The sequence below is a fragment of the Aptenodytes patagonicus genome, chromosome 1 (genome assembly GCF_965638725.1).
Source record: "Aptenodytes patagonicus chromosome 1, bAptPat1.pri.cur, whole genome shotgun sequence".
Classification (NCBI taxonomy): domain Eukaryota; kingdom Metazoa; phylum Chordata; class Aves; order Sphenisciformes; family Spheniscidae; genus Aptenodytes; species Aptenodytes patagonicus.
The window spans coordinates 199,626,970-199,699,058 of record NC_134949.1 but is presented as its reverse complement, the minus strand read 5'-3'; the positions used below and the strand labels follow the sequence as shown (position 1 = coordinate 199,699,058).

The window sequence follows — 72,089 nt, the reverse complement described above, 5'->3', positions numbered from 1 at the left end:
ACGGTGAAATCATTCTTCATGATTTCTTCATTTACTCTTAACAATCTTATGAAGGATATTCTTCTGGAATGCAATTCCTCTCAGAAACATGCACAGTGTAAGTCTTCTATAAGTTCTATCTTTCATAAGGTGGTTTGGTTTTTATTTTAAAAATTTTACTTCTATAAGGCTACTAGAAACTCTTTTCTGGCAAAATTTAAGTTGAACATTTCTTAGCCTGCCTTTATTATGTATAACTTTAAATTCCAGACTCCCTCTGATTTCCCACTGGTACGTTGTCCCCAGAGCAATGCAAGTCTTCCAGTAGAAAACAAAAAAATCCACAGCTTAACCCAAGTACAGCTTGCAATCAGGTTTTGCTTTACACAGCAAATATCGTGTTTCATTGCATTTTTCTGTCCTTGATATATTCCAGCGTATTTATTTGCCTTTAACTGTAACCACACATTATACTGATGTTTCATATAATTTTTTACAAAAAATAGATATCAGCAAACACACCATTAAATCCCCAGGGCTGCTGCTTTTTTTCTGCAATGGTTTTTCACTTTTTAGAATCAACTTCTCCAACACCCTTTAAAAATGTTCCATAGTATTTCATTACCCTACTTTTTCTTAAGTCCTACACAGTTACTAGGTCACTGCTTTCTGTTGCTGTTGTTGTTTTTACTAGGCACTGTTTCAGATGCACTCATCTTTCTTCTCCAGGAGGCCTATGAAGTTGATCTTTCTGAATCTAAAACCAACTGTATGCAGAGATGGACCCTTTCTATATGCCCTCGTACAAGTAATAACTTTAAACCTTTAAATGTCCAGGTACTGCATCAACAGACCAGGCTGCTGGCAGAAGGGAACTGTCATTCTATATCATGTTCAACACAAGTTGAATTTTGGATCAGGGCTCTGTTTATCTCCCATTCTGCTGTAGTGTTGCTGCAGTTAAGCAATGGCAGTGCAGTCTGTTTTCTTGTTTGTGACACCTAATTATCTAATTTTATTATTTATTAAATATTAAGTATATTCATAGACCAGATTACCCTGCGAATTGTGACATACATCTAAAGAAGTGCAATGTATTTCCTTTTATTTTCTGGAAATCATCAAATCTTCCATAGATTTGTAAAACCAATAACCTTCTGGGGTGTTGTGAGGTGACCTGACATCTCCTAGATATGGATAACATAGTGAAAGAAGCAAGATGACAAAATGTTGGCAGGGAAACTGAGGATGCTTGCCACTGGCATCTCTGCCTTACAAGTGCTGAACATCATCAGTTGTAATGCTGAGGAAAATTACCTACACTGAGTACAGCAACTACTTTTGGGGGCATGGGACAGGGAGGAAAGACAACATACCTCTCTGCTTTAATGTATGTGGAAGAGGTGCTGCTTAGCTTCTTGGCAATCTAAGCATGTCTGTTGCAGTGGAGCCAGGTAGGCTGCTGAAGAATGGGAAAGCAGCAAGGGCACATTCCTACCATCGAATTCAACACCAGCAAAAGGGAAATCCCCGTGGCTGGGTATGAGAAAGCCACATGGGAGTAATGAAATTATCATGATATCTGAGTTTTGTATGTGAAAGAAACTGGTTTTCATGTACTTAATTTTTAAAGTTCGTTATGTGTGTAACTTTTACATATGCATATTCTACTACTAGCTTGGGATTTATGCAGCGGATTCCCAGACCCTTTTCAGTTCATAAATTAACACACTGGACTGAGTCCAAGCAAGGGCTTTTTCTGAGTTCAAGCCCAGTGCCTTACAGAGCACTCGTTAGCTTTCTGGCAGGCATACGTCTGGCCTTGCGCTACAGTGCTTCCAGGGGTCACCGCTGCAGGGCAGATCATACAAATACACAAACCCATGCTTACTTTTCTAAACAGAGGTCTTAAGCACCAGGGTACAGATTATTCTGTGTAATGACTCATGATTCACCCCACCACCACCCCCCCCCCCGCCTTTTAAAACTTAATATTTTGCAGCAAAGTCTTGAGGAGCCGCTGTGCTAGATGATGAGTTTGAGGAGGAGCAAGGCTGTGTAGGTAAGCACCGCATTCAGCTGGGAAGGGAAGATCTTCTAGAATCACTCCTGTATTTTGTCCAAGCTTTGCTGAATATGTATGAAATATGTATAAAATGGTCTTGCTAGCAAGAACCCGTGTACAGGACTCCCCTCTCCCAGTGGGGCGTTCCTCCCATTGACTAACCCAGAGTATTTTCTCTTGCTTGCTCTCTTTCTAGTACTCTGTGTGCTTTACTCTGCGGTGGTAAAGCTTCAAAAGGAGAGGTGCTGCGTACTTCACTCTAGCATAGCAGTTCTCATAGTAGATAGATACTGATATAAAGCTCTTCAGACTGAGGCAAAATCCAGGTCTTTTCTTTCCTTGATGAGGGCAGGTTGTTAGGTAAGAGGCAACTGACACTGTCATGGACTTCCTTGCCTCCTTCTACAGTTTTTAAAAGAAAAAATGTCACTATTCTACCTTAACATGTTCTAGCCAAAACACATTCATACTTATCAGACCTAACAGAACAGATCTGTCAGGCAGCTTAGGCAGATGAACATGTGGATTTCAAATGAATGATAAGGTAGGTGTCAGTTTACTCAGCTCTGAAGTGTTTCTGGGAATATGAACCCAGATACCTGGAGAACTTAAAAGTAAAAGAGTAAATTACCTACAGAACCTGCATGCTTTTAGCTTTAGGTGATCTGACCGTTGAAACAGGGTTTTCTGGATCACAGCTTAGGATTTATGAAGCTAAATTCCATTTAAGTGTCATGTCAGATGTGTAAGCCTTTTCCTGGATTTCAGCCAGCCTCCAGGCTAGGAAGCTATTTGGCCTAGTGGTTTAATGGGTACCTTACTGTGTGAAAGTTATCAGCACCCTGTAAAGCAGAATAAGTAAGCCAAGTTCTCTCAGTTCCACAGAAAAATTCCCTTAACCTCCCGAAGCCCTTTTACATTTATATTGATGTATCCAGGATCAGATTCCATGCCCCCCCAGTTAAGTAATTTCCTTTGACAAGCTTATTTATAACATTTCTTTGGTAAATGGCAAGAGGAGAGCTAATTACTATATGTTAATGATGTATATTCATGTTTATAGAAAATGTTAATAGATATGTCTTAAGACTATAAAAAAGCTATAAAGGGGAGGAAAAAGGTAGCTTGTTAATATCTAAAGCCATTCCCAGCATGCTGTGTTTGCATGGCTCTGATGCATGCATATGTCAGTGATCTGCCAGATACAAACTGTTACCTCTCTGAGTATGCTTTCAGTGATGCACTCCAAGAAATGGTAGCCCTGTGCACAGCTTTGTAAAGAAACTGTATTTAAGTTATTTGATTTCTAAGAAAGCACAGAGCTCCCTTCTACACAACGGGCTCTCTGGAGAATGTTCTAAAAAGAATGTCAGCAGAAAAAGCTTCTGACCTCATTCTTTTATGGAATTACAATTAGAACATCTGAACCTTACTATAATGTAGGTGAAAGAGACCAAAAGTGAAGGGGGAGATTCCCAATTGGTGAACTAGTCAAACGTGACTGAGAGAATTATGGGTGATAGTTAGGAAAAACGGTAAAAGGCTTGCTGTTTCACTAATCTGCTGCTTTGCTAGACTTGTTGAAGATTAGGAATGCCTTTGTCTGGTGGAAAGACTAAATGAATGCTTTTATCATCCACAAAGTTATATATCAGTTTGCAGTGGACCGGCAATCCTGGTAAGATCACACAGCTCAATGTGTGACACCTCAAGACATCTGAACTCTCTCCAAATGTACATGTCTTTATTTTCTGAAGTTGTCAGTGTAAGACACCCAGAGTAAACAGGAGCAACCTTCCTTCACAGTAGGAAGCCTTCTCTTCTCCAGGCTGAAGAGTCCCAGCTCTCTCAGCCTTTCCTCACAGGAGAGATGCTCCAGTCCCTTCATCATCTTCATGGCCCTTCGCTGGACTATGTCCAGTATGTCCATGTCTCTTTTATACTGGGGAGCCCAGCAGTGCACCCAGTACTTCAGATTTGTCTCACCAGTGCTGAGTAGAGAAGGATCACCTCCCTTGACCTGCTGGTGATGCCTATTGCTAAATTAAAGCTGCAGTTGCCAGGGTATTTTGGGAGGAATTCAGCCTGATGTGTCATATCGTCTCAGATGTGTTTGGCCTTTTGGGTGTTTAGAAGGAACACATCACTGCAGGCAGAGTCAGCTGTGGGACAGTTACCTTGCCAAGACCGAGGCATCTTTTGACCTACTCAGAATTTCACATGCTGGGGGAATTGTCAATTTGTAAAGAAAAAAAATATTGTGCAGTTTAACAGCCTTCAATACTTAACAGGAACTTAGGATGGAGCTAGGAATGATAACTCTGGATATAGGGGCCTGGATTCTGCTCAAGTACCATTTTCCATAAGTGAACACTTACCTAAAAACCTGGTTGCTGATCAGGGGTTCAGTGATACTGGCAAAACTGTCAGCTAGCATAGAAATTTCTGAGTGACATTGCTAATGTTTTAGAAAAGGCTGGCAGACAATGCCAGCAATGCAAATGTTGTTCATCACAGTGTCATTAGTTCATTCTCTTTCTCTGGTGTTTGGAAAAGGGTAAATGCTATTTTTACCTCTCTTTAAATGGGAAAGGAATTGATTTCCTTTCTACTAAGACATAGGGAATGTGATACTATTTGTAAAAATATTATCTCACGAAAGGTCAGAATATTTATGTACCCTTGTAACTTTTAATTTTTCAATCTAGACATACATTTTGAATTGCAAATCTTGATTGATTAAGGCTTCTGGAAAATTCAACCACGTGATTTTATTAATCATTAGTTAAACATTTTTTGCAGTTCATTTCAAATGAAAAAGGATTGTATCCTTCTTTAGTGAAATGACAATGAAATATCATTATCTTTGCCAACTTTGTAAACTTTGCGAGATTTTTAAAGGACCTCTGAAACCTCTGGTGCTGAGCTGAGGCCAATGTACTTAAAATGTGTTTGCACAGCTCTGTGTCAGAAATTTGCTCATTCTGTAGGTGAAGTGTTTAATTAGACTATGATGGGACCACCAATGAATTCTTGGTGTGCGAGTGATTGACTAAAATACATAAAACTTTACTTGCAGTCATATTATAACCTAACCTGATTTTCTTCCCCAATAACTACTGGATAAGCAATCATTATAATATATTTTTATAACAGTCAGGTCCTCTATCAGTTTGTGTAACTGGGTGTCTTTTCACATGGTACTATGAAAATGCAGTTAAGGCTATGCTAATTGTTAACTTCTGGCTGATAAGCTGTGCTGAAAAATTATTAAGGAATGAATAAATATGAAAAGGACCTCCTTTTGTTTTCTTTGTCAAATGAAAAATTAAAAATAGCATGTCCAGGTTAATCAAAAAATATTTGACAAGAAAATCCTTCGTTATTTTCAGCTGTTATTTAATCAAATTTTGTCACTTTTTGTTCTGAAATGTCATTTTAAAACACAATCTAAAAGATCTGAAAATGCTGAAATAAACATTTCCTCCATTTTTAATCAAAATTATTTTGTGAGTTTGATATGGATTTATATACAGGATTAATCAAAATAAAGCAACAGGTTTTGGTTTACTGTATTTGTTATTAATCTGAATACATTTCCCCCTTCCATTAAATACCATTTTAGCTTCATTAATTTTGGTCCTCTGAAGTTTTAACATCAAATCAGTAATGCACAGATTAGCTGATGTGACTACAAATACATGGAGACAAGAGATCACAGGGTTCGTGAAGAATCCACAGCAGTAGGACAAATGACTTGTGAAGCTTTTTATATCTCAACACACTCTTGTATAGAATTAATGAGACAGAGCTATTGGTCTGACCGCTAAAATGGATCACCTGAGATTTCTGGTTCTTTTTTTAGAAGGCAACCAGCTTTGTCTCAAAGTATTTTTTGCATCCTTACTGCACTCTGTGCTTTCTTTGTAATTACTACACTTTCAGTTAAGAAAGTTTAGCTTGATGGGCCCCACATGAAATCGAAAATGTCCAAATTAATAGCAAGAAAATTCAAGTTACATATTTATTCCTTTGTTTTCCTGCTTTCATTTTCCTCAACAGCACGAGCTGGGAGTGTATCACTTAAAGTTTATTCTATGTGCCAGACATTGGCTTTTAAAACATTTCCCTCCTTTTCATCCCACGAATTGTCAAGTGATTTGAGAAATACATTGGTAGCCAAAACTGGACAAATTGCTGTTGTACTCAATGCCTAGAAATCTGGTTCCTGGCTCTGGGATGAGAAGTAACGATGCTGGGCCCTACGGGGAAAGGAGGACCCCATCTGGACCAGGAGGACTCAGACTGGTTTGCTCTGTGAGAGACCTAACACATAACCTCTGTTTTGAGCTGGATGCAGGGCTGCTGGTGGTGTGCTGGGCCAGCAAGCTACGCACTCTGAAAGACACTGCTAGTCCAGCCTTTGGGTTGGTACCTCCAAAGTTATATGGCCCAGTGGGAGAAAGCAGCTGACCACTAGAGGCTGGAGGGAGGAGTCTGCTGAAGTATTCACCTGCCGCCTTATTCACCGCGTCTCCTCTGGCTCTGCAAGTGCCGCAGCTGAAATCTCTTCCTTGTATTTGAGAGACTCCAGGCTTTTTGAATGATTTATGGGATTATGTGAAGCTGTAAATCTTCTGCTACAGCTAAATGCAACAATGATACTGTTTGTATAATAACTTGCATCAGCTTTGCTTAACCACATCTGTGTCAATGCTGAATTGCTGAACGACTGAGTAACGGCTGTACGGAGAACGTGACTGAAATAACACCAGGCTCCCTGGCCACAGAAGGGGACTGTCCCAGCTTCAGCTGGTTCCTGAGCAATTATCAGAATTCGTATAAACAGAGCATCCTGAGCTTCAGTTAACCTCTAATAAAGTGACCTCCTTTGAAAACGCTAAAATTAAAAAAATGAGACTTACCTCGCAGAAATGTCCACCAGCAATGTCCAGCTGATCTCTCCGTGTGGAAGAACATTTCCCTTCACAGCATGGAATACGTTTCCCTCTTGCCCACCACCATCAGCATCTGGGCCAGAATGCCAGAAAAACATCAAGAGCTCATTCTCTTTTTTCAGTGGCAAACTCAAACTGAAATTTCTTCAGCGTTTTTGAGGTTCGAATTTTTCTTCTTCACCCATGAATTTTGGATTGGTGCCAAAAGAGGAAATACTTGACTATCATGAGGTGCTCTGTTTAGCTTTTTCCCAGCTGAGAATAGAAGTGAAAGTGCCAGAAAACGTCTAAGATATATTGTACTTGGTGAAATTTGCAACCTACTTCTGTAAACTAATAGGCACTTGGATAAATATAACATTTGGATGAGCTTTTGTTTTACAATAAAATATTTGGCCTGTACTAGGGATGTGTATGATCTAATGGGTGTGTGCTAAGACTAGCCTTTGACAAAATGAATGTATTTTCAAATGGTCCATAAGCTGCCCATATAATACCTAATTGCGGAAGCAAAACAGTAAGTCTGAGACTGAATCAGTGCAGATTATTTCAAAGGCATGTCAATAAAAACTTATCCTACGTAACACACCATCTTGCATTTTTTTTGCACACTGTATATATGTAAAATAAGCCATTGTTTTAAGAACATTTAAAGAGCTTACAAGAGACTAGTGGCAATGCTATTTTTAATGTGGCCCTTTCCTTGTACCCAGAAAGTCTGTTACTTAGAAGAGAAACACAATTTTTTTAACATGAGTTGTAATTGACCATGCTCTCAGTTACGGTTGTCTTTGTATTTACTATGTGCTAAAAGATTGCTTCCTCCAGAACTTTTCCAGGTTTTAAGTCCTTTTCCAGGATTGGACTGAATTCTATCCAATCAATAGGACTGAAAATTCCTATTTTCTGTTTTGTCCCTTTTTAAAAACATTTCTCCCAGTATTCTGGTACTTCACTCTTCTCCAAAAATTCTTCAAGATAATCTTTTTCCTCTGAGGTTATGTCAGTTTCTTTTATCTCCTAGAATGAAATTCATCAGGTCCAACCAATCTGAAGAGATTCAATTCTCAAAGTATTTTTTTGTTCTACTCTAGAGAAAGACCTTTGCTCTTTGTGTCTGGAGTTAATTTTGATAGTAACTAGTCTGACCTACCCAGGGAGCAACATTGCAAAGGATTACAAAAAGCATCAGATTGGCTCGCAGTTTTCCCTTTCAGTGTGACTGTAGACCAACACGTCCATCGCTCTGTTTGCTGCTTAGGAATGCAGAAATTACATCCTGGTTCTCTCATGGTGTTACTCTCATTTAGTTTTTGCCTTGCCTTTTCTGATATTCACCCTGCACAGTTGGATCACTTTTTAATACTTGTTAGGAAATTCATCTTGTTTCCACTGTCTTTGTGTTTGCTTCTTGTGCTGAAGGGGAATGAGGAGCTTATATAGAGGTCAAGTTGCTGTCTTATTTTTAAGCATAGGCATGATTTGTACTTGTGTTGTTCCCTTTATTTTGCTTTATGCAAGTGCCAGCTCCTTTAGCTTATTTTTCACACCTTTATATTTCATTTATCAATACTGTAACTTGTCACTATCCAAATGATGAGAGCAAAGACATTGCTCTCCAGTTATTAAACTTAGACCTGAAGCTCATATGGTCTATTGAAATAAAGTGGGGTTTGTCATTGCTTAATTTGAGAAGAAAATAGAAATCCAAGGGGTAACAAAAATTACTGAGAAGCAATTTAAGAGTAAAAATGAAATTCCTAAACAGGGAAGGATTTTATTGGTATGAAATAACACATGGCAATAAAGAGGGAAAATGAGATTAAATGCAAATAATGGATACAAAAACAAAATAACATTTCTCAGTAAGCAATTGTTATGACTTAGTGAACGGTACAACTCAAAACAGGCAGAAGAACAAATGCAACAAAGCATTAAATTACACTGTTGTTATCTATTATAACATATTCATGCTGTATCTTTAAGCCAGCAAACACACACACACACACTGTAAACCAAAAACTGCTGAAAATTGCCAGACTTGGCTGTTCAAAAAGCTGAAAGATTACAATGAAGGTATATGAAGTAATGAGAGATTTTTGAAGGACCTGGATCGTGTTTCAACAACAGCTGAAGGTACCCATCACATTGCACAGCAGAAGCGTGTACTTCTGACAAAGATGTGTGCAGATGTGGTATATCACTTATGCCAGAAGTTAGAAATGTAGTTATAAATCTATCTGTATAATGAAATATTTGAATTCATAACAGAGGAATCGCACTGGTTTAGGCCTGCCTGGAGAAGTAAACTGGGTATTTTTAATCATACACCTTTATGGCTAAAATACTTAAGATGTTCTCCTGTCTCTTTGAGCTCCTGTGATGAGAAGGCTGGCTGAGGAAGACTTAATGGTTGATTTAGGTAAAAGTTCTAAATAAGAAGTAATGAAGGAAAAGTTTGAAGCACTAAGCATCTTTTAGGGCACTGACAGATTTCTGTGTATTTCCTGGAACTGCATAATTGAATTTCAGGCACTAAAGTTCATGTAAATTCATGCTAATAAATTGGAAAAAAAAATCACACCAGAACAAATATACTCCTCAAAATGACTTCATGAATCCCAGGTTTTGAACAGAGAAATATTTAACCAGATACTTTTTAGTCTTGATGTGTTCTTTGACAATATATAAATAATTCCAGTAACTCTTCAGTACAGTTTGATGCAGTGTTTTATAAGGTATATTACTGATTTCAAGTGTGAAACCATTAACTACAAATCATTGCTTTTAAATTATTTTTGTGGCATGTAAAATCAGAAAACAAGGTTATCGATTTCCCAAAAGTCCCTAGAGATGGAAAGGGAATCATTACACAGAAAAGTTCTATCAAAGTGGAAGAGTAGAATTGCAACACATGTGGTGACAATGTCTTTGTCTAAAATGCAGGGCAAAAATAAAGCTACGCAAATACATTTTCTCATAGAAAGTTTCAATTTATTTGAGGGGAAAAATGGAACAATTCTGCACAAGCACAAAATACATTGGCTGAGAAACTTGCATGGTGATCTCTGCTGGAAACTGAGTATAGGTATCTCATACAACTGTCATGAGCCAAAGTCAGGAACATAGACATACTACCCACGAAGCATTGCAACAAAACCCATTTCCATCAGCAATTTTTGTCCCCTGCTTGGTGACTCCTTTACTGTGCAATTCACTGCTATGGGGAGACTGAGTATAGTCATCTATAATTAACGATTCTGCCTGCTGTAGGCTTTACTGTCTTCTGCACTGACAAAGAGAAACAGCCCTGGAGGACCACCATTTTTTGCACATCTTAGGGATGAGATAATGGACAGTTGTGGGAAAGTCTGGAAACAAGACACTCCAAGCTACTCAATGGCCCCATGAAGCTCCTGGGATCCCAGCTGGCTGTCATCTTTTCTAAGAGTTTTTTAAATTATTATTATTGTTCAGTTTTATCTTGTGATTTTGTAAAGAAATATTAATTTTGTTGCTAAATATTTATAGTTTATGAAAGGAAAAAATGTAATCCAAAAGAACTGATCTCTTCATCATAAAAAAAAAAAACAAAACAAACTTGTTTAAAGAATATGATCTGATAAAAGAGGAAAGAATAGCTTGTTTTTTATATAAACATGATAAGAACTTTCTTGGATGCGAGTAAATACAGGTCCTTTTCTATTACCAAACACTATTCAGGCATTGCAAAATGTCAGAGTGACCAATTAAGTTTAAAGAGGTGTTTTCTCAGGACAGACAGGATGGGTGACTGTAAATGAGAACTATAAAAATTAAATGCACAACAGAGGCTAAAGAGCAGACTATTAATATTAAAATATAGACAGATCACTTGTTCAGCCCAGTTGTCCCTTGTCTTGGAGAAATGGCTTCAATGTCATGCAGGAAATGAAATCAGTTTGCAACAAAGGGTGCACTTCAAAAAAAAAAGAGAATATCTGGCTGAAGGTGAAAGTGTAAGAAATTATCACCAGGTATTTAAATGAATAAAACACTTTGTAATAGCAGAATTTAAAATGACAGAAACTTTATACTGAAACAGAAACTTTCAGAGTTGCTCTATGAACATATCAACTCTGATATCTTTATACCCAGTTTTAGTCCAAATAAGTCATAGAATCATAGAATCATTAAGGTTGGAAAAGACCTCTAAGATCATCGAGTCCAACCGTCAACCCAACACCACCATGCCCACTAAACCATGTCCCTAAGCGCCTCATCTACTCGTCTTTTAAATACCTCCAGGGATGGGGACTCCACCACTTCCCTGGGCAGCCTGTTCCAATGTTTAAGCACTCTTTCAGTAAAGACTTTTTTCCTCACGTCCAATCTAAACCTCTCCTGGCACAACTTGAGGCCATTTCCTCTTGTCCTATCGCTAGTTACTTGGGAGAAGAGACCGACACCCACCTCGCTACAACCTCCTTCCAGGTAGTTGTAGAGAGCGATGAGGTCTCCCCTCAGCCTCCTTTTCTCCAGGCTAAACAACCCCAGTTCCCTCAGCTGCTCCTCATAAGACTTGTTCTCTAGACCCTTCATCAGCCTCGTTGCCCTTCTCTGGACACGCTCCAGCACCTCGACGTCCTTCTTGTAGTGAGGGGCCCAAAACTGAACACAGTATTCGAGGTCACTGTGATTTATTTTAAAGCTTCCTGTTATTACTGCCTAGGTTAAAAGCTTGAACAACTTGTAAAATATGCAAATCAAAACTACACAACATGTGAATTAAATTGCATCTTTTATAGCGGTTTTTCTTTACAGAAAGATTGATAGTAGTGGAAACTACTATGACGAAAACACTGCAGGTGTCTGCATTTTGTTGAAGTCTGTGTATTGGGTATTATCCAATTAATTAGTGCCGTGTCTAAAACCCTCCCCACCAGAAGAACCCTTGACTAGTGAAGTACACTCTCTCCATTGACTATCATTGCAGCTGTTTGGAGGTTAATTGTCGGAGTGCTCAAGAAAAAAACTACCTTTATTTTCGCTCACAGAGAATCTGGGCACTCAGGCTCCATTGGCGGGACATTGTGGCACTTGAGGTGAAGACCAAAGGACGGGAGGAGCTGAGAGAGGGGAGAGATGTTCTGGTGAATAGTCAAACATATCTACAGCACATAAACTGACCAATTGTCAAATATGGCAAAGAAAGTCCCATTAGAGAGAGCCTCATGCTTTTTCTGTCTGCAGAGGGCAGTGCTTAGGACTTCTACATGAAGAAAATTTGATACTGATATTTTTATCTTAACTAAATTTAAGCTTGTGCTTCACAGTCTTTTTCTTATTTATCCTTAAAGGCACAGACACCTCTTGGAGCTTGACTGTCTTTCAAAAGTCAATGAAAGCTAAGTGCCTAAATCTTCTGCACTCCTTCAAAACATATATCCTGAAATGCCAAATGTCAAAATCTTCCTTTTATATTGACTGCAGTCCTGTGATCATGAGGATAATTTAAGAATTTTGCTACGAATAGATTTTACCTCTTTGGAAAATGCTGATATCCATAAATAATATTGTGAAGATTACCAATATGGCACGTTTCCTAAACTAGTTCATTATAACATCTGCTTTAGACTAAAGTTTCTATATACAGTCTTGGTTTTTTTCATATCTTTGTAGAAACTAATATTCCTTATGGCACAGCTGCCAACTAAAAAAAATATAATAGAAACTTCCTGACCTCTCTCTCCAGAGCAACAGATTTCTTTTTTTCTTCCCCCTTACTCTTTGCATGTGGCATATACTCTCTTACTCAATATGAAGACCACATATGTTGTGAATGGTTCAGCATTTCCTTTAAATAAGAAGGCAAGCAGTGTCTTTTATAGTTTTCTTCTTTAACAAGATAGGATGATGCATGAACCAGACATGGTCATAATTTTTGCACATGTAATGTATATACAAAGTAGTTGTATCAGTGACCTCTAAGTATTTTTTGAGGCCATGAGGATTTATTATTATTACACTGAAGATAATACTTTTTACCAGAAACAACAGAAACAATGCTTTTTTATTATAATTATATGTGTATAGGATTTGTTGGCTACCTTTCTTCATACAATTTCAAGTTATAAACACTCCCTCAAACATTTTTGCATTTTTACAGCTAGTTAAAAATTGAGACTGCCTAAATATTTTGGCAATGAAGTCTAAATACTAAAGATTAATTCTGGTACTGGATACCTTAAAAGACTTTAATGAAGATGATAGCCAAATACTGCGCACTCTGTGCATCAGGCTTACGTTCATTACAATGTCTCTTCCTTTTTTGGGTGAAGAACACTCACTCAGGCCAAGTGAGACAAAGCAAATTCCCAATTTAGAAACATGAAATATCCCCTGGATAACTCAAGTGTTTTTGTTACTTACTGAAAAGGAGATTGAATTCACTATAGAGAGCTTCAGTCTTGCACAGATTTACGCACGGCAGAAAGCCTTGTTACCAAAGGTTAGTGTGCCAAAGGCTTTCTTGTGGTCCAGGCTGTCTGTATCTGCAGGCAGAGTACACACAGGGTGATCACACCAGCTGCTGCACTTCCAGTGGCTTGTGGAAATAGTCAGAAAGTGTTGCAGAATGCTTACATGAACACATTCATGCTGGTCTGCAAATCACTCAAAACTGCCATTTCAGCTAGCACCATATATGGTGCATTTTCAGCTGAGACCAACTTGTGCATTGAGTCTAACCTAACTACTAATAAAAAATATAATGATATGAGCAGTCTAACAATATTGAGATTGAGCTGGATTAGAAGGAACAGAAATCTTTCCCAAGTGAAGCTTGGGGAAGGAGATACGACTTTAGCGATGGGGGCATACATCACACGATATAACCTGCCATGAGGGATGGGATCAGGGCCATGGTTTCTGCCTCCTTCTTTTTTGCAGCAGTATTAAAAATCTATCCTGGAAAAAAAACCTAGGGCAAAATATTATGCCAGAGTTTTCTGTTAGTATGTTGGAACTATCCCTGCATATAAAGATTGCACTGGATGATCTGGGATGTTTGGTCTCTTTACCACGTGTCTGGCTGACTACGTTATGGTATGCCTGAAAGTACCCCTATAATCAAGTGAACTTCATGTCTTCACCTCTTCTGGTGCAGACTTGTAGGATTCGCCTATCCTTAGATCAGACTCTGGTCACCTAACTTCCTCAGCTGTGTTTTGCCCCTGAGACCCTTCCTTTCCTGCATTTTTGGGTAGAGATGGATTTTAACTGTGTGGGTGGGATGTGTGGTCTTCTCAAAGTCTTGGTCCCCTGCTTGTCCACACCGGCTTACCTGATACAGCACATCACTGTTCTTGTGCACATGTACTTGGGTTTCCTTCTATTGGAAAACCTGAGCTTGTGAGATGATGGTATATATTCAGGTTTTGTCCTAGTTTCAATAACAGTGTTATAAATGTGCCCTCAGGTCTGGAAAGAGAAAGCTCTCCCAGGTTCTCCAGTTCAGGTATATGTATGATGTTCTCCAAATCAAAGCATTGCTTAATTTTAGCAGGAGAAAGAAGGTCTAGTGTAAGAGAAAAGTGTTAAAAGTAGCTGGACAAAAGTCTGTTGTGTTGAAAGCTGTAGTAGATCATAATGTTTAACCAGGCAGGTCTCCACAGGAAGCTCTGTGTGGCCTTGTGTGATTGCCTGAACAGCTTGTGTTGCTTTCTTATCAAGCCTGAGCACCTGTGTTTCCTCAGCCCGCAGGCTTTCTGACTATGCTGTTAGTTAGTAGTTACACACAAGTGAATGAATCTGCCTCAGGGACGCCATGCCCTATGAGGACAGTGGTTGTATGCATGTTGTTCAGAGACAGCTTCTTTTACAGCAGATTGGCTCATCCGCACAGTGCATGAATCCAAGCTTTCTCTCAACCTTGCAATTTTTCGGTCTGTGCCTTTCAGTCCAGAGTGTCAAAAACAACGTGAAGTCTGTGTTGCAACCCAGCAGAACAACATGTCATGAAACTGAGGGCAGGTGCTGAATGTTGTGGCGTATGGTATGAAATCCTGTAAGAGGGACTGAGGATGGAAAGCCCGCTGGATGTCTGTACATAAGGCAGAGGGAGCACACTTTGTATGCCAGCTAAGTAGTGCTTATGGACTGAGGACTCAGAGTGAACTATCAGCAGGTGATAGCCAATTTTTGTCTTAGAGGGAGCTCCAAAGCAACTCTAGGATTAGACTAACATTTCTATGCAATGGACAATCAGGGAACTCAGAGACCTGCTGAGATAAGTTTTTGATTGCATAGAAATACAAAACAATCCATAGTCTGCTTGCCAGTGGCTCTCCAGTTGTCCTGTAATGATCCCTATATGTTTGCTCAAGGATGCCTTATCCTGAAGTATTGTTTGCTTTCTTTTTTGTTTTTTCAGTAACACCATTCATTCAACCTACATAACCCCACCCATAAAAATTCCCATAATGAGGTTGTGTCCAGTATTCATAAATTGTTACAGTTCCATGTCTGTCACCTGACTGAAACCTGATATGTTCACCTTAACCTCTTACAAGTATTTTTGAAAACGTAAAAGTGACATACTGCCAAGCTGCTAAGGATATCTGATGTGATGAAAAGGATGATTGGGTTAGCAGGAAAAAAAATCCTAAGAGTGAATTAGCTGGGCCTGTTTCAGGGAGCTCTGGAACGCCGTTATCTGAAACAGAAACTCTTTCGTTGTTAGAAGCAACATCAGTAAATCAGATTCCTCAGTTACACTGCTGCTTCAGTAAGTCATTCCCTTGAAAAAAACCCTGAACACGAGTAATTTACATCAAGCTGTGTTTTAACTAACTGCATCTTAGACCATAACCCAAATGTTCCATTTCTCACACTGGTATTTGAAGGCCAGTCACTTCTGCAGCTTCATATAGGTGATAGTCATAACTGCAGACCTTCCTTTTTCCTGGATACTGTAAAGACCAAGAGCCATAATCGGCCTGTTTACTGTAGAGCAGATGACAGACTTAGGCATCTACCTGGGTTTCTAAGTCCAAAAGGAGAGTGAGATCCAAACCACCCACCCTTCAGAACCTCCCACCCACAGCTCCCTTTGTTGTAGTTAGCAAGTGTTGGGAGCAAGAGTATCTGATATATTAACCCACTGACAGCACGTGTTTAAAAGTTTTATTCAGATTCAGAATCACAGTTCCTCCTCTTTAGGTAATATAATAAATTAAGATTGGAGAGACGGTACAAAAAGAAAGCAAAAAGACTATTATGTAATCCTGCCTCCACTAAAATTAACGACAAAACTCCCACCGGTGTCTGCAGGAGTAGGATGTCTCCTCCCAGATAATATCCACCTATTGTCTCTAATCAAACAGCTGGTAAAATCGTTGTCCCAGCCATACTTTTTGCATGTCCCAAATTAAGCTTATGAAGTGACCTATCCTTCTGGTACTGTGTGGGTCAGTTAATGAATGATTCCACTTCAGCCCTGATGAAGGGCTTGTGTACCTGAAAGCTTGTCTGTTACTTGCAGCTATAGCCATTGCCCAAAGAAAAATCTCTCGCTTTCCTGAGGATTGTTGAAAGTGACAAAGAGAATAAAAAAGCAATAATGGTATCGTAGCGGGAAACCTGAATAATTAAATTACAGACGTAAAGGTTTACCACATTGAACAGTGCAGAGAAATGAACATAGGGGAATCTCTGCCATGTACTAGGGAGGAGGTTAGTTAACCTGATCATGATGTTCTTCTGTCACTTGAGAGTACATCTAAGGTGCTGGACTTGTGTATGTCATGCCATCACCCTCACGTCCAGGTGACCCTGGGTCATACAGGGATTTCCTCCCCATGCTGTAGTTACCCTGAGGGGGATGTGGTGACCAAGGGGGAGAGAGGAGCCAAGTCAGCTTCTGATAGTGCCTCATCACCCATGAATGAATAAAAAAGCATCCAGGAATAGAAGACATATAGAAAGTCCGGTTTGTATCTTCAACATTTGTTACTCCTTATGTGGTAATTTTCCACTGCAAAAATATTTTTAATAGCATTTACACAGAAACCACAGTTAGATCATTACCTCACAATCTGATTAGATGGCAGTGTGTCAGCAATACTAGAAGGTGAGTCATAAATGTCACCAACTAAGCCCTGTCATGATCCTTGTTGACCTGGAATTTTGGATAGGGAGAAAACAAAAGACCCAAAAGAGCTGTTCAGCACTGGGTCTAGGGTCGTAGTGCTGAAGGTGTCATCATTGTCAGTGTAGTGCATTTTAACAATTAAAACAGAGTCTATCATTGAACTATCCTTGAGCAGAAGGAGGACAGTCCATGATTAATGGCTTGGTTGGGTTCTTTAGCATTTCTAAGCCACAGACACATAGGTAGCATCTGACTCTGGTTGCTTATATAAAATTTAGAGGAGGGTTTTTTCACTTAGCACTTCAGAGTGGCTGGTTGCTGTCCTAAGCTCGTTTGAATCATACTATAGAAGTGGGCTGCAAATTTTGAGATTTGCAGTTGAGTATACAGTTACAAAATGCACAAAACTATCCACATGCTAAATTCATGGTGACTGGGTACACAATCTGTATGGATAAATGAGGCAGACACAATCTAAAGATTCCCAGTGAACAAGCTGCAGATGCATATACTTTGCACGTATGGCTTATTGTCTCTCTATGATCAGCTAATACAGCCTGATTTTCTCTTGTTGTTTCAGTCAGCTGTGCTCCTACTCACAGGCAATTCTGGCTGAGAAACTAGAAGTCTAGGGGATTTCTGAACTTTGAATCTCAGCGTGCAGATGCCAAGAGCCAAATGACTTGAAATGGTTTTCTACTGCCTGATTCTTGGGGGCAGCCCTGGTATCCTGGCTGTCAGGGGATGAAGACTTTCAGACCAGTCAGAGTTTCAATGATGAAACTGAAAAGTATGCTGAATTTTATAGTCATCTGCTGCCACACTTCTAATGACATAACTCTACTTGATTCATGAGGAGTGCCAACAATTACATGAAATAGTTTCTCATTGCACTGCTGTTTGAAAAATGCATTTGATTTCGGGACAAGGAGGGAAATACATAGGGGCATTTCCATCACAAATGCAACTGAGTCTTTAAGTATTTTTTAGAACTCTAGTTGACCCTGCTGGAGTAGGGTGTTTGGACCAGATGACCTCCAGAGGTCCCTTCCAACCTTAAATATTCTGTGATTCTGTGATTTAATGAACTACATATCCTGAAGTATTATGGCATCGTCAAGAAGGCAAAAAAAAAGTGACAGACCTATGAGGCCATCCACAAACTAAATCAAAGTCAATAGTTTGTTCAACACCAAAATAGATCTCCAATCGTACAGATGTTTCAGGAAAGTATGAGCAAGTTCATTACTGTCACATTAACAGGGATGTTCATCCTTATTATAGCTAAAACAGCTGTCTTTTCTGCTGAAGGAGTACTTGATGGAATATGTCTGCCCAGTCTAATGGCAACTAAGCCAGAAAGGGGAGCAAAATATGGGAAAGTGGCTCTGAGGAGGGTGTGAGAGAATGACTGTGGGAAGGTACTACTTGTCTGGGGAAAGCATTACAGACTGTAACAGTGGGGAACAATCCAGCCTTGGCAAGGAGATTGATAACATGATCTAATAAGACTTTTCCATCTGTAATGTCTCTGATCTGCAGCTGGAGAAATAATAAATACACATTTGATGTACAGCTGTTTTGTTCCAGACTCGCTTCTGTTTGGATTGTGGCATGACATCTCCCTGGCTTATGTTTTCAGAGTCCTTTCTGAGGACTGGAGATGGAGGAGAGTACACATTCAGGTATTGTCCCAGTAGAGTTAGGGCATATTTGGGACATACATGAAGATCCACTATCTTGGAAATGCTCCTGGGACTTCTGCAGACTTGTACAGGAGGTGTGTGCCTTGCAGTGGTCACATGCACTTTTGCCAAGGTCTTGGCACTGCAGAATAAGCCTTTCCAAAGACAACCTCATCCATACCCAATTTCATATGAAAATGCAAAAAAGAGAAAATACAGCAATATACATCTTATTTTAAAAGCTCTCTGCCAGGATTCCTCTTTAAAAATTGTCCTTATTGTATTTCCTGTCTCTGACTATCTGGGATCCAGAAATGAGTTATCCTTCTGCCCTCCCTGGAAAGAACAGTCTTTCCCAATTAAATCATAGCTGCTTTTTTCTAAAAGTGGAACAATGGGGCTCAGCGGTCTCACTCACCACTCCATCTATATCTTCCACTGCCGTGTGGGCACTTTGTAATCAAGGTCTTCATAAAAGACAGAAACAAGTCCTGCTAGGTCCTCCAGACAAACAGATCTAGGTGTCTGTAGAGAGATAGATCTGTACTTGCCATTGAGAACTGCAGGGTCTGGATTTGCTATAGATCGTGGTGACAGACTGACAGTGACAGGCAGGCACCTGAGCTCTGGGGGACTGCAGGGTCACTGACAACCTTAAGAGGTTTCTTAGACCTCGTTTGTAGTACAATCAACAGCCTGAAGAGCCTGGGGTAAACTTCTGCAAATCATACCTCAAGTCACTCCTGTCTATGCCCCTGACAATGTCCCCATCTCTTGCCAGTAGTTTTTGCATTGATGTATTTTTCTCAATTAATGAACATGTTGGTTTAATTCTGTTTAGCATCACATTCACATCACATGGTTTCAGTGTGGCCCTGACTCAGGCCACACGTTCCATTGTGGGAAAAGCAGCTGTTGAAAAAACTGTTAAATATTTTGCTGAGAAAAAAATTAAAAGATAATTGGCCTAGCAATTAGAGGGATAAATGCCTGTGATTCAACCCAGACATGATTAAAACAACCCTAAAAAGTATCAGCAGGAGTTCTAATGAAATGAGTGATTATAAAGCAGGCATGCAGTAAGCAGTGCTCCTCATAGCTTAAACATCTGACAGACCATGACCAGCAGGATCTTTCATTTCATAGTGGTATATCCCAGGGATCAGTACTGGGCCCAATATTGTTTAACATCTACGTTAATGACTTGGGCAATGGGACAGTGTTCCCAAAGCAAGTTTGTAGAGACTACAAAATGAGGAGGAATGATTGATATACCAGATGGCTTGTTGTGCCATTCAGAGGACAGGCTGGAGAAATTGGCCGACAGGGATCTCATGAAGTTCAACAAAGGCAAAAGCCAAGTCATGCCCATGGGGAAGAGTAATCCCAGGCACCGGTACAGGCTGTGGGCTAACTGGCTGGAAGGCAGCACTGCAGAGGAGGACATTGGGTCCTGTTGGACAAAATATTGACCATGGGTCAGAAATGTGCCCTCATGGAAAAGCAGGCCAACAGCCTCCTGGGCTGCGTTAGGAAAAGCACTGTCAACATGTCAAGGGAGCTGATCCTCCTCTTTACTCAGCACTGGTTAGGCCACACCTGGAGTACTGTGTCCAGTTTTGGGCTCCCCAGTACAAGAGAGAAACGGAGCTACCGGAGTGAGTACAGCAAGTGGCCACTAAGCTGATGAAGGGACTGGAGCATCTGACATATGAGGAGAGGCTGAGAGAGCTGGGACTGTTCAGCCTGGAGAAGGGAAGGCTCAGAGGGGTCTCAGCAAAGTTCATAAATACCTGAAGGGAAGGTGTAACAAAGATGGAGCCAGGCTCTTCTCAGATGTTAGCAATGACAGGACAAGAGGCAATGGGCAAAAAATGAAATACAATAAATGCCATTTAAACATAAGAAGAAACTTTTCTATTGTGAAGGTGGTCGATAACTGGCAGAGGTTGTCCAGAGAGATTGTGGAGTCTCCACCCTTGAAGATACTCAACACCTGACTGGACACAGGCCCAAGCAACTTGCTCTAGCTGCACCTGCTTAGGCAGGGGGATTGAACTAGATGATCTCCAGAGATGCCTCCCAGCTTCAACCATTCTGTGATTCTGTGATGTCCAGGGGAAGTGTAAAGTTTGTATTTTTTTCTACAAATAACCTAAACAATGTGGTTTGTAGATAAAAGTGATCACCTCTCACACAGGTGAATCTCACACATTTGTTACCAGAGATGAGTTCATTATTGGAAATTAAAAAGAAAGACGGCAAGGCAGTTGATAAAAGGACGTCTGAAACTAGTAATTTTTTCTTTTTTGTTTCCCCCCCCTACATTTGAGTATGCCAGACCTATACAAATATTACAGCGCCTAATTTACACTGGCTCAGATGAAGTTAAACATGAGGTACAATATATAAAAAGAGGGAATTCCAACTATCCTAGTCCATAGCTACATCTATACTATAAATAGTATATGGGAATGAGACGAAGCACTGGACACAGTACTCTGCTGATAGAGCACTCCATAGCATGGTTTTGGCCCACTCCAGTTTGCACTTTTTGAGCCAATCCCATGCATTAATCTGTGAGTAACAGATTCCAGGAAATGTTCCAGCAGACAGCATAGACAAGGCTGCATAGATTTTGCTTTCTCTCTTCCTCCAACCCTGCCCCAGCAGGCTTTGCACTCTCAGTTAACTCCTGTATATTTTACCACAGTGCATACAATGCAAAACTTATGTGTCATGTTAAAACAGCGTCCTCAAAAGCACCGTGTTATTTCACACACTAAAGCAGGGAGGGGAAAAAAAAGGCATTCTTCCCCAGCCCCTGCCAAGAAAATTAAGCCACAGGGGCACCAGCTGGTAAAAGAAGCTGAGGACAAAGTGCTGTGTAGTGTGGATGCAGACTGCATGTGCCATTGGATCTAAATACAGGAACAAAGTCTCTAGTTCTGTTTTTATTTAGTAGTATAGATACAGAAATTAAAATCAAAAGTCAAGAAATCTGAGCAGGCAAGAGATGCATCAGATCAGAAAATGAAGCAAGAATGCAAAACCCAACACATGAGGATGGGTGAACTTTATGATCCAAAGTGTAAGCACTGATGCCATTCCTCTGGGTTGTACTTTCCCTCATAGAGGTTACTTCTGTTTAACAAGGAAGAAATCCGTAAAAGAATGCTTGAGCTCTGCGGTATTTAAAAGATGCCAGTTAAAGCAGCAAGAAAAGAAGCATTTTAATCTAGTATGACATTAGGAATAAATTACAATGGCTGTAAAGGAGACTGGAAAGTCTCCTGAATAAAAAGTACTGCTACCTTTCAATCAGTAATGTGCTGGGCTCCTAATGATATAGTGTCATCCTGATCTTTCACTAATTACTTGTACCATGAGGAATTATTCTCCTCCCCGTGTAGAATCTGTAGCTAATATTTCCTCTTCTGTGCTAGCAGTTAAACACAGAACTCATACATCACTGAATTTTTAATTAGTGCTGGTTAAAAAAAAAGTAATATACTGATGCAAAAATTTTTGTATATGTCAAAAATAGATTATTGCTATACTGAAAAAACAACCCTTGGCAAATGTTGGCAAGCTTTTATACTTTCATACTTGCATTTTCTTGAAATGCTGTAAAAACATACATTTGGAGAAAAGTGACACAAAGGAGATGGTGAGCTTTTGAAATCTTCACATTTGTGGTTTATGCAGAAGAGAAGAGGAAGTAAAACTTCCTTTAATAATTGAACATGAAGCCCTGTGCTGTCATGAATTTCAAAAAGACTTTCTACACCACACACCATCCAACTACAAAGAGGAGGCCCTACACATCTCATGCTAGCACCAGGAATTTCTGGAGCTCAGTACTGAGAGGAATCAGATCTTCTTTTATTCTAGATCTTTTGACAGATGAATGACATGAAAAAACATACTAGGCTTACATTGAAGGTGGTCACTTGCATAGCATGTTTTCATTTGTCAAAATGGAAATGGTAAAAAAAAATCCTTCCTGACATTATTTAAGATTTCACACCATTGTCTTTATAAAAGAATCGAACTATCCATTTGATTTTACTTGGTAGCTTTTTATAGTTATTTCTGCAAAAGAAAGAATCTTGCATGTAAGAAACTTGATTTGCAGACTTAAAACTCATTGAACATTATTCATCCAACAGATGCTACAATGTAGGGGTAGTCCACGTCTGAGCTTGCAACCTTAGCACACCTTTTTATGCAATGGATGTTTCCATTGCATATGGAATATGCATGGAATATCCATACGGAATGGATATTCCTCAGTGCCGGGGAAGATTATGGAGCGGTTCATCTTGAGGGCGCTCACAAGGCATGTGTGGGACAACCAGGGGATCAGGCCCAGCCAGCACAGGTTCATGAAAGGCAGGTCCTGCTTGACTAACCTGATCTCCTTCTATGGCAAGGTGACCCGCCTAGTGGACCAGGGAAAGGTTGTGCATGTGGTCTACCTGGACTTCAGCAAGGCCTTTGACACTGTCTCCCACAGCATTCTCCTCGAGAAGCTGGCGGCTCACGGCTTAGACAGGTGGACTCTGCGCTGGGTCAAAAACTGGCTGGACGGCCAGGCCCAGAGAGTGGTGGTGAATGGAGTTCAATCCAGTTGGCGGCCGGTCACGAGCGGTGTTCCCCAGGGCTCAGTTTTGGGGCCGGTCTTGTTCAATATCTTTATCAATGATCTGGATGAGGGGATTGAGTGCACCCTCAGTAAGTTTGCAGACGACACCAAGTTGGGTGGGAGTGTTGATCTGCTCGAGGGTAGGAAGGCTCTGCAGAGGGACCTGGACAGGCTGGATCGATGGGCCCAGGCCAACTGTCTGAGATTCAACAAGGCCAAGTGCCGGGTCCTGCATTTCGGCCACAACAACCCCATGCAGTGCTACAGGCTTGGGGAAGAGTGGCTGGAAAGCTGCCTGTCGGAAAAGGACCTGGGGGTGCTGGTTGACAGCCGGCTGAACATGAGCCGGCAGTGTGCCCAGGTGGCCAAGAAGGCCAATGGCATCCTGGCCTGTATCAGAACTAGTGTGGCCAGCAGGAGTAGGGAAGTGATCGTGCCCCTGTACTCGGCACTGGTGAGGCCGCACCTCGACTACTGTGTTCAGTTTTGGGCCCCTCACTACAAGAAGGACATTGAGGTGCTGGAGCGTGTCCAGAGAAGGACAACGAGGCTGGTGAGGGGTCTGGAGAACAAGTCTTCTGAGGAGCGGCTGAGGGAACTGGGGTTGTTTAGCCTGGAGAAAAGGAGGCTGAGGGGAGACCTCATCGCTCTCTACAACTACCTGGAAGGAGGTTGTAGCGAGGTGGGTGTCGGTCTTTTCTCCGAAGTAACAAGCGATAGGACAAGAGGAAATGGCCTCAAGTTGCGCCAGGGGAGGTTTAGATTGGACGTGAGGAAAAATGTCTTTACTGAAAGAGTGGTTAAACATTGGACCAGGCTGCCCAGGGAAGTGGTGGAGTCCCCATCCCTGGAAGTCTTTAAAAGACGTGTAGATGAGGTGCTTAGGGACATGGTTTAGTGGGCATGGTGGTGTTGGGTTGACAGTTGGACTCGATGATCTTAGAGGTCTTTTCCAACCTTAATGATTCTATGATTCTATGATTCTATGATCTCCAAATGTCAGTGCTCCAGCTTGTTTCCCCTCTCTGTTTAGTTTGCTAGCATAGACACAGTTGTATTAGCCTGGCACTCTCCCCTTCCCATGCAGTAGTATTGCGTTCATTGAGCTTTCTGACACTACCATGGTATGATCTCCCTTCCCCGGTTTATATATATGAACAGATTTCTCAATTCGAGTGGTATGTGCAGGTACCTAATATTTATCTGGCATCCATTGGCAAAGAACTTGAGGAAACATAGGCCTGTCTGATGACAATATGTCCAGCTAAAGGGTATAATCTGTTGCCAAGCACACCAGGACAGGCAGTCTGCACATTGTCCATGGAGCACCCAGATGGACCAGAGGCAGAAGATCAGGAGGCATGTCACCTGGACCAGTTGTCCTATTAGTATAGCTCCTCTCATAAAACCACAAAAAGTACCACCATCAGAGTAACAAGATGTCAATTTTTTTATGGCATTCTGATGTCAAATGTTAGCTAGTGATGAGGAAACCAGAGAAGTGTGATCTGGAAAACGGTGAAATGAAGTGGAACTCAGAAGAGAAGATTTCATTTTTTCTGTGACTAAGTGTCTCTATCTGTAAAACTGAGACAATGATGTTGATTTTTTTTGTAAGATGCTTGGGGATCTGTTGACTAAAAAAAGTAACTAATTTTCTTGTATTTTCCAAGCATGAGAACAGCTATTTTAATTTCTATTTAATACTCCTCTTACTAAAAATTAATCTCAAGACACATGTACTAAAATGGAAAGAATGCCTTTGATTTTTTTTATTGTTTATTTCCCGGTTTATTAGATCATTAGACAAATGGGTTTTTGAGTGTTTTAACCAATTTTATTGCTAGTAATAAACACTGTTTGGCAATTAGTAGCAATGTTAAAGGAATAACTTTTTGTCAGTTTGACCAGTATTTGTTGTTAACCACTCTGAGAGAGTCTGCAAGAAGAATGCAGCTGTAACTATACAGTTTTGTTATAACAAATTTTTTATTTTGTCCCTTCTTATAATTAATGTATAACCTCAAAACATTCTGTCTAGCATTTTCCTAAAAAACTGCTGCGTTGTTTTGCTGTATAGCTAATTTCAAAGGCCTCCACTTTACACAAATGACATTTAATTGAAACACAAAGTCTATGAGATAATGCAAACCATATTTCTTTATAAAAGGTCAGTTTAATCTTTCTAAAAGTAATATCTTTGAAAATTGTTCCTGGTAGAAAAAAAAAAAAAAAGAAAGCGAACACTGAATGTGCATAGCTAAAGCAGGCATTTAGAATGCACTAATGAATAGAGCTACTCAATTTTTCATGTAGAACAATATCACAGATGGCATTTTTCATATTCACTTTTAAAAAAAATCAACATCGTTGACATTTTTCAATTTTGTAACAATTTTTGATATATTTCTTGGGGGTTGAATTAAAGTAATGGAGAGTTTTGTTCTGTTTGGCTTTTTACAAACATCACATGTGCCTTTACTGCTAGAGCTCCTACAGTTGTGTCAAGAAGCTGCTGTGTGAGTGGTCCATGGTGAGAACACCGAGGTGCCACAACAGGTAATTCTAAGGATCTTCTAAGAAGCAACAAAAGGGTAAGAAAGCAAGATAAAACCCAAAGCTTGGTGTCTATTTATAGAGAAAAATTTACTCTCCTCAGACAGTACCAAGATAACAGAACATTATTTAAGCTTAAAAATGTGACCCCTGAAAGGAAAAGTAGTATAAGCAGTTTAAGGCTGACACCCATGTGATGCAGATATCAGGCTGTACAATACAGTGCTCTTGTTCAAACTAGAGAGGGAGAAATAGGTCTGGGTGAAACTTATTGCTGAATCATGTAAAGAAAGAATCAGGCATTACTAAGAATAATTTTTTAATCCTTTTTTTAGGCCTTGTTTCATCAGTCTTATGGTCATGGGTGAGGGTACACTGATGGGAATGTGCATGAGTATGGAAAGATTTGTACATGGATGTTAGTCATCTATGAAATTTTGGACCTCAGGAAATTTCAGACCAATTTGGCAAAGGGGTATTGAACACAGAAGACAGAAATCTATATGAAACAGCATATGATTTGTGGTGCTGCTTTTAAGGGTAGCTTATTTTATGTCTTTGATCGATTTACTTTTCATCTTTAAAGGAAAGAATAAACAAAGTTTTGTTTTGGAGAAGTCGATTTTAGTTATTTTGTCTTGTTCTTTATCACAGGCAAATTTGGGAAGCGGGCTTTATATGTACTAAATTAAGCAGAGTTAACATGACTGCAAAGCTCAGAGGACTAGTTTAAGAATGTTTTGACCACATGGATCCATGCCAAATAAGTGTTCAGAGATCCTTGCTGGTCACTTCACATGGGAGATGAGAGAAAGAGGAAGAGAGAACAGAAGTGACCATTTTGTATTAAAAAAAAAGCATATTCAGTGATCTAGAATAAGACCTATTTTCTGCCATTGCTAGGTTAGGTATTTGCTCACCTCTCAGGTCTCCTCCAACAATAATTATGGTCCTAAGATGCTTCTTAAGTTTTCGGTCTTTTCCTCTGACATATTTGTTGTATAAACATTGGTCTGCGCCTCAGCTTTAACTTTATCTGAAAAACTTCCTTTGTTGAAACCTTCACTGATTAATCTCAACCCTGGCAATATTTTTTTTACTCCTTAGGGCTTCCCTTCCGCTTATCAGTTTTGTGGTTGAATTATTTCAGTAACATTGAAAAAGAGTTTATTGCTGTGACATTTTCAAGGTCCTTCTCCATCAACCCAGGGGTTGCTATTATGATGATATCCGTTTTGTGGACTGTCACCGTTTGAAGCTGCTCTGTTCTAGTGGCCTAAGGATGAACTCTATATTATCATAACGTTGGGGTATGGACTTGTAATTTCCTGGATATTTATGATTGGCTTTCTCTCATGGGTATCAATGCAGATATACCTCAATGCCCTCTATTCCTTCTCTGCCGCTATTGCTTATATGGCATAGGTTAAATGAATGGAGATGAGAGCGCTGCTGTTATGAGTCTGACAAATACAGACAATGAAGGCCTTGATAACGAAGAACAAAGATGAAGAATTAAGTATATGGTGATATTTAAATGTGAAGTATTGTTAATTCCAGGGCAGTTTTGTCAGGCACCTGTAATGCCTCTGCCTTGTAGCTTCACTTTTTTTCATCTTATCCAATACATGAAAAACATTCACCATAGTCTCCTCTGTTCAATACTTGTCAAATTATGAATATTTATGAATATTCACCCTCCTAGATCACAAAGAAAAGCATGTAGATACAAGTCCTAGTTTCCAGAAAACCACAAGGTAACAATCAAATGTGTAATTCTAAGATTTCATTATTTTTAAAGCAAACATGAATATTTAGTGATCTTATAGATGCACTTATGTGCACCTACTGCTGGCAAAACTGACAGAATTGGGAGCACTGCTAGTTACAAATTCTATGGAATCAGTTTTTCATACAGGATACCAAACGAAGCAGATAAAGCACTTTGAGAATTCGATCACCAACTCAGCTGGGCATGGGCATTCCTCTTTATAAATCCCTAAGAGATTATAAGGAAACACCAAAGAAAAGAGTGAGTTCTCTATTATTAGTAAGCATTCTGACTTGGTAGTATGCTAATCCCTTGTTTAATCACATTACATTAGTTTAAATTACTGTAAGGTGAGGGGAAATAGATAATGGGGTGGGAGGAGTCGTAGTCACAAAAATTCTCCAAATCTGCTCTTCAGTAAAAGACTGTCCGTGCTGAGACAGAAATTATTAACTATATGAAAAACAACTAAAAGAACATGTTGATTTTCTTTCTACATTGGGTTGTGGAAGGATTCTTATTCAGATAAATAGAAAAAGCCACTCCAAAAGAGATGTCAGTGTACAGTGCAGCTGGGCAGACACTTTCTGTGGTCAAGGAAGGACTCAGAGGAGCAGAGTGTATCAGGGAAACAAGTGTTCATGCAGGAGTGCCTTATATATATTGTTGTATTTCACCTGGATTATATTAATGAAGAGTGAAGTACAGAAAGGTATTTTAATGACTACCAGAGGCTTTAAAATGTTATCAAAGCAGAAAATATACCAAAATTAGCATATTAGAAATTTATTCCCACCTGAAAAGTTAAAAATGTCCTACCACAGGATAGGTTTTAATCCATTTTCTTGCCTCCTCCTGCTTCCTCCCCAGTTCCTGTACAGACTTTATCTGTCAGTTCCATTCCATTTTCTTCCCCATCTCCTACTCTTTCTTGGGAGAGGAGAGCACAGACACATTCCTCCCCTAACGTAATTACTGTCCCTTAAAATCTTACTTGACTGACAGCTCACAGTGGCACGGCAGTGAAGAAAGCAGATTAAAGTTAATGATTTAATGACAGTCAAAGGCCCCGGGGAAAGGTGACAGCTTCAGTTCACCCTCTAAGAGTTCTAAGAGCTCTCATTCTCACCTAAAAGCTATCTAGCTCTTACCAGGCTTAAAAGATGTCCTTCCACCAAAGCACTATAATAGTAGATACTGGGGTCACCTTATTGAGACAGTCTGACAGCCCAGTAAGGCTACACAACATCGCAATCCAATGCTCAGACAGCTTTACCGTTCCGGCAGTAGTGCTTGTGGTATGTGATTATGGAATTAGGGAAGGTTTTTAATTGTGTTTAAGGAGAGTGATGCAGTTTAAGTGCATTAGCATGTGCTAAGTGAGAAGGGGAAGCATCAGTTTGCTTCTGTGGAAGCATGTTTTTTAACTAAAAACTACACTAAAAGCCTAAGAATATTTAGAATATGCTTTACTATTCAAAAAATATTTACAAATGAAAGCAAGCACAGTTCAGCCAAATTCTTTATTGAGTATTCGTTTCAAAACAGAAGTATAAAAGCACATTAGATAACTCCTCTGAAACTCTGGTCTGCAGAATTAAGGCACTTTGAACACGTTTTTTCTACTTCATGAGTAATTGTTTTCCAACTTTTGTTAATAAAGGCAAACAACTTTTATGAGTACAAAACTAGAGTTATAAAATTGACATAATTTACAGACAACTCCACGTTAGTACCAGACATTAGCAAAGCATGTTTTGATATAAAAGCTTTCAGACCTAGCCTCATTTTTGTAAAACCTTTTTCCATGCTGAGTTAACTGTTTGCATGCATTTTATTTATTCCTTTTATAATCCACTTTAATAATCAAAAGACACATTTAGGGAAAAGTGGGAAAACACTTAAGAATCTCAGTATATGTATTGGTACAGGATTCCTTTAATGGGAATGATTTTTCTTATAAATAGTCAACATGATCTCAAATGCATTTCAAGAAGCTCATAATGTTTCCTTTTTTTCTTTTTAAGAGCTTCCATTAGCCATGTTACTAGAAGGCATTTGGATATGCAATGTAGAACAAAAAAAAAGGATACATTTAATATAAGGCATATTTGTTTGTTTAGAAAAGGTAACATTACTGGTGTCATTATGACATTAAACATGATGAATTTTGACTTATAAAAAGCATACAACACTACTGAACCAAAAGTGCTATGTTTTAACATCTCATACTTCCTTAGATTACTCTAAAAAAAGTCACCTGAAGTGATTTTTTTTTCTAGAAATGATCTGATCACATTTATATTTCTTATTTAGTGGAAATAATAATAATAAAAAAATACACTCTGCATTGTTCCCTGCTCTTTTTGAATCCAATCCTGCAAAGACTTACTAGCCAGCATAAGAAGGAATCCTGGTTCTACAGAAGCTGATGGCCTTCAGCAGTTCCAGGATCCCACCCTGCTTACTATCAAGAGCAGTTAAAGCACCCCCAATGGACTACTCCTCCTAGTGAGCACTGTGCTAGCAGTGAGTATCTGCAGCTTCACATCTTTTTGTGGATTCATGGTTCAGTTTACATTATGTTATCAAAACAATGTCATTTTCTAATGTTCTCATTTTTTTAAAAAGTTTCTCTTCCTCTCAAAGACCATGCTGTTAATTTGTAATTCTGTGGATTTTATCTTGGTAAGCTTTTAGGAATAAGCTAGTCTTGTCCTCCTTCTTGCTGTCCCCCCTGGGAAAAATGGAAAAAGAACCAAAATTATTACCTATAATTATATATAATATAGTTACACTATATACTGTATTTACTTGTGAAACAGACATGTGAAGAGGAAAGATGAAACCTGATGCTGAATCTTTCACTCTCGTGCTGGCAGCTAGGAAATTACAGTGATCTCTCAGCTTCTTAATAGATCAAAATAATGTAGAATCAGTGAGTTACAAATCCTATGGTGGGGAATCCCACAGTGCCATTTTCACAGTGTTAGACTCCAGACTCAGATCTCACTTTGATGGCTTTATTCTAATCTGAAACACTGACCAAAGCGCATAATCTAAGTTGTGTTCAGATAGAAATATATATAAGAAAAAAATCTAGAAACCCAGTAATTAACAATACCAAGCTTTGTTAAAATTTCTTTTTTTAGAGGCATAAATGCAACTCCTTCCTTTCGAACTCTGTTTTCTTAAGGGTATTTTTTTTCCCTCCTGATTTTCAAAGTAACTGAGAATAATATTTGATGCATGTTAAAATGTTTAAATATATGTTTTGCTTTTACCTTGTGTCCTCTTGGTTGGTTGTACTTTCCGTACAGGTGCTTCTAGAAAACAGAAGTGTTGCAGTCAGAAGTTATTTGTTAAAGCCTTTGAATTAAAACTCATTAGAAATGTTGGAAACCCATTGCTGACTTGCAAAGTTTGTTCTTTAAGGTTTTCAGTAAATTAAGAATTTTATCCCATTAGCATGTTGACTTCATCACCTGAAACATGAATGCTTATAATACAATTCACATATTTCTGTCATGTGCAGTCATCCATCAAATCTTACCAACATTTCAAAAGTATTTTTACATTTTAACAGTATGAATTAATCCGTTATTCACACTGATCTCCTACAGATGGTTACATGATGTAGGCAGGTGCCAGGACGTTTTGCCCATGCTCTTCATTCAGCAAACACCATCTGATATGTCAGCGACGTACAAGCTCAGGTTAATGTACAGCCCAGGACTCAGTCTCAGCTTTTGGCAGAGGATGACCAGGTTTGCTGTATAGACATTACTTCCAGAATTATTTATAAGTGATATGCTTGAAACTCAACCGTCACAAGATGTTCCAGCTGTGTTTGGGGCTTGATGTGTAACTGCATTGTGAGTCCACAGTATGATTCCACATTTAGAGTTCAGTTAATTTTCTCAAAGACTTCTGCTTTAAAGGGTAGAGTACAGCAAGGGCTATTGAATAGGTACCACCCTCATTAGCAGATACATCTGTTTTCCAAAATACTGACTGAGTGAAACTATGGACACCTTTTCCTCTTTCTCATCAAACCTTGAGACATTTTTTAAACCTTACTGGGAGGAAAAATATTTCACAAGCATAAGAGAGAATTCTTCTGTTACTGTCACAGAAATGTCACTGGGGTATTTTTCCTTCTTTACAACCATGAAGTACTTGCATCTTTGCTTAACCAGCTGCAGTCAGTTGTCTTTTCATCCTGAGGTACAGGGTGTATAAATGCATGGCCCTGAGATACAGGCTTCACCTCATTACAGCTGAGGCTAAACACTGGGTATCTGCACCAATGTGATAGAAAGTTTCAAGCTCTGCACTGCCCTGACAAGGACAGAACATGGTCCATCCAAAGTATGCTTTCCACACTTGTATGCTGTCCATGCAATTATGCTTTCAGGTAAACCTCATGGTTGAATATCACACCTGTCTGTCTTTTTCAGGCAATGGTTGACTTCCCTGCACGCCTTGTATTACTCAATGCTGAAGTTATACAAATATTATGGTATACCTTCAGTATTTAGCATAGACTTCAAAATTTAAAAAGTAGAAACATATTTATTTAACTTCATTCTCCACAAGCCATAATTTTTTTTCCTATGAATTTAGTTCAAAGGCTGACAGAATAACTTATTCTCCATTACTAGAATTAGAATTGGAAAAGGACATACATACAAATACAAAAGAAACCTTAAACAAGCTACTTCTTAACTTTGAATGAAGATCATTAAAAAATGATTGTTAAACTTGAAGAACAAATTCCTGGTATAAAGCCAGGCTGAATTGTATTTGGCTCCTTTAAGAGATTAATTTTGGACTTCAACACCATTCAGCTTTTTCAAACCCAAGATCTTCCTTCATTTGACAACAAGATAAGGGTAGAGAAATTCCAAGACCCTGTGAGATATTTACTGAACCCCAGAGGTTATATTCCCTCCACCCTACCCCCATGTCACCAAGTTGAGAACCCCTCACATCAACAGATCACATTAACACTGACAAGAAATAACTCAAGTTAAAAACAACTCACGTGGTCTTCTTCTGGATGTGCTGCTTAGAGAAAAGGCAATTCTTATGGTGCGTGTTCCTTCAAATGTTTTACCTAAGCTTTGTGGTCAGACTTTTCCTCTTGTCTACTATGCTTGCCAAATCTTTTACTTACTTTTAGCCACAAGATAAGCCTCAACATTTTTCTCTGCAATGTCAGTGAAAGAATTCTTTTCCAAAACAATTATAAAACTCTTCTTGCTAAAAGACTGGCTTCAGACCTAAGTAATTTTTGTGAATGGATACTATAAAACTCCACCTGGAATGATCACTTCAGACAAAGCAGGTCTTAGTGATACTGGGTTTTTAGACAAACTAACCTTCCAGATGGACTTTCTTGATTTCTCTCTCGATAATCTGTGGCTCTCCCTCAATTACTTTAGTAACCTTGGTGTACTCAGTTCCAGCTACGATAAGCATCAAAAACAAATGAGTTAAATCTGGCATAGCATTTTTCCATATGCAAGGAGCCTTCAGTGGAAACAATGTCATTTTGGGGGTGTAGGTGTATGCAGGCCCCCGTATTATTCATGCCGTAAGGTCCTGCTGATTTCCTTGGCCCTGCCACAGGTGATTCCTTCTCTTGGGCTGAGAGTCATTCATTGTAATCTTGGCTTGAAGTTTTGTTTCAGCAAAGACTGCCAGTTGTAACAAGCAGTGCTGGATATTGTATGAGTAGAATTGCAGCCCATATGAAATAATTATTTTACTTTAGACAGTGGTAATACATTCGTTTGTGACTGGACTCAGATTTAAATGCTTAGGAAATTTTCAGTAAAACAGAAGTAATTTGACGTAGACAAGAGGGCTGTAAAGCATGATCACCATTATCACCAACAGCCATAAAGCAGCATATGTATCTGCTTTTATTGGCTAAACATATGGTAAGGTATTACCATGGCAGCCAAGGGCAGCTGATTGGATAAATCATGGAAAAGATAGAGAAAAATCAAATTAAAACAAGAGACAAATCTGCCTATTTGGTCCATTCTGTAAAGCAGGATGCTTATGCAAACTAACATATAATAGCAAGGAAAAATAGCAAGAATTCAAGAGACAACATTGTCTTTTCCAAATTTACTACAGAGAAACTATTTATTTCTTTTCCATACACCTATAAGATCACTGTAAGATGTATCTCTACAAATTATGTCTATTTAATTGTATACCTCTGTAACTGAAGATGATTACAATTACAATTGTAATTGTTAGATTCTGGCATCAGACCTGTCACCAGAATTTTGAACAGTTCTACAGATAAAGTTTGATCCTGTTCTTTATTGCCTGGTTGACACCAACAGAACATAGTCCAGTATATGGAGGGATTTTCTTGCTATAATTTCTTTCATTTCCAACTTTCCTTTTAAATATTCAACACTTAAATAGGCATCTCCAGAGAGCAACTCTTCACATAGCTGGGACACTTAAGATAGGATAAGATGAAAAACCCTCTGGAAGTTCCTGTTTCTCTCCAATGACTATAGGCAAATTCTGGCTTAGACCTGTAAAACTAAAGATTTAGATGTTTAAAACAGAAGAAAGAAATACAGTCAACAGTATTCATAGCCATATCTTGGCTTTGTCTAAGACTAGCTGTATTATCAATTAGCATGGTTTTGTTTGGTGGAAAGCTGTTCAGCCGTTCAGCCATCACTAAATTTTTTACTTAACTGAAGTTTAAGTCACATCCACAGAATAGTGCTTTCGAAGGACTACAAGATTTACTTCAGTAAACACACAGCTGGCTGTGAGCTACTTCACTGGCATTCAAGTTTGTAACTTACTAAAAACTGAACATAAAATGAAGTGGATTCAGTTAATTTATGTCAAGAGAAACATCCATACATATTTTTGAGCTTCTGACACAGGTTTACACTAACATTTACTAAAAACACAGCACTTGAATTCTTGTTTTTTATTCCCCATTGCTATTATAGATAGTGATAGTTTTTCTAATCTACATTAAGCAGACAACATTCCAAATTCATAGAGAAAGATTAATTTCATAAGCACAAGTTCTTTTACCAGTTTTCTACAGCTACTGGTTATATATTGCCAAAACTGTTAGAATTAAGAGAGCAAGAAGGAAAGAAAACCATTCCTTGGAATGCTATATTTGAAGAGAATTAAAGTTAATGCCTTGATATCCATCACCTGTAAGCATTGAAAGAAGGATGCTAAACATGCCTTTAATTATTAACTCGAGGGCAATGAATATTCATTTCTGAAGAACTGATAAGTAAGATTAATTTGGCCTGTTGCAATACTTCCCAGTTCATAAGTGTTTTTCAGATATTTAAATTTGCTGAAAAAAAGATTTCACAGCTAGTGGAATAAATCTTCATTGCTCCCCTGAGTTTTAATTAGATAACTTTTTAAAGACTGAAAAAAACAAATAATTTTTTTTTCATGACCAATATCATAAAAAAAATTGATTAATCAAACTTTGATACTTATTTCCATTTCACAGATATCTGGCACTTCATATATGGCATTCTACTTTTTCTTCCATTAAAATTACACTTCTGCTAGGTCAGTCTTTAAAATGTTGAGATCGACATATCTGAGAGGGGTTTCAGTTATCATAACCTGTTGCAAAAAGGTTAGTTATAATACACTGAATTACCTCCCTGCAGAAGTCTTTTGATTTCTTCATCTTCAAGTAAATGACCATCACCTTCAATAAATTTGGTCACCTTGGTAACCTCTGATAGGATACAGGTTATGGCAAAAAATTGATTTACAGAAAACATTTGACAATCTTGTAACAGCATATTACTGAATTAATCCTGTCACAGCATTTTGCTGAATTACAAAATTCATCTGTTATGATATTAAATTCCATGTAAACACTGAAAAAACCATATTTTATGACAAACATAGCATACTAGATACTAGACCCAGGCAGCCTCAACTCTGGAGCTGACTGAAATGTGAAGATCAGAGACTCAAACCAGAACGTTAGATTTGGACATTTCTCAGGTTCTGAGGTTTAATCTCTGGGTATGATTTTGCAGTATGAGCACCTTTGCTGAAAACATGGAGTATCCATTCAGGAATTACTTAAGTAATATAATTTTCTTTTTTTTTTTTTTTTTTTTTTTTAAAGGAAGGAAAGAAAACAAGGATACTAACCTTCTTCAAGCAATTTCTTTAACTTTTCTTCATTGTCTGAGCCGCCTGCAGTAATTCTGGTATATTTTATTTCAGGACCTGGAAAAGAGATGTGTAAGACTTTAATCAGATATAATAGGATTGCCTTTTAAGTTATTTTTTCCTATTTCACACTTAGGATGGTTCCATTGTTAACACGCTTTCATCCGCCTTTATGATCATTTTATCTTTCACTGTGTCCCAAATTAAACTGAAAGAGGTTCCAAATAGTATTTAGAGCTATTCAGGAAAGTACTTAGACAAATTTAATATACTTATAGTAAATATCTGCTCACATTCTTAAAGTAAGACACAGTTTTAAACACTTTGTTGTATTAGGTCATAGATCAGATACTACCTAAGTGCAAAAAGAGTCTGGATCCACTGTTGTAAATAGACATTGTTGTTTTTATTACTGCTATGAATCATTTGAGAGCTTAACGTTTGAGATTCTTATCAGTTTCTACTACAGAGGGAAGAGAAGGAACTATCGGTTCTGAAACGCTGGCATTTTACATTATATTGACCATTTTATGTGGGATATTAGTGAAACTTGAATTTGAGAAATGACAAAATGGTGTTTTATTTTCTCCCCCAGAAATTTTGTGTTGAAAAATAGTCCCAGGTTTATTCAGAAACCATCAATGTTTTTCATTCAGTTATTTTCATTGTAGTAAATAGTTGTATGAGAATAACTTAAGTCTGGTTCTTTATTTCTCTCTTGCTTGAATGGCTTCTTAAATTGAATTTTAAGATTTTGTAAATAAACTGAATATTAAGACTTTCTGCTAAGTCAATATGTTCCTATAACACTGTCTTCCCTTACAAGTGCTCTGGCAGACAGGATTTTAATGGCAGCATTCAAACTGATATTTAACCACAGGGATCAAAATGTGTTAGCAGAGAATTTGTGACTGCTTAAATACACCTCACTCCACTTTTCAATCTCCGTGAAGTTTCTAGGATTCTTAAAGAAATATCTCTGTAGTAGGTCAAATATAATTGAAATTGGCCAGAGAGTTTAAAAGTTAGTGTGGAAGAAGATCAAGGGACATAGATGCACATTAATTTTATCTTATATTAGGTGAATACAAATGTCTAACTTGTGGATGTCAGATCAATCGAGGCCCCTCCTTACAGAGAAACAGAGAAGTTCTTTTTCCGAAATGATTGTCAAGGGAGCCTGGGATGAGTAGGTATTTACACACTGAAGGTCTACCTTTGGTCAAATGAAACCTACCTGGAGATACACAACCCAAAAGACCACCAAAAATAAAAGTCTTCTTTCTAAAGCAAACCAGACCAAAATAGTGCAACAAAAGCAATCTCATCCTGAAATGGTAGCAAGAAGCTTGCAAAAGCAGGCACTTTGCAAATACATTAAAAAAAAAAACAACAAAAAAAGTTTTCAGTGTTTTACATGCTGTTGAAATATTGTTGCCATTTGTCTATATGTGTGTGTAGCACACACAGCCAGAATTTGAGTCATACATAGGCAGTGGGAAGTATTAGGGAAAATTCATCTCTCCAGGAAATGCAGTTTAGGCAGTTCTCTCCAGGAAATTAGGCATTAGGACAGAATTTAAGATGTGTTACTTTTGTATGTAATGGTGAACTTTACTAAGTATGAATAGCTCAGCATAATTTACCTTGAATAATTCTTTCTTCTGTTACTTTTTTCTCTGTCACTTCCACAGGTCGCCCATCAATGATTTTGGTGTATGTTTTAATAATTGGTTCTACAAGGATTTTTAAATTGAAGACATTAATCAAGTGATGAATAGTGTTACAAGTGCTGTTTTTGAGATGCTGAAACTTACTGAAGCACACAAGGAAATACCGCAGCATATTTTATGAAAAATAAAAATGTTCAGAGGAGACCAAGATCTAAGTTTCCTCCAAATTTAGGATGGCCACGTGCTGTTTTTCCTTTAAAAGCACCCTAGATGTGAACTTCTCAATGCCCCTAGCAACGCAGAATGCAAAGTTTACCTCTCTGTCTGATAAAATTGCCTTTCTATTACAGAATCACGTACTGCATTTTTGATTGCAGGACAACAACCAGCAAACAATTCTTAACTGAGACAGATGTTATGTCAGCATGCAAAGCACTTCTAACACTGTCTTGACTGTAGCTATGGGACACAGCTAGGCAAAAACCCCGATTTTTTTAAATGCGTGAGAAGTGAGAATGAAATGCAATAAAATTACAACACTTCCAGAATGTCTTGTTAAAAACAGAACAGTTGTCTAACATATCACATGAATCACCTACATAAAGTAGAAACTGCCTGGGAATAGTGAATATTTCAAATTTTAACTAATGCAAATTGAGTTGCTGAAAGCATACCAACCTCCATGAATCACTTTAGTTATTGTCTCCCCTTCCCTGACTATTTTGAACTCAGGTTCCCCTTCAATTAATTTAGTGAGCTGTGTGATAGATGGGTCTGTGACATAGGAAAAAAACAACATGTTACAAATAGTCATAAAAATATTTATGGTATTCCATGGGGCTGAGATGAAGCTAGCATTATCCCCCCTACCCTAGACAAACCAGATTACTCTAACAGAAGATTTTTTAAATCTGAGAAGCCATTTGCAACAATGCTGTACAATCTTGCACTTCCATGCAAGTTAAGATAACATTCCATGTTATCTTAAATTTAGATCCTATTGCACACTTACTATTTACAATTTTTTTTCTTTACTTTTGTGTATGATATTTTTAACATCTGTTGACAAGTCTCAGGCAAAAAACAGATCCTCAGCAGCTGAAAGGAAGTCTTCCTCTACATATATTGGTAAGAAGCCTACTCTGCGGCATTGCTGGAATCTTATAGCTATTGCTCTGCTAGTGATCGGCATGCAAAGTATTGTGTGAAAGCTTAGAAAAGAACTAGGGAGACAAATGTTTGTCATGTTATTTCCTACTAATTGTATAGCTGTCCAAGAGGAAACTAGGTCTTTTAATCAGAATTCCCTTATGTTGTTTTGGGTTTTTTAATTTGTTGGGGTTTTTTTTGGGGGGAGGGTATTTGTTGTTTTGGGGTTTTTTTATTTGTTGTTTTGGGGGTATTTTATTTGGTGCTTTTTTTTTTTTTTTAAGCTACCAAGACTTGGCCAGTGGTCACTCAGCTTAAAGAAGAAAAAAAAAAAAGTCAGTGATCAAATGGAATGGTTGTAAGGATATTTGTCAGCATTAATGGCTATCATTCTTTGAGTTGCATGGGAGAGGTCATCTTGATTTCAATGGCCAAAACAAACCTCTTAATCTTGTGCAATCCCTATAGACCACACTGATCCAAATGTATGTCTGTCTGACAGGCTGGAGCAGCAGATACTAAATAAATTAGGAACATACCATTTATGCAGTCAATTAAGAGGAATAACATGGTTCTTCTGTAACAAGTGTTGCGGCAACATCTTCTACTTAAGAAGCTGCTGTAACACACACTTCCCTTATTCTCTATTCACGGTTAGAAACTTAACACAGTCCATCTTTCTCACTTTCCTTAAAAATCTCTTAAAAAAATCATTCTTTATATGAATTTATGTAGAAGTCGATACTACATAGATTTTTTTCTTTTTTTTTAAATTACTATCAGGATTTAACAATAGCTTTTTACACGTGTGCCTGCTGTTAATTGTTGAAAATAGTACAATTCAGGCTAACTAGTGTCCTTCAATAGTAACAAATCCAAGCATACATTTTTGTTTGCTTTTGCAGCAGAAGATGATTGTATGTTAGACTTGAGAGCTAAATAATTCATTTATTTGCTGCAGATGAGATGATATGATAGGATCATAATGATGCTCAGTTATTACAGAGCTCTATTCATCTACTCTGAGTTTTAAATAGGTGAACAACTTATTGCTTTTTCTTTTATTTTCTAACATGTCTGGCTGAAAAACATTCATAAATATTTTAAAGAAACAATCTTACAAGATTCATTCACTTGTTTCTGTTTTAAATTTAGAGGCATTTTTGCATGTTGAGAATCCATTAAATACCAATATACATTGATACAAGTGATGAATATTAATGAAAAAATGTCAAAGATATATTTATGAATGTTTATAAATCCTTTTTTTTTTTTTAAGATTTCTAAATTACTGTACCTTCCTATGTGATTAATACAGCAGATGTACTCAAAACAAAAGGTAAAGCAATAGTTTGCTACACTGCCCAGTCTAGGATCAATCCTTTGAACATTTAGTCCATTAAGATTTGAGTTTCAATCAGATTTAACTCTTCAGATCCCTTTAACTGGCCTACGTATGGACAATGAAAGCACAACTCAAGTAGAAAACATTGAGACAGGAAAGGGCAGACATCACCCTCTAAACTTTGGGGGTGGGGGTGGTTTTTCTTTTTTTACTGAAGTCTTTCAATCACGATCTGCTAGAACTTCCTGACATATGTTGCAAAAATTAACGTGCAACTTTGCCAGCTTTTTTCTACAGACAGTTGTGGGCTTATGTGGTTTTGATAGGAGCTGCCGCTCACTACTGTTACTACTAGCAAGCTCAGAAGGGCCAGAATTGGCTTTATTTGGTCTATTTCTGAATCATCAGCAGAAAGGCTGTATTGGCCAGAGATCATTCCCTGGAGCGTGTCCCAGAGCAGAAACACTGTACTGGCAACGGAAAGGAGTAACTCTTCAATACTCACTAACTTATAAAGTTATTTTTTCTCTCTCTGGTGAATAACACTTATTTGAACATTTGACTAGAGAAGTGCTCAGACATTTCATTTTTTCTTTAAAAGAGGGGTTTGTTTCAGTTAACTTTCAACTTCTAAACACCATGTAAATCACCTAAACTATATGCCCTGTCTCTGGATTTAACATAAAAAACCAGGTACTTTTAGAGAGCGATTCACCTTCATCATAGGAAGACTTCTAAAATATCTTGGATTAATTACTATATGGAATCATCTATCCATTTATATTGCTCTGTGGATCTGATGTAATGATGGAGACTAGGCAACAAAGGTCAGCATATATGCTAGATCGTGTCTAATCTTAAGTGGGATAAAGCACAGACAAGCTGCTGAAAAAGCAAGCTCATGTAACTTCTGCCGGGAAGAAGTCCTCCCAGAAACAATGATTAAACAGTCTGGATAAAATTTTTGCAAGATATTTTTAACTGCTTTTCCCCACAGTTGAGCTCAACCAGATTCCCTTTGAACATTTTTATTTCGATGGGAAACTGGAGCTCATTAGCAGTGTACCTGGTTTAGTGAAACCAATGGGTGTTTTAGTTAAGTTATGAATCAGAAGTGATTTTGACAGTCCCAGCCCCACTTTTTATTCTCTTCAGTCCCACCACTAATCTTCAAGTCATGCTTTTGCCTTGAGAAATTGAAAAAGAAAGTTTGGCTAACTGTCCTTTCCAGGCATCTGACAGATATTGGTATTTAGAACTGATTGAAAACTATAGAAAAATGAACTGATTTTTTTTCTTCGAAGAAGAAACATATCTACTTCATTTTTTAAAATAACTGTTTTAATTTTTTAAAAAAGGAAATGTTTTTATTGAAAATATAATAATATTTGGGGCACTTAAAAGAAATGGTTTGAAAAAAGATTATTTAAAAAATATTTTTAAAATGCACATAGAAAAAGGAGAAAATCCATTTGGGGAGAACAACTGTGGGAAATCTTTTTATACAAAATATTTCAGCCAGTTCTAATTGCAATATTTGTATCTTTGCTTTTCCAGCAAAGTGCTGAATGTCCTGGAGTTGTTATGTACAAAATGCATCCTGTTGAAGAAATATATACAATATATATTCTGTATATGTATATGAACGTATACAGAAATATATATACTAAGGGCCTCATTTACCTTCCTTTCTGATGATGGGCTGGACGTTGCTTTCAATTATGTTAATTTCTGAAAGTATAGAAAATGGAATATAAAGCACATTCCATTCTTACAGTTTCTTTATGGTAATGATCAGATAAATGTGGTCTGGTCGTAAAGATGTGGATAAAATCACAGATATTAATGGATGGAAAAGTAACTCAAGAGGATCTAGAGTATGGATCTCAGTTCTAGTTACTAAATGGTGATGTACACAAGTCACCTGCAGACAGAGTCTGCTGGCGTGCTATTTGCCTTTGTTTGTGCCTTACGAAACCCACTGGTCATGAAACCCATGATAATGTAAGGTACATAATAATAATGGCTCATACAGTTCCCTGCATAAAGATTTGCACAATTCCCTGACGTTATCTTAAATTTGAATCTTGCCCTTTTCTTCTCATTAGGGAGCTGACCTGGTAAACAGAGGAAACCCTCTGACATTCAGAACTATGTTACACTTGATAGAATGTCACAGAGAGCATGACTGTGGTGCCTTGGGAGATCAAGTTGTCCCTCTACACCTAAGACAGACTCAAGTATTCATTGAACATTTGTGATAGATCGTTATTTGACTCGTATCCATTCACTGGTAGAGAAGCCTTCACTGTTAGAGGTCCCAGCCTTCCCGTTCCCACATTCAACTAAATCAACAGTTACAACTTTCTTGATGTCTGACATTGACCTCCCTTCCTTCAGTTTACAGGCATTGCTTCTCATGCTACTCTCACTGGCCGTGGGAGATAGAATCACAGAATAGCTCGAGTTGGAAGGGACCCATAAGGATCATTGAGTCCAACTCCCTGCTCCTCAAAGGACTACCTAAAACTAAACCATATGACTAAAAGCATCGTCTAGACACTCCTTGAACTCTGACAGGCTTGGTGCCGTGACCACTTCCCTGGGGAGCCTGTTCCAGTGACTGACCACCCTCTCATTGAAGAACCTTTTCCTAATGTGCAGTCTGAAGTTCCCCTGGTGCAGCTTCATTCCATTTCCTCGTGTCCTATTGCTGGTCACCAGAGAGACGAGAGCAGCACCTCCCCTTCTGCTGTTCCCCTTGAGGAAGTTGTAGACTGCAATGAGGTCACCCCTCAGCCTTCTCTTCTCCAAGCTGAACAAGCCAAGTGACCTCAGCTGGTCCTTGTAAGTCTTGCCCTTAAGACCTTTCATCATCTTGGTCTCACTCCTCTGGACACACTGTAATAGTTTGATGTCCTTCTTATATTGAGGCGCCCAAAACTGTACACAGTACTCGAGGTGGGGCCGCACCAGTGCAGTGCAGAGTGGGATAATCACCTCCCTTGACCGGCTAGCTATGCTGTGCTTGATGCACTCCAGGACATGGTTGGCCCTTTTGGCTTCCAGGGCACACTGTTGACTCATATTCAACCTGCTATCAAGATAGATTATTCCATTTTTTTTTCCAAGAGTCTTTTAACTTCAGTGTGTCCGTTCTCAATTTTCAAAAGCCTAATGTGATGGTCTCTATTTCTACTGAGAAATGTGGGTAGAATCCTATAGAAATTTAATCATCTGCTTAAATTCATATTCCCTCACAAGCCAATGCTTCAGCAGGATCTTTATCTTCTGACAGTTTGCTTCAAGAGGTTCTACTTTATATGCAGAAACTAAATGCAAACCCTGAGAAAGGCTGCAGGAGAGCAAAAGAGGTTCCTTTTTTACATTTACTCCCTAAAGAGAAAATGGTCAGAACAACTACCTCCCATACAAGCCTCATATTTGCACGTATGGGAAACAGGTGGAACAGGTACACTCTGGAAGCGTTTATGAAAAAGAAAGCATCTCAGTGCAGAGCTTGGTCAATGCTACATCTTGGTGAGTCAGTACAGTACAATGTTACGTCTTGGAGAGAGAGGCAGTATAACTCTGCTACACACCAAGCACTGAACCTTGGCTAAAAACTGAAAAAAACAATCTTTTCCATATGTATCTTGCCTACCCCAAAGAGTTTGAACAGCTTACTTCAAGGTTACTTTCCTGTCACACATCTGGAAAGGGAAAAAAATACATACAGTAGCACAACAGCCAGAAACATTCTACTTCGAGTCTTTCTCTTCCTGTGCTTCATTGGCACATCTTACTTTCCCAGAAATTGCTTTCTTCTTGATTGAAAAAAAGATCTACAATTCAAGATTAGAATTGGCAACATTTAAAAAGCAATCTCAAACCCATCTGGAAATATTTAAAATGAACTTACTGTAAAACGTCAGTGGAATCTCTTTGAAGGTACTATCACGAACAAACTATAAATACAGAAAAGTAATTTTAAAATTTAAAAAAAGAACACTTGCCATCTAGTTTCCTAATGAGTGTGGGTAGGATTCACTGCCTCATTGATCTAAAAGTTAGGCTATGATATTTGCCTAGGTCCTCTCATTCATTGTTGAAGGAGAATGTAATCTCAAGAGGATAGCTGAGATAGATAAGGATGCCTATTTTTCTCCACAGGCTATTGAGGCTGGTGGGTTCAATGACATAGCAACTTAGCCACACAATATTTCTTTCAAAGAGGGATTGTCTCAAGGATTTAGAAGTGATTTATTTTGCTGGAGTGATAAAGTATACCTGAACCAAAGACCAGATTTGGGCCAGGTCCCATTGAAGTTATCTAAAAGCAAATATTCTACAATTATTTGGTGTTGAAAAACATAAATTCTAACTATTGAGTGCAGTGTATCATTCATTATTATATTTGGGTAACTGAGAGCTATTGAATGTGTTGTCTGCTGAAGAAACAGAGGGGCCAGAGAATCACTTATGAATTATAATGTACATGGTTTCACAGATCCTGCCAAAAAGATGAAGGGATCATTATTTAAAGAGTACCTTGATTTGAATATACTTAATCAACTTCTTCAGGATTGTGAGCAATTGATCATTTCCAACAGGCAGATCTGATAAAGAAATAGACATGTAAGAGGAAACATACATGTGTTCATTTTACTTTCATTTACAGTGATTAGGAGATGTAGTCACTCTCAAACACTCACACAATCTTGTACTTGTACATATACATTCTTCCATATTAGTGGAAGATGGCCTACAGCATCTTGTCTTCCATATACTTCTTTCACAGAGTTTCAAAGAGTTGCCATGGTTTCAAGCAAGGTTCTTCCACAAAATGAGTAGTGAGGTGAATTTTCTGTTTCTTATTCCATACAGGAATTTCTTTAAAGGAATTAACTTTAAGTTATTGCACCTACGTAACATGTAAACAGATTCAGAAGAGTGTGTATAAATTCCATGAACTAATACTCGCCTGCTGGATATAGGAGTTTATCAATAACATGAATGACACCATTGGTTGCCATGAGATCAGATTCTCTTGATTTCAGTTCATTAACCACAAGAGTATCATTCACCTGGTAAAGGATGAAAAGAGAACACAAGTTATCAGGGACATTAAAAAACGACCCCAAACCCTAATATAATATTCAGAGAAATGCATCCCATTCTGTAATGTGGATATACACGGAATGTCAAATCCCTGTCACAAGGCTGCGTCAGGGAGACTGTTTTTCAACACTTAACTGTTTTCAAGTAGAGTTTCCCTCCTTGGATGGTTTTAAGAATGTTTGTCACACCAGGCTCAAAGCCACTTGCAATGAAAACTCCTTGTGTCAAGTGGTAAAGAAGAATATTCCTGAGAGCATTTTTGTCTCCTATTTAAAAAGAAAAGAAAAGTAGGATTAAAAATTAAATGGTAATGGATAGTTCTTTCTGGAAATTCTAAGGATTCACACAGGTTTGAGCCAGAATTAAGCATAGTATGAATGAAACCACCATGAACACATACCATTTGAATTTGTTAAAATTATGATAAAGGGAAAAAACCAACCATATGACAAAAAGGCACCCAGAATATAATCATAAGGATGCTATGAGAACTCCTATACAAAAGAACAGAAAAGCAGCCAGCGTTTTCCTATTTTTCTGTATTATTTTCTCTTAATTGCTTGCACCTCTAATCAGAATTTTTTGCCCTTTTCTTAAATATGCTCCGCAAATCATTTGCAAACACATTAATTTCAGGACTACTAAGCAGTCGACAATATCATATTTCACCAAGCTACAAGATAAACTCCAGCCTTAACATTGTTGCAGTTAAAGGGAAACATAGCTAACAATTGATATAATTATTCTCTTATGGAAACACCTCTCTGAGATGACTGGGGATAACTCACAACTCTTTCTATACAGACATCTTTTCCGATCTAGGGCAGGAGAAAGTTGCTATTTACTTCAGGCAGAAAAGAAGGAGTCATTTGGAGTTTTGCTTTTGTCTGTTCTTACAGAGAACAGACGCAGCTTGGAGAAGTTGGGAAAGGGGAAATAAACCCTATTCTAGGGATGACTTCCGTATTTCAAAGTTTGACATTCCTATTTGGGAAGAAAAGAAAAAAAGCCAACATTTTCAAGACTGTCCTAAAAAGGAAATGGATTCTGGAGCCCATGTTAGTGTCCTGACAGGGCGCTCTGATACTCTGGGTCCACGGAGGTTCAGAGTCATAGGATGGGCTGTAGGAATACCCACAACCTCCCCAGGAGACAGGGTACCAAGCAGAGGAGTTTTAAAACACATCTGCTTGCCAGGCTGACCATTCCTTTACAAGTTTCATATTAGCATTACATGCTGATATTGATTGTTATTAGGAGTTTCAGCCTTGATGAAACTGCAATGGAAATACTGTCTGGTTATAATTTTTTCCTGGTGTCTCTTTCAGTGAACGTTTTCCTTTTTCTGCTTTTTGCTTTGATCACTGATATTACTGCAATTCACTTTACTACTGAAATGTAATTAAATGCTCTTTTTTCTTCCTACTAAAATTAGCACTGAGATTTTGTGGCTGGACCATTCATAGATAGCATCAAGTTACATACAAAGCCTAAACATGGCCATTCAAAAGCTGTTTTCACAAACTATCAGATTACCTTTGTTCTATGCCACAATGGTTACTGGTTAAAGTAATCTTTGTTTTGTGTCTTTCTTACAGATAATAAAGTATTTTTTATATTCCTTTAAAAAATTACATATTTTAAGGTTTAATTTTTATGGAGAAAGCAACATAATGTCTTTAAAGAAAGACAAGACAGAATTCCAGAAAGTAATCTGACACAAAAAATGGATATTCTGTTGCAAAAAAATAATGAGGGTAAATTAAAATCTCATCTGGCAAGGAAAGTAAGTAGAAACTGAGTCACAATGATAGGAAAAATTAGTACATAAAGCCCCTTGAAAAGCAGAATGAAAGAGACAAGCTTAATTTCATTTTATAGCTATCTAATGTTAGTCATTTAAGCCATCAGTTAATTTACTGTTAGTGACTAGAGACACACCACACCAGAAGGTAATTTAGACCACTATCATAACTTTAAATGGCTGAAAAGATAATTCAAATTCACAGTGCCTCCTTCGTGAGTTAAAGGCTGTATAGAGCTGGGGTTGCTGCTTAACAATGCTCTGAGCTGGACTCTTTGAAGTCATTAGGGATTCATGGGATTTGGCTTCATGTCTTCAAACTTTGATCTGAAAAGTGCAGGGACGGAAAATGTGACTGACCTTCTGGATGTGAGATTCAAGACAACCACTCCTTCTGCACTTGTGCACAGGCCAGATTCACATTACTCTCAAATAAAATAAAAATATTTATAGTGCTGTGGCCACAGTCTACCCCTCTAGTGGGAAATTCTGTGGGAGATTTGAAGTATTCACTGTGCATTTCTTCTCTTATGGAAATAAAGCATGACATTAAAGAAGCTACTTTTAAATCTTGTGAAAAATCTATATAATTCAAGAATTTAAAAGTGTAAGATGAAAAGAAATTACATAAATTGGCATTTAGCAATATATATTCAATATTTAACTTGTAGAGCACAGGTGATATCAGAGCTCACTGGGTGGAGGCAGAGAAGAGAAAGGAAGAAAGATAGGAAAGTCAATACTATGTATCTATTGATGCAATGGTCACAACTAGAAAAGAAACATGATAGAAGAGACTTTTCAGTTTAAAAAAATCTATAGCAAGGTTGAATGATAAAAAGTTGAAGCTAATTAAATGAATGCAGATTTTAACTGGGAAGGTAATTACACCTTGGAATAATATATCAAGGCTTGACATTTAAATTTAAATTCAGGTTGGATGCTTTTTTCCAAAAAGGTATTTTCTCTGTCCCCCAAGAAGGAAGTAATTTAGGGAATTCTTATGACCTGCTCTATGCAAAAGGTAAATTGTTTTATCAGACAATAAGAAATGCACTAGCCACCTTTCCCATCGATTTTACCTTTGCTTATATTTCTCGTTTTCTTATGGTACTTACTTATCAATATATCCTTATCGTCATCAGTCAAACCTTTAAAGGCATCATTAGTTGGAACAAACAGAGTCCATTGTCCAGGACGTGACAGAACATCATCTAAATCTGCAGCTTTCACCAGACTGAGGAAAACACTGTTTACAACAAAGAGACAAAATACAAATATATTCTGTTGAAATGTAGTAACTATACTTCGGTCCAGGCATTTAGTTCCCTCATTTTTTCTGATAGTGCATCAATCTTCAAACACTCTCACTATTTCCCAGAAATAAAGACAGTGGAGGAGGAAAATGAGGGAAAAAGAGACAGTCTTAAGAGTAGCAGACTGAGGGGAAAAAAGGATTTGAGAAAAAAAGAAATATTGGCAGCCTGGATCAGAGCAGAATTCATCGAATAAAAACCCCACAGATAAAGAGGTGAAGGGAGGATGCCAAGGGTAGTTGCTCTCTCTAAGAGTATTGAGATACTTGCAGGAAGGGGACAGAAATATGTACTGGAAGGGTATGCAATCATGCTGCACCCATATGGAATTGTACTACTTGTTAATTAAACCTCCAGACTCCACTGCATTTACAGCTCTGGATGTATCATCCAATCCCTTTTGTCCTCTTAATCCTCTCATTCTGGTGTCTTACTGACTCCTATGTGCTGTAAACAACCATTCTAGCATAAAGTCTGGGAGCCCTTTCAGCATACAGCTGGAGAAGAACACTTTTTCTCCCTCCCCCTCCCTCCCCCCCCTTTTTTTTTTGAGGAGGTAATAACCCCTTCCTTGCCATCTCTGCCCCCCAAAATCCAACAACCTACAGTCCACTTTCTCAGACCAGCTGTGCTGTATATACAGTTACCTTCTGTAGGAAAATCTCAGTGCTGTCAAAACTGCTACTCACCTAAAACGCTTATCATTTCTCAGCATTTCATGCAATGTCTTTTCTGCTGGATTGATGATCTGTCTGAAGATGTGAATAAAACCATTCCTTCCTTCTTTACTTCCTCTGACCATGCATGAATTTTCAATACATACAGCCTGATTAAAAAAGAAACAACTGTAGCTATGCACACAATGATACACATTTAATCATATTTGATAAAATGAGCTGGGTCCATACTTCCCAACAGGCTCCTAAATTTAAAAGTAATATTCATATGTATTTCCTACAGTCAGATTCTGTGTTCTTGCCAGGAAATCTGGTATTGCTTGAGAAAGCAAAAGTAGCAAAATCTAGAGTAAGTTAATATGGTGTAAACATTTCCAAACTTGATATTTTTTGTTTCCCTTGAGAATGTTCTTAATTAGTTCTAAAAACTAGCTTTAAAAATTTGTAATTGTGTAATTTGGAGTGCCAAATCTGGAATCCTGTTTTGTTTTCCCAAAGAGTCTTCCATGCAAACAAAGTTCCCGTCGATAAAGATTAGATTTTCATTTTTTCCTAGCTTAAAAGCTTAAAGATTTTTTGCTAGATAGTCATAATGGTAAATGTCAGAGATTTCATTCAGCTTTGTCTTTTATTCTTTCATGATTCTTCATTTTCATTGGGATACATACTGTTAGAAAGCCCCATTCACTTACTGTGCGATACACAAAGACTCTAAGCAGTTTTCCTCCAATTGTCTCCAGTTCTTGTCCATTGTACAGTTCGTTGAGCCCAACTTTCACTTTTATAATGTGGTTCTGCAGGATCGTTTTAAGAAGGCGTTGATCCATCCTTAAGGTGTCATCTATAAAGCCATTTAGATATTAATGTATAGTGATTTGTATAGTGAATTTTCATTTAAATAAGGTTAACTGTGGACGCTATATTAAAAGACCATGGAAATACGGAATCTTTCTTTGAAATGTTTGAGTTAAGGCTTGGACAGATCTGTGTACACAGAAAATAAATTGTTAAGTAGTTTCTGCAAATTGCCATTCCTTAAATTCAGACATAAACTTTTGACATAGCCCTGATTAATTACTATAAATAATACGGCAGATGATTTATATGTGGGCCTGCTCCATCTTCTGAATTACTGCTGAAGTTCTTATTACAACTTTTCCTTTCTGCATGTGCACCTTAAAACCTTTCCAAATTTGCTTCTGTGGTGGTGAGTTAACACTCAAATTCTTTGGGGAAGGGCAGCATGCCCATGTGGTCACTTCTGCAAATACGTAAACACCTGTTTATATATTTGTATCAGTTTCTCTCTGCTTTACTGTACTGGAAAATACCAACCTTCTTGTAGAAATTTTTGAGAATAAATAAGTTGTGAATTTAATGCAAGTAATGCAAAGATTAAGGGAACTGGCAGTTCATTAATATCTTTCCTTTCCCACAATCTGTCTGTGCATATTTTGTATCCTATTTTAGTGACACTATTTCGATTAACAAATGATACCACTAAAAACAAGCTGTGCAGCCTGGTGGTTAGGCTTGTTTTGTCTTTCTGCATGGTATGCATTTCAAAAGGATGAAGTATCTGTTTCTCTACATCTCTCTTTCCTTGGGACTTAGAGCAAGTACTGGGGCTTATTTGGAAAACTGTCAGGGTAGCATACATTCTTGTTTATTTTGACATTCAGAGCATAATCTTTTAAGGCTACTAACCTGAGAAAGCACCATTCAGAGGTGCCAGGAGAGTGTATTGTCCTTCTGGTCTTAGAGAAGATGCCAGTCCTAGCTGTGCCACCAGTTCTGTAAAAGTAGTCTGCTGGGCACCCCCAAGCTCAATTACTTGCTTGGCTGCAAATAAAGGAATAAGAAAAGGTATTTTAACACAAAATTTATTCCCTTTCCTGATTTGGATTCTCCATGCTTATCCACAATATATTTGAGGGAATCTAGGTAAGATTGTAGAAAACCTCTTCAGTGTAAGAAGTTTTTCATACACATCACTGACCAGAATCAGGAATTAGCACTTCATCAATGAGGTGGATAACGCCATTGCTTGTCACAATATCTTTGCGTTTCACCATCTTCACTCCATTCACAACCAGACTTTCACCATCACAACCAACTTCAACTGTGTTTCCTTCCAAGGTTTCATAGACAGCTCCACCTGTGATGGCTTCAGAGCACTGGAGAGTATTTAAAATATGGAACTTCACGAGAGCTGTGGATAAAAAAGCAGGAAGTTCATATATAGGTGTTTGGACACATATATTCATATATATATATAAAATTCACATATAGGTGTGGGATAAATTATTACATCTACACTATTTTTAATACTTTACTAGCTTATCTAGCATATTTGCTTATTTGCACTCATCGATTCTTTATTGAAAGTTATTTATATGAGAATTGATACTATAGGCCTCTAAACAACATCTCTGGTCAAAAATCTTTGGCATCCCTTATATTATGAAAACTATACTGGTTATGCTGCGATCTGTGTGTAACAGAGTATATAACTTGGTGACTGCAGATTATATGCTCCAAATGGACCTCTGAGTAGAGAACTCTATAGGCTATGCAAAGTCAGCCCCAGATTTATATTTTGTTATGCCTTACTATATAAGTGAGATTCAGTATACTATCCTCTGTGGGTACCAAAAGAATCAGCCAAAAACTCCTGGAAGCAAACTGAAAAAAAAAAATAAAAAAGCCACAACAAAAATGGCGTGTTATTTCAGGATTCCATTTTTAGCCATTGTCTCACATTAAAATTAGCCCAGATCCCTCTTTTCACCATTCTCCATTGAGATACTGTACAGTGACTTAATCAGGCTATAATGAAATGATGGAGAGCTTGTTTACTGCAGTGGAGCTCCTAAATGAGAATAGAAATGTAGCCATCCATTTCTTAGTGGTCCATTACATTACTGTTCACATAACAGACTGATTCAGTTATTATTTAGTTTTATTGTAGTTCTCAGAAGAATAAATGTGCTGACTGTTATGGTTTGTCAGAATATATAGTATAAATTCAGTTCAACTTGCAGGGCAGAACTTGCCTTTTACAAGATCATGTCCTTTTTGTATGAAAAAGCTGTTCATGGGAAAGCTATGACATTCAGATAGCCCTGCATTTCTAGAGGCAGGAATCTCTATTGGAACTATGTAGCTGACCTATTAGAAACATCAGTTTGCCCATATAGTCACAGTTTCCTTTAAACTGTTTTGGAAACTAAGTTTTCAGTAAATTTGAATCCTTAGGTAGCTGGAAAAATCAGAGACAGAAGAAATAACTCCTCCTATATGTATTAAAGTACAGGCGCCTAATTTCAGAGCTACTAGGATAATGTAGTTTCTACCTCCTGATCTACTCACCTGTATTTCTCATTTGCAAAAAAAGGTTACATACCTTCAGAAGCCACCTTGTCACCCATGATCCTTTCTAAGACCCCCCTTGGAAGTCTCTCAAAAGCTTCATTAGTAGGAGCAAAAAGTGTGTAATGACCAGGCCTTCCAAGAATATCCAAGACATTTGATGTGATGGCAGCAGCCTAGAAAATAAATTTGGTTTTCAATGCTGGTTATTTAAAATATTACCAAAATACATTATCTGTCTAGTTTCACCTAGTGCCCATAGGTACTTTAATGCTAGACTGAGATCAGTGTTATAGAAAGATGAAAAAATGAATTGACAAAGGAATAGAAAACTAATTTTGTGGGAAAACGTGTTTTGCTATACTGAGTTACTTCCTTAATTTAGCACACAGTAATCAATAAATTCTAATAGAGGTGACAACAGGGCAGAAATTTTTATTATTATGGCCTGAATTTTTAAGTGACAAATGTGAACATATCGGTTTTGATAAATTAGATCAAAGCAATAGTCTATCAAAGCTAATAATTTGTCCCAGAAATAATAAAAAAATGTATCACAGGTGTATGACTAATTTGATTAAATACAAGGAGGAGGTTTTGAATCACAACAGGAGGCTGAGGGGCGACCTCATTGCTCTCTACAGCTTCCTGAGGAGGGGAAGTGGAGAGGGAGGTGCTGATCTCTTCTCCCTGGTAGCCAGGGACAGGATGAGTGGGAATGGCTCAAGGTTGTGCCAGGGAGGTTTAGACTGGACATTTAGGAAGCATTTCTTTACCGAGAGGGTGGTCAAACACCGGAACAGGCTTCCTGGAGAGGTGGTTGATGCCCCAAGCCTGTCAGTGTTTAAGAGGCACTTGGGCAATGCCCTTAATACCGTGCTTTAACTTTTGGTCAGCCCTGAAGGGGTCAGGCAGTTGGACTAGATGATCATTGTAGATCCCTTCCAACTGAAATATTCTATTCTATTCTATTCTATTCTATTCTATTCTATTCTATTCTATTCTATTCTATTCTATTCTATTCTATTCTATCTCAGGCTTTGAGGCCAGGAAAAATTATCTCCAGGTTTTTAGTCCCTAAAATGTTACTCAGTTCTGGACATTAAAAAAGTAAAGTTAAACACAACTAATGAAAAATTCTCTACTTTCTGAGGTGAGGTAAGAAGAAGAGGTAAGCAGTCTGAACTAAACAAACCCCAGTTCAATATTTTTCAAAAAAATATAATTTCCCTTTTATTCCTTAAAGAAATCTTCTTAATTTGCTTATAAGTCTCCTTTGTACAGCCTCACAATTTGGGTGTTTCCATTATTGGATTAATCCTAAAAGACAATACTATAACAATATGTATTTCTTTGGTGGCTGCAACCTGTCCTCATTAGAATCAAAGACTGAAGAAAAAGAACAGTGCAGGAAAAGTAATCAAAGATATTGTGAGAATGTATGATGGATTAAAATGGTAATATGATAGAGTATGCCAATATAAATTATGAACAGATTTGCTAGAAAAAGAACATATGTAAAATTGAACACATATGGACTTGAGCAATGAATTTGCTGAGTTAAATATGAAATACTATTAGCTCAATGTAAGACAGAAAGATAAAGTGCATATGAAACTGGCAAACTGGAAGATGAGAATAACCATCCTAAAAGAAATGTCGTATCAGAGTTTCAGGGCTGATTTTGCTTAATGGTTTCATTAGCACATTTGCTTTTGGAGCCAAAGTCATTAAAGCAGTATGAAGTGCAGAAGCACTCACACAGGAATTAGCAGGTGTATGTGCTATAAACAGAGACTTCACCTTTGAAAAGTCAGAAAGGCAGAGTGCAATGTGATGCAACTGAAACAAAAACAGGCACGATGCTAGCATGTATCCTGGAAGCCAGTAAGTTTTTTTCAAGCAGAGTTAGGGAGGTATGCAAGTTAGTATAAAAGAAACAAGTAAGACCTTATATAGGATTAGGTGAAAATGTCTGCTTACAGTTCACAAAAGTTAAACCCAAATAGAAAAGATACAAGAAAGAGTGCACAGGAAAAAATGAAATAGAGAGGGCTTCTTTTTCAGCTGGAGACTAGAAAGGGTTGGCTTTTATATTCAGTTTTTTTAAAGGGATTAAATGATGTGGTTGCCTATAACTGTCATGGACCGGATTTGAGGGATTGAGAGGGTCTTTTCCACCTTTATGCCTCTGCATTTAAAATATTTTTTTGTATTTATTGAAGAGATAGAGAAGGGAAAAGGACAACAGCTATTTGCAAGACCATGGCATATTTTTTTAAACATGTGCAGCATGAAATCCCATTACACTAAGCAGACACAACTTCTAGAAGAAGGAGAAATTAGAAACTTGGACAGAAAAAAACCTGTTTCCTCTCTGAAAGAAAAATCCTACCTACGTGTATCTACTGGTGTTCTGAAACTTGCTATGAGTCAGCTTCTGGAATTTATTTGGGGTTTTTACCATTTTCTATGATCCATTTTGAAATTATTCTTATTTATCTAGCACCAGACACTCTAACTAATGCTCACATGTTTCATTACTTCAGTGCTTGAACAGAAGACACACTTTTTTATGTACAGGGACACATTCTGTCCTACTGATATGGTCTTATTTGTCCACAAAAGACCAGAAGCAGACTCCTTATGTAAAATATACTTTGCCTTTTTATATAGCTAGATTAGCAATATTAGCTGGAGTTATTAATTTAATTTTTTTCTATCTCTTACTGAACTAACCCTTCTTACTTCCAGGTATCATACACAAACAGAAAAGAAAGAAGAAAAAACTAAAAACCAGAGAAGCATTTTTATTTTTGTCCACTTACTCTGAGAGATGAAAGATCATCCTCGACTTCAATGAAATCTTGAATGGTATTTCCAACAGCAGTCAGGACACGATCAATGACATGAACAACACCATTGGTAGCAATCTGGTTGCCATGGATGACCCTGGCACAGTTAACAGTAACAACCTGTATTTGAAGAATCAAGCAGTAGAAGATTAAGCATTAATTTGATCATATACTTAGAATCTGATTCTTAGAGATTGGCAATGTATGTACTGTACATTATGTATTCACTGTTGTTCTTTCAGTTTTTGTTTTAAATTTTAAGTAAAACCTTGTAAGATTTGAAAGGCTGACTAAGCTTCTGGAAAGCTAGCAGCAGATTTATTCAGGCTACATTGATTTCATATCCATGTTTCATTTCTTATTGCGATTATTCAGATTTGTTTTGCATATCTGGTTAATACGGTGATTGTATTGGCTTTTACTGATGTAAACTGTAGTCCAACATAAACATTTTGATGCATTTAAGGCAACAAAGAAGAGCAACTTGACTGAGATATTTCTAGCATTTATAAAAAGGAATTGTTTTCCAGCTAAATAATAGATGTGTGTCCCCTACAATCTTAAATGCTTCTACCGTGAGCGCCAATTCAAATAAAAGATCCGATTTAATATTATTTTGTAAACACATGAAGATTAGTAGTAGATTTTGCTCTCAGTTTTATTATGATCATATATTTTGGCCATAAACGGCTTTGTCTTTTAGGAAGAAAGTTCATTCTCATTTGAACTTCAATTTCTAAACAGCAAACAGCACATGCTCATTAATTTTTTCTTAGTGATTAGTCTACACAGCAGACAAAATTTCTTCAAGAGAAAATTTATTTATTTTTGTCAGTGGCAACTGACTTGCTAGATGTTAAACTTTCTATAACCTATTTTCTTAGCTATAGAAGGAAATAAAGGAAAGACTAATGACTATAACTGAATAATTATATTAGGGAAAAAAAAAAAGAGAATAGACTTACCCCATTAGGATAATGGTTAATAAGCAGTTTCTGGTTATTATACATAGACACCAGATTCATGCCATTCTTAAGATCTTTTGTCAACATGCGTTTGTTTACCATGTGGTGGTGGAGAGCGTTATACAGTTCAATATTTACATTGTCAACCAAATTTCTGTGAATTTCCTGAAGAAGAAAGGAACTTAATTAATTAGAAGGTTCAAAACATTCTTCCAGTCAGAAAGTTGTACATATTGCTTTACCTTAACATGTGCTTTCAATATATTCAACAATGGATATTTCCTGTTAGGAGACACGACTTTGATACGTATCAGTCTGGCTCTACTTAAATGATGCTTTAGTCTGATTTGCTCACAAATGGAAGACAAGAGGTCTCATCGCAGACAAGTCATTGGAGGAGCTTTGATTCAATATTTATTTAACTAAAAACATTACTAAAAGAAGGACACCTGAATCACTGGCAAATTACAATTATACTCTACATCATGCAATTGCTGGAATTCCTGTCAGTTTCCAAAGTTATGCTAATAACACTAACAATATTATTAATTGTCATTCAAGTGCTTAAATAAGAAACACTTACAGTTGCTTAGTACTCCTGAAAATAAATTCAGACTCTCTAGCTTCAGCAATGTACGTTAAACATGCAAATTATTTTATAATAACTTGTTTAATGTCCTTTTATATCTAAAATATCAATATTTTTTCTAGTCTACCTTATCATAGACTAGCTGTTGCAGCTAAAACAACATTAGCTGAAAGAGAAACACACTTTAATACATGCATGCGCGCACACACACACAGCCTTACTGAATTTAATTGTTCCCAGGCTTCATTGCTTGGTGCAAAGAAAGTGAATGATCCTCGTCCCTCAATCTCTTCTCTCAGCTTTGATATATCAGAATACTGCTGTGTGGACGTAGCTCCCACAATACCAAGTGTACCATATACATGATCAATAGGAGCAACTAAAATAAACATGAGATAAGAATACTGTAAACTCTTCAGTCAGTTTCTCACAATCAAATCTACTCCATTTCTTTTCATTGGACAATAGTATTGCCTTTCTGAAACTGTTTAAATCAATATTAAAACAATGTGTTGGATTACAATTCCATTGTCAACATACTCAAAAACCATCTAAATGCATCTGCTTGTTATTTATTTTTTTGGTTTGCTTAATGAAAAATTAGATCAAAAAACCAAATATTGTAATGTTTTCTTTAGATGAGTTGTCTTGTTTTGTGCCAACCCAACCTGAAATAGGAAGTAATCCACTGAGGACAGGAGTAAATTCCATCTATAATCAACAAAAATTTCAATGAAGTGGGTCTCATTTGGTCACGGTGCACCAGAATTCTTCCTGTGAGGCCTCTTTCTCTTCTTCCAGTGTGTGGTTTGTGCATATATTGATTCATCCAGAGAGTAAGAATGGCCATAGTCTCACAGTTAAAACACTGCTACATGAGAACAGGATTAATCTCTCCTGATTCTAGGCATCTAGAAGTGAAGCATCTGCATGTGAGCTAGTTGTTCTTGGCTCTTTTTATGGTCATGGAGGGGAACGGGCAATTCTAGAGTGTGACTGACCTCATCCTAATGTAAACAACTAAAGTGAGATTAATTCATCTAAACAAACTGAAGTCTGCCTCGGATATGCCTAACTCTATTACTGAACCTAAAAGGATTAGTTCAGCTATAGGGATCTAAAGTTATTTAATATATTCCTTCCCAGATTACTCTTCCCTGCTGCAATTAATTTTATTTATGCAAAGCAGAATAGCACGAATAGAAGAAATCAAGAATTCCTGTCTTCATTTTCACTCCTTCTTAGTTTATTTAAAGCCTATAACACTCTTTTAGTAAATACGGTTCAAGTCTTCTCAGGAAAAGGAATAAACAGAATTTAGATATGCCACACCTCATGTCCTGGGTTTCTGACCTCACTGGTATGCGTTAGGTTATTCTGGGGCGTGATTGGAATAGGAATAAAAGTTCTTCTTTGGCAGCTTTGGGAACTGAAGACACTATCATTCCTCTCCAATCCAGCAACTGGAAGGAGCTGGGAAATTCAACTTAAACTGCATGACCAAATTCAGTGCTGGCTGATTTTTAACTGTGTTAGCTGTATGCAAATGAAGCTGTGTATTCTCAGGCAGTAATTTTTAAAAAGAGGCAATCATTTCTCAAGATGACCACCTTTGAAAGTCTCCTGTGTTGTAATGCTTCTCATATACTGACTCATCCATATGAAAATAAGCTTGTACCTGCAGGACATCCTCTCGTACCATCCATCTTCATATAGCCAGGACAGCACTCATATAAGACAGTTCTATAGGATATAGACAAAAGCACAATTAATTAATACACAGGACAAGTGTATACTAATTTTAGCTGAGTCTAATTTTTAATTTTTTTATTATTAATTTTTCATTGCTAAGTACACGCTCTCCAGGTCTTCATCCCTTTTTTATTATTCAACCTTTTCTGTATAGACTACAAATTGGTTGCATTTTACTGAATGCAAGGCTTTTGAATTTACAGAATGACTGCCATCATTAAGTTTAAGTGCTAGGAAGGAACATAGGAGGGGATGTGGAACTCATGTAGAGTTATTAAAAGATGATGTGACTAGAACAGCAGCTGAAGAAAGTTAATTTAACTGGTCTATTTTGAAAAGATTAGATGGGCTTGAAGAAAGGGAAAAATAAAGAAGGTGAGAACATTGAGAAAAACTGGTGGCACCAGGGTTGTAAAGGAAAAAGAAAAAAATTAAATGAACTGAAATTAAAATGACAAAACTACATGAGGTCACCTACATACTGGATATAGGAACTAAACAGGTATTTAGGAGAAGGTCCTGTGGATTGTATGGTGATAGAAAGAGGGATGGCAGAACCTCAGTATTCAAGGAAGACTGAAGAAGTTCAGGAATGAGGGAGAAAACTAATTAAGAATAGACATTAAAGCAGGTTATAGAGAAGGAAGTCACTAAAGACTGGATGGATGGACACAAGGGAAAGTTCACTGGTAAATGTAGTGAGGATGAAAACCAGACTACAAGAAATCAAAAATAGAGTTAAAAGAGTATGTCATCACAGCATACATAAAATTCAGCAATACCAGGGACCAGGAACTGTTATATAATGATGTCAATAAAATATTCTCATTCTTGAATATGTGTAAGCTATACATAACAGCAAATCAGGGCTAACTGATAATTCTATACTGTAACACTCAACTTAGCATTGATGGTCTTATAAGATATAATGTCTTCTTAATTAATGTGACAGAAATAAAAGGTGTACCATAGATTTGCTTGACAAATTCTCCTCTCTTACAGAAAAGTGCAAATTCACTAGTTATCACAGAGTTGATTTTGGCTCCTCGGGAGAGGGAATGCCAACAAATTATACAATCTTACCAAAGTCTAAAACATAAACTTTAAGACATTAGACTTCAGATATTACTTTTCAAATTGTGGTACACTGTGAATGACAAGAAAAAATTGCCATCATGGTTTTACATAACAGATCTGTTTTTATAGGTGCGGCTGATGTTGGCAGTGCTGGAGTTCTGAACACCAATTCCTTGAACGTTTTTGCTGAGTCTTTACCACTACATTCCAGCTTTTAATTTGTAGACTCTTTGGTGGCAGCTGAGTATACTTCTCTCATTTTTCATAAACTAAAGCTGACAAAACATTAACCACAAACACATTAAAATGAACAGCTTATTCAAATGAAAAGTTGACTTAAGACCTTCAACATCCAAATTACTTGAAGAAATTAAAAAATGAAAGTAGACTGGAAGAACATTAGCATTACAAAACATGATTTTAAAAGTGAGGATTATAATTCCATAATTGACAGCAATCTGATAGAGCTGGTGAAGATTAAAGAATTTAAAAAAAACCCAGATAGTCTTTCATTTCTCTGTGCTGTGAAAATATTTTATCTCCATTCCCTCATATACATGTATACACGACATATTCACCGTTCTGCTATGTGCATCTTTTCAACTGAGAAGCCATATATTGAAAGTATTTGTATAGTTCTTTTTAATACATCTCTTTCTTTAAAGCAATTCACTGAATGGCTATTTCTTGGGAACGCAACACTAGCATACAGTTTAGGCTACAGATTTTCTAACTAATGAGGAAATTAACCTTATACTCTTCCTCCTTGTTACATCCCTGCCAGAAGCCAATAATGAAAAAAAAAAAAATCTGATTAAAGAAAACTGTGTAGTAGAATAAGAGTCAGAATATTCTCCGAACTGTGTGAACTGCTTTGTCATGAGAAAATATTTTTTCCTTCCATGGAATAGAAAATATCTCCCCCTCACCCCATGAGCAGCTATGAAAGGCTGCAGTCTTAATTAGCTTTTGGGAAAAGGAAAGAGGAAGCTGAGTTATAAGCATAGACTAAGACACAACAAGTTTAGTCTTCTTACCATATCCAACAATGACACAATTAATGAAAGGCAGAAAATTGGCTGAAGAACATAGTTAAGAAAGAAAATGCTTCTTCAGCCAAGCATTACAAGATCAGTGCCTTTTTACCATGTAACTTGTTATGTACAGCCCAGGCTTTTTTAAGTCATCAAGGGTTACTGTAAATTCCTACTTACAGTATTCATGTTCCCTTACAGTTGACTGCAATTAGAAGGTCCATGTATCAGCTGTGCTCAAAATGTAGTGAGGAAGATGGAATGGGAGAAAAGGGGTCTGTATGGAGGATCCCAAGATAAGGTTATAACCAGATAAAACTCAGTGCAAGATGGAGTTCCTCAGCACCAATCCTGTATAGACACAGTACACAGGGGAAGTACCATCTCACACCGTAAGTTATCCTCATCTGTATCTCCCTACTAGTTGAATATAAGATGGTGCCCAAATGAAGAAAGCAGTAACTGAGATAACAAGCAATGCTGCATTCTTGAGTTTTTTGGAGGTTTTGATGGTTTTTTTTGGTTTTGGGGTGGGTTTTTTTGTTTGGTTAGTTGTTGGGGTTTTTTTAGCACAAAGTTATTCTGACCTCATCCAAATGAGTATATTCCAAAGGAAAAAGGGGCAGAGCAACACTACCTTATGTCCTTGTTATTCTTGGCTAACAGAGCCAGTTTTCAGTTTATTCAGATCAGCTCTGTGACTCATCTGTTTCTACTCCTTGCTGGCATGGAGATAAAATACTGCAGAGAAACAGTGGAAAGACTTCTGGTCCAATAGACTTCGATTTTGGCAAACCTTTAAGTTGCATCCCAATTGGAAATTTAGAGCAGTGGTTAGGAAGCGTAAATAATAAAAGCATTCTTAAATTAACATTTTATAGATCAAATATACAAGTTAGGAAGGACTTGTTAACATGGAGATATTAACGTGAGAAGAGCCATTGTCCTGTGGGTTAACATTCTTATTACAGTAACCTCTTTAGTCATGTCTGCATTTCTGTTTTGAGTACACAGAGTATAAAACTCCCATTAACAGCTAAGACTAAGTTATAACAGATGCTCTATTAACAGCTACAAAAAAACCCCGCAGGAGTTCTATGACTTAACTTACTGTCATACACACTGTTTTCTCCCTCTAGCCTTGCTCTGTGAGTGCTTGTACAATGGTAGGAGTGTTAAAAGAGGAGGGAGAAGGTAGGTGATAGTTTTATATAGACTCTCACGCCCATATCCACCCAGCCCCACTGCTCAGTGTCTTCATATGGTTGGCTGTAGCAGGCTTCTTGCTTAGGGCCTTACACAGGCTCTGTAAAATGTTTTACAGCTTACATTCGTCTAAATTCTAGTCAGTGAAGAGAATGAAGTCACCACCTGACTTTAGTTCAATGAGTCCAAACTGCTTACTGCTTCAAACTATTTTTCCTGACACATGAAGGTATCTATTGCTACATAACTCATTTTACTTCCGGATCTCAGCAAAGTAATGAATTCCCTGTCAGATTTGTGCTGAGAGCAGACTTTCTCTTGTGGGAAGACATGACATCTATCTAGGAATAAAACCACAGGAGTAGGTTGTTTTCCAAAACTGACTTTGAGAATATCCAAGTTTCAGTCTAAGTCATTTTCAGGAAATACCCTTCTTCCCAATGTGTCTGCAGTGGACTAAAATGTAGTGCCAAAGAAGCCAGTGGTATGGCAGACTTTACGCATAAGGTTAAGTATCTTGGATGACTTGCAGCATGTCCACTGAAGGAAAAGGGAAGTCAGTATTATAATGCCACCTGGAGGAGAAGGAAAGATTCTGATAAAAAATATAAACCTATGGGTCCTGAAAAAATCGAAGGTAGAGGTGGGGCAAATGACCACACACAGTCTACTTTGACTGGAAATTGATCATTATTACCATCATCAAACGCATACAAATCTGCAATTTGTATGGAAAATGAGTTCTAACCTGTCTGGATTTGCTTATAAAAACAAAGACAAAATCAAAATGGGAGAGACTGGTTAGGATTCCAGACAGTCAATTAAGTTCCAAAGCAAATTCTGGGGATTTAGAATAATCAGATTGCTTGTCTGGGTAGGATGTTCATTATGATTTGCACGACATCCACTCGAACTTACTGCTGTTACTTTCTTCTACCTCCTTAAGTAAGTAATTAGTAACCAATAAAGTTTACAATAGCAGAAAGCTTAGGGTGACAGCTTGGCCCATGAAAATCAGGTCTTTTACTCAGCACTGGTGGGGCCATGGTATCATTCTTCATGTCTAGACTGACTTTAGAGTTGAGACTTCAAAGCCATGGCAGTGCTTGAAAGGCAAGACTGTGTTGGAATCAGTGTCTCACTGTATCTGAAGTATAACTCAGCTCTATTAATTTATGGTATGCAGTCAGAGCACTGAAAACATCTTCTCAGAAGGAAAGATCTACATCTTTTCTCAGTCTTTCTCCTAAGGATCCTTTCCAACACTGTGTTATGACATGTAGCATCTTTCAGGAATCTCAAAAAATGCAAAGCCTCTGACACCTAACAGGAGCAGTAGAAACCACAATCCAAGCCCATTTCAGGTCCTTGCCTGACTACTATCTGATTTACATGTCTGATTTTAACAGTGCAAAAATCATTACTGGAGGCATTTTTCTCACATAAATAATCATTTGGGAGTCTTAATCAGTTTTAAAATAATAAGTATAGGGAATAAGTATAGGGATCATGCTCAAGAAGAACTATGAATATAATTTTTTGTCAGCCAGGACAGTTGAACCTGCCGAAAAATGAAACAAAATGTAAAGCTGGCTTTGAAGAAAAATGAAAAAAATAGATAGGAAAAGGATACTTTTTTAAATATGAAAGTGTCATATATGTAGATGCACTGAAGAGAGCATGAGAGGCTGTAGCCATATTAACACTGCTGGTGATGCATGCACACTCTGCATCATTTTTGTGCCCCCCCAATTCCCCAGCACAAACCCAAATCTAATTCTTTGTCAACATAGAATTCTTTGAATTTCTGTAAAGAACTGTTCAATGAATTTCATAGAAATTTACAAAGTCTTATAGTTGCAGTTTTAACTTAAAAGTATTCTGTTGGTAAAAGCTCACTTGGATTCAATGTGAGCTATGTGTAACTGTTTAAAATCAAATATATATCCCCCCCCCCCCCCCCCCCGAATTTATCATTGTTTCTAAATTTAGAAACACTTTTTTAAACTTGAAGAATGGACTGGAAAATGTGGATCCTATTTACTCATGACTTTAACAACCAGGAGAATAAAAATATGACTAACTAATTGCAAATTATCAGTCATTTCTTGTTCAAGCTCTCCTTTCTAGTTTATTTAGTGAATTATTGTTGATTAGAAAAACATTTTCAAGAGAATTTAAGAGCTTGTTTACAAAGAGAGTCATCTTCGACTGGCTCGTGTTGCTAACACTGTGGATATTTTTCTTCGATATTAACCTCTGTAAAGGAAGCCTTTGGCACAGCAACAAAAAATCCCTATTCCACATTACATCAACATCTAAAACAGTGGTTGATGTTAATTAGGAAAGTTTTAAATACAAATCTTACTTTAGAATCATAGAATCATTAAGGTTGGAAAAGACCTCTAAGATCATCGAGTCCAACCGTCAACCCAACACCACCATGCCCACTAAACCATGTCCCTAAGCGCCTCATCTACACATCTTTTAAATACTTCCAGGGATGGTGACTCCACCACTTCCCTGGGCAGCCTGCTCCAATGTTTAACCACTCTTTCAGTAAAGACATTTTTCCTTACATCCAATCTAAACCTCCCCTGGCACAACTTGAGGCCATTTCCTCTTGTCCTATCGCTAGTTACTTGGGAGAAGAGACCGACCCCCACCTCGCTACAACCTCCTTCCAGGTAGTTGTAGAGAGCGATGAGGTCTCCCCTCAGCCTCCTTTTCTCCAGGCTAAACAACCCCAGTTCCCTCAGCAGCTCCTCATAAGACTTGTTCTCCAGACCCTTCACCAGCTTCATTGCCCTTCTCTGGACACGCTCCAGCACCTCAATGTCCTTCTTGTAGTGAGGGGCCCAAAACTGAACACAGTATTCGAGGTGCGGCCTCACCAGTGCCGAGTACAGGGGCACGATCACTTCCCTACTCCTGCTGGCCAATGGAGTTAAGTTCCTCATACATATAATTTGCACCATGCATCAATATAACTTAACATCTTTATGTCTTAGGGCATACAATCTCTCAGTGACTATTCAGATTGTGTACTTAAATATTACTTGGGCATTTGGAAGAGTTTTATAGGCTTTCACTAAGAGACTCCTAATACCCTAAGATAGAGTTGCAACTGAAGCCTGGACTCCCTGTTCACTCAAGCCTTTCTGAAAATGTCACCCCAGACCTATTTGGACCCTGTAAGAGAATAATGGGAAAATAAAAATAATGATTTCCTGTGACAACTGCTGAGAAATTTATCCAAGTAATTGCATAACAGCAAGAGAAAATGTGGTACACGAGAAAAATATTAGTTTATTGTATTGGGTAAACAATGTCAGTTTCTGTTAAATTACTTAATTCTAAGTGAGACAAGTGGGGCAGACCAAGTTCAGGACTGGGGTTTTTGTATGTGTTCACACTCTGAAGCTGCTCTATGGCTGACGAAGCAGTAACAACTTTAACAATTTGTCACAGAGAAAGCAATGACTTCTGTTCTGAGAAGAAGTGACAATTGAAATATACACACAGATTCCAAAAGAATGCCAAATTCACCCAGATTTAATCTGTATCCACAACCATATTTTGATTTTTTTTTTCTTTGTGGAGAGGTGTGGTCTGAGCACACAGCTCTGCTGGGTAGTGCTGAGTTCTTTTCACAACTGGCCTATTAGGTTCCTCTGTGTTTCTGGGTAGGTCACTTAATATATCTCTTTGTGTTTAAAATAGAGCTATGAATACTTAACTTAGAGAAGTATTGCTGAAACTAATACTTTGAAGCCTCTTAAACATAAAAAAGACTATATACTATGCTGTCATTTTCAGACTTTCCACTCCTTTTGTGATTATTTTTGGCAACAATTATTGGATCAGTTATCCAGGTGGTTTTAGAAGCAGCTAAAGAGAAGCTGTAACCCTGTAAAATTATGAACTGAATTCTTCCTGTGTCTGCATTTGAAACAAACAGTTAGCTTGTGTCTGTGAAAAGGAGAGTTTTCTAATCGTACATTATATTATCTCAATGAATGAGGAATAGTTTTGAAACAGAGCATACTTACGCTTTCTTTCCGCAGATGGCTCCCTGGTACCAGTTTCTGCAGGTGCTGAAGTATTTCTTTTTTGTTCCCATAACTTGCTGAAGGGCACAGACATTTGGGCTATGGGTGGGAGCAAGAAACATTTTAAAAAGAATTTTCTGTACATCTTTGGAAAACTTTTATATAAAATAGTGGCAAATACCATTTCTGTTGAGCTAGAGTAAGAAATGAACATCTGGCTTCAGTTCCCAGGGCAGGTGTGTTTTCAAGCAACCACAGTGCCAGTTCCCGGGACTGCCCAGCTGGGTTCCTCGGCAAGCCCACCCTCCCAACAGGGACAGAAGATTCCCCTCTGTTCTGGTTTGACTCTCTGATGGGCAGTGATCGCCAGCTGTGCCTAGTCAAGTCTCAATATGCCTTATGTTTCTCCCTTCCCCCTGCAAAGTGAATTAATTACCAGCCGCCAGGGACTGAGCTGTGAATACCATCAGGCTCTTTTCATTAAAGTTTTTGTCTTGTACACATCTGTGCAGCTGAAGGTCATGGGGAGATGGGGAAGAAAAGTGCCTTGTTCTTTATGTAGAAGGAAACCCTGTCTTCTGTAAATCAATCAGCTATTTTGATTACCAACCATTTGGAGTACCGCAGGCACCTAAGTAAACATTCTGGGAATTACTGGGGACCAAAAGGTAAATTGGCATGTAAATAAAAGGAGTCACAGATTTCAAATGAGGAATACTTTTTGCTTAGCATGGTAGTGTACAGAAGAGGAGTTTCTTAAGGGCAAATTCCATGGAGCAAAGGCATTTTGTCACTAATTTTTATACTTCTACAATTAAAAAAATTCATCAGTTCAAAAGTTAGAACACATATTTTACATAAGTGGGAAGCCAGTGAGGTTTTTTATTTGAAAAGCTCAGTGTGTGTGTGTATGTGTGTGTGTAGCAGGCAGAGGGAATTCAACAAAGAAAGATAGGATGGCAAACAAATCTTATTCACAGAACATTTTTTATTTAAGAAGACTGAAGGAAAATATGTTTAGACACATGTGTCTCCCTGACACCAGCTCTTCAAATTATTTCCATGTCTCCGAGCAGCCTGGCTTGTAAGCATTGTCTTTTGGGTACCCTGCCGAGCAGCTTGCCGCATTGCTCTAGTGGGAACAGAAGTTTTACAAAGGGCCCCCAGTATATATTCCCATGTTAGAAAGCATTTAAACAGAGTTCATTAGGATGGAATAAAGAGAGCAAATACTGTGGCATAGGTGTCAACTCTATTCAAACATTTGAAAACATATATTAAACATATCTGACGTCCCATTACATTAATTGTGAACTGTAATTAACTTCAGTGATTCTAAAACACATATATTTTATTCATTGAGAAGTGGTGATTTTAGACTTTTCCACATTTTATGAAGTTTAACAGTATTTTGTCTCCTTTTGAAACTCCCCAGAAAGCTTTTTATTTAATAAAATAATAATTCTTGTAAAATTAATTGAGAAAGTTCTACTTGAATGATAGTAAGAATTCATAGTGAAAAATCACATTTAATATAACGTGAGAAGAAAGGGGAGAATAAAGATTAACAAGCTCCCTTTTAAAATAGAAATAAAACCCAGCTACTTACCCTTGGTCGCGTGCCCTTATTCGACTATGAGTTAAAATCTTGTCATAGTGAGCAGAAGCAGCTGCTTGTTCAAAAGCAGACAACAAAAAAGTGGAAAAGGTGAATAAGAAAAAGCTCTTCATCTTTAGTCCTCTGTTGCTTCTGGCAAGTCTAGAAGAGAAAACTGGCAAAGGGTCTGGAAAGCTGACAATTTATATACATGTTGGAAGCTGGTGGGAGGGAACCACAGGATCAACCTGAAACTTCGTACCACCCTCCTTAGAACAGCAGCTTTTGCTGCCAGCTTCAGTAACCTAAATTAGTACCATACATTAACCATATAAACCATTTTTTTTAATCCCCAGTTGACTAATTTCTTCCTTATTACAGAAGGCTTAGCATTTTATTCTGCTGACACAACAGCAGAGAAAGTTTGAGAAGTTTAGACTCTGACTTATGATCTGGTATTTATAGCACTGAAGCATCCAGAAGTCGTGATCATTGTGTGTGATTTTGTTCAAACCCAGAGGAAGTTGTTGCCTGTTCCCATAAGAACTGCACTGTTTTCCTTTGTTTTCCATGTCCTCACAGTTATCAGCTATAAGCTGTTTAACTAGTGAAGTTGATGAAAGTTCCAAACAATACTGTTGTCAATAACCTGGAATAGCATTTTTGTCTTGAGAAAAAAAATCTGTATTAACACACATTCTGATTATTAGCTTAAATATTCATTTTAATTCTAATAATAACAGTTACTATTACATAATGCTTTTATTCAGAGCTTTATGTAATCATATAAAAATCACTGAGTATCTGAAAATTTGAATATATACCTTTCTATACCTATTAGTCAGTCCTTGGGAGCCTCTTGTGAAGTAAATGGAAAATGTAATTCTGAGCTGTAAATGAGGGAACTGAGGCAGAAGGGTGAAGTGACAGGCTCAAGCCTCCAGTGAAGTGACAGTCTTAAGGCTCCAGGGACAGTTGGTGTTCGGACTGCAATCCAGGAGTTTGCAATTTTCACGTCAAGGAAAAAATTCTGCCATTTATATGGAAGTGTTTGCATATGAATACAATTTCAAGGTATAGTCTATAGATCATTTCAGAGCTTTATGAAAGTAAGGTGGGTTCTAATGGCAGTACTTTGCAGTAGTTCCTTCCTCCAAACGAGAGTGAGTAGCGAGGTGAATAAGTGGAAATGGATGCAGTATTGGACTGACACACCTGGCACCAACCTCTCATTATAGAACAGACACAAATGGGGCAAAGAGCAGCGGGCAGAGACAATGAGTATTTCGTATGTATCATCATAGGTAAAGGTTATAACTAGGCATAGGTATATATACATTTTATGATTAAGATCATGTCTTACATAACCATAGCACTTCATGGTTTCTAAGGTTAAGAGCAGGGACGTTTGGTCAAATGGTAGGTGGACCTCTTTTCTACTGCGACCTGTACTCATCCTACCTGCAAATGACTCGAGATAGCTCATGGAAACACCAGCATCTCTAGACCCACTGTGAGTGAACTCAGTAAAACTCCGTGCCTGAAACCATCACTGTCAGATCAGCTGATGGAGGTGACGGGTCAACTCTGTGATATAATATTACAAGTTTTAGGAGAATGTCACTGCCACACTCCTTCTATTCCTCTCAGAGCTTTTTATCTCTTTCTGGTCTTTGCAGCGAGAAATACAGTGAGAAATATCACCTCCTAAATGTCTAGCTATGACATTTCAAGCTGCTAATTGGCCTCAGTTGATTACCCTTTGCAGTTCTCAATCTACAGATGAAAAAATTAGAAGTTACTCTGTTAAAGTAACTTGACAAACTTCAGAAAGTCCCAGAACTGTCCCAGTAACCTGTCTTCTCAGGAGTGCCTCCTTCCTGAGTCTCTCAACTCTCAGCATAGCTTATGTTCTTCTCTTCCACACTTACCATGTAGCATCAAAAAGTGAGTAGAAATTAATGCTGTTGCATGCACTGAGCTCCTGTTGCTTACAGAGCTATCCACCACAGTTCAAGAAGGAGCAATCTGAGCAGGGCAAGTATTTTTATTTCCAGATTTTTCCAGCATTCTGACTAGTGATCCAACCTCAAATCACAGAGAACCCCATTTGTGCTCTGCGTACAGTAGGCTATAATTCTTAAACTGGTAGTTTTTATTAATAATACTTTACTCTTTGTTTCCACTTGTCTTCGATTGTGATAGGAGCTGGACATAATGGGAACAAATAGTGATCCTAAGACCGTTCAGCTTCCCACTTCCAAACATTAATGTTATAAAACTCCCTTTTCCACTTCAGAGGTATAGGAGAAAAGATCTGAAGGATTGTTATATGTCAAACTTAATATCAAACATGGTGGCAGAGGTAATAGGGCAGCACAGAAAGTGGTGATGAAGAAATATGCAAATATAAAGTCATATTAATTAACCAAATTAAAGGATAATCAACATTAAACATTATAGCAACCCTGGTGACATCATTATATTTAATGAGGCAAATGTTAGTAAAAACCAGTCAATGCAGATGTGAAGTTCACTGAAACAAAATAGCATGAGGAAAGAAAATAATGATCATAAGCTTGACTTTCTGAAAAAACTCTAAATCACTGAATCAGTTGCTCTGGTGAATGGTGTAAAAATGCACAGATCCTAAAATGGATAAAGCTCATCTTTAACTGGAAATTACTTTTTTGAAAATCATCAACCCAATGGAAATTGCACAAACTTATAATTTAAAAACTTCCATTAAAAAAACCCCAACAAAACAAACAAACAGCAAAAAGCATCAAGAAGAAGAAACAGTCCAACTACATGAATCCTATTCCTCATGTATGTTTATGTTAGCCCAGATATAAAAACAAATAATGAAGCCAGGCTCTGTTTTGCCTGTGATATAATGGTGTGCTGAACCGCACACTAGAGTGATTATCTTCTAATTTGCCAACTAAAATACTGTTCTGGTTAACCAACACTTTATTCAGTTGTGCTCATTGCTACTTTATTTATTTTAATTTGTTCTTTATTTAGCAAGGTGGCTACCCCACCAAATAGCCACCTTAGGTTTTTTCTTCCTTTGGCTAAAAACTTTGTGCAATATTATACTTCCTAAGGGATGTGATGTTGAAATTCTAATTATAAATGTTGAAAATCTAATTATAAAATGCATTAAAACACCTCATGGATGTGAATTATTATTGTACTAACAGGACTTTTTATTATCCACAGCAGAAGAAGCATATCCAAAGAAATATCTGGAACAAGTATAGAACAAATGCTGATTTTCATCTTCCACAAAATGTAAATAGCGTCAAGAAGAAAACGCTAAGGTATCTGCTATTCTGAATTGTTTCTTGTATTTCTCTAGAGACCTCTAGTGGAGACAACTCTGTAAAAGTCATTTTCTCAAAGCTTCGTTAAGTGTTTACACTAAGAATTTATTGTATGATAAAGCAATTTGTTTTATTATTCTTAAAGAGGATTAGTTTAATTATATGATGTAAGAAACCTTTCATTCAAATATTTAGGGGTTTGAATAAGTGCTTTTACATCAAATTGAAGTAACAGAAGCATCTATCTTAGTCACTTGTGGCTAATTCTATTGATGATGTACAGAAATTTAGCAAAGAAGAATGGAAAGAAATTAAAGGTTTTTCAAATACTGTCTTCCCAGTTAAAACCTGAAGATGTTTCAGATAATTTACAATGTGTGTCATGCGTTAGACATATTCTGCTTCTTTATTTTATAACTGCTTTATGTGTTTACTTTTTGTTGTGTGAGTGTGTGTGTGCTCAGTGGAAAGAGCAAATGGGCAAAAAAGTTTTAAGATGAAAAGAGAGGCTTCCTCTATGCTGCAGTTGTTTGAATCCTTAGGTTTCCTTGGAAGCCTTGATTCAGCAAATTTGGGATTTTTGTCATTAACTTTACTTAGATCAGCAGTTTGCATCTGGAGTAACCTTCAGTGTCTCTTCTTAAAAACTAGTTTGTTTTAAGGAATGCCATTGATATGTACTAGAAGAACCCACACAACCCAGTGTCCTTTTGGACAAACTAAGAGGTTGATGGTAACATGTGTATAAGAAATTTAGTGTTTGTAAGTGCAAGGTGATACAACTTAGAAGTAAAGGGTTTAGTTGTAAGAGTTCTGTGCCAGTCACAGCTGGGGTATGTGGCATCTCTGCATATCTGCCTTACAGGAGTGTTGTAAGGGAGCTGCAGTCAGGGAAAAAAATATTTAACACCTGGTGGTTTACTGCAGAACCACTTAGGAACCCCATCAAAAAAGCATGAAAAAGCATGAAAAAGCCATGTGAAAAGTCTTCTGTTTCCTTGAGAGTATCTAGCAGAGAACCACTGGGGATAAAGATGTAAAGCGTAATCAGTTTAATTCAGTAAGAATTTGTACCTTCTGGAGATTTAGATCAGACTTTTTTTTTTTAAATAGTGCAGGGCATGGTAAGCCTGGCTACCAACACGAACAACTGAGCGAAGGG

The 72,089-nt window shown here is 37.7% G+C and overlaps 1 protein-coding gene across 15 annotated transcripts; it reads right to left on the bottom strand.

The window, feature by feature from the left end:
* Positions 1-29,299: 29,299 nt before the first annotated feature.
* On the bottom strand, positions 29,300-67,795 carry POSTN (periostin). Of its 15 annotated transcripts, none has more exons than XM_076364208.1 (24): positions 67,611-67,795; positions 66,002-66,100; positions 58,559-58,623; positions 57,102-57,259; positions 56,292-56,456; positions 55,300-55,446; positions 52,506-52,647; positions 51,099-51,311; positions 50,807-50,941; positions 49,792-49,940; positions 49,112-49,248; positions 48,225-48,355; positions 45,438-45,568; positions 45,166-45,268; positions 44,733-44,800; positions 44,104-44,149; positions 41,865-41,912; positions 38,366-38,461; positions 37,661-37,750; positions 35,994-36,071; positions 35,485-35,565; positions 33,179-33,265; positions 31,079-31,120; positions 29,300-30,531 (listed from the first exon to the last, which is right to left on the bottom strand). In XM_076364208.1, exons 1-24 carry the CDS (start codon positions 67,730-67,732, stop codon positions 30,491-30,493), a joined length of 2,574 nt encoding a protein of 857 aa, XP_076220323.1. In that variant the 5' UTR covers positions 67,733-67,795; the 3' UTR covers positions 29,300-30,490. The 15 variants fall into 15 exon arrangements, with proteins under 15 accessions (XP_076220323.1, XP_076220325.1, XP_076220327.1 ...); XM_076364210.1 differs by having other exon boundaries at positions 31,079-31,117; XM_076364212.1 differs by lacking the exon at positions 33,179-33,265.
* Positions 67,796-72,089: the final 4,294 nt, after the last annotated feature.

What these genes read in the sequence shown, in the direction of transcription:
- POSTN (XM_076364208.1), bottom strand. Translation starts at nt 67,732, where the DNA reads ATGAAGAGCTTTTTCTTATTCACCTTTTCCACTTTTTTGTTGTCTGCT. An exon ending in TACGAGAGGATGTCCTGCAG is followed by an intron (nt 57,260 to 58,558) that starts GTACAAGCTTAT and finishes TGTTTATTTTAG; the next exon opens with TTGCTCCTATTGATCATGTA. An exon ending in GCCCATCATCAGAAAGGAAG is followed by an intron (nt 38,462 to 41,864) that starts GTAAATGAGGCC and finishes CCTATGTCACAG; the next exon opens with ACCCATCTATCACACAGCTC.